The sequence below is a fragment of the Chiloscyllium punctatum genome, chromosome 35 (assembly GCF_047496795.1).
Source record: "Chiloscyllium punctatum isolate Juve2018m chromosome 35, sChiPun1.3, whole genome shotgun sequence".
Classification (NCBI taxonomy): Eukaryota; Metazoa; Chordata; class Chondrichthyes; order Orectolobiformes; family Hemiscylliidae; genus Chiloscyllium; species Chiloscyllium punctatum.
This window is the reverse complement of record NC_092773.1, coordinates 64,087,297-64,159,385: the sequence shown is the minus strand read 5'-3', so window position 1 is coordinate 64,159,385 and position 72,089 is coordinate 64,087,297. Positions and strand designations below refer to the sequence as shown.

General features: G+C 42.7%; 1 non-coding gene across 1 annotated transcript; it reads left to right on the top strand.

Moving 5' to 3' along the window:
• Positions 1-59,674: 59,674 nt before the first annotated feature.
• Positions 59,675-59,748, top strand: trnat-cgu (transfer RNA threonine (anticodon CGU)). Its single transcript has one exon. It is a non-coding gene; the product is annotated as a tRNA-Thr (tRNA).
• The last annotated feature ends 12,341 nt before the right edge of the window (positions 59,749-72,089 follow it).

Here is a 72,089-nt window from a genome sequence, read left to right as displayed (position 1 = left end):
TATTATAAGTCTGTGTAGACTACACCTGTCAGTGAATAGTTCTTAGAATTTCTAATTTTCACCAAATTGGATTCAAACTTATTCTCCATAGAAACTACATTGTCTCTGACCACTTCCCTGGACATCGCTACATATGAGAGCTACACCACCTCCCTTACCTTCCTGTCGGTTGTTCTGAATAGTCTGATATCCCTGGATATTTCACTCTCAGTTATGACCATTCAGTAACCATGTCTCCATAATGGCTACCAACTCATGTTCGTTCGCGATGATTTGTGCATCCAACTCATCAACCTTGCTACGAATGCTCCGAACATTTGGGTAACGTGCTGTCTTACTGACATGATTCACATCTCTAATATCTCCTGAGTTATCCTCCTGTTCGTTTCATTCATAGTCTGCCTTGACCGTAAACCCTCCCGCATACGAACTTACCTGCTGTTTTTCTTTCTGTATTTATCATCATATTTCCTGTCGCTTTCCCTTTCCATTTGCCACCGCGCCCCCACTTGCAAATTAATAGTCCAAGTTAAAGCCCTTTTTATACTTTTAGCTAAACTACTGATCGTTTTGGTGGAAACTGTCTCATTGGTACAGGTCCGCCCGTTTCCAAAAATCATCCCAGTGCTGTATAAAATGGAACCATTCTTTCACACACCATTTCCTTAGTCACCTGTTCACGTCTTTTTTTTAAAATCCCTCTTCCAACTTCACTTAGCTCAGGCAATATTTCAGAGATAATAATTATTCAGGGCCTGTTCGTTAATTTCCTTCCTCGTGCTTGATCATCCCTAATCCGGTCCTCCATCCCGGACTTGCTTATGTTGCTAGTCCCACCGACACTCATAACACTCCCTTCTTTTACTTTTTCTTTCAATGAATCAGCTTCTGTGTTGGTGGGGGAATCCAAGGGCAATGATTCAGTGCCAGAACGGATTTGAAGCTTGGGAATGAGGTCAGATGTGGAACCTGAGCCAATATCCTCAGTGCTTCCATGAAAGCGTTTTATGGCTTTTACTGTATGCATTGATCTCAGTGTAAACTGTCTCTAAGTGAAACTGCTTGCTTGTGGCTTCATAATAGATCCTGAGGTCAGTCCAAAAAGATATTTACAACATCACCAAGAATGATCGCTTCCATCAGCAATACAGCTCCTATATTCATCTCGAGCTCAGTTCATAACTCGTGAATCAGTTATTGTTTCCATTGTTACTCCTGGACCCTCGTATCCAACGGCCATATTTGCCTGATACCAGAATGAAACCTGGCAGACAGTGAGGTCTGCCAATGCTGGAGAGACAGAGTAGAAGCATTCTTCCTTTGGAAGAAGCACAGCAGGTCAGGCAGAATCCGAAGAAGAGACGAATTGACGTTTCAAGCAGAATCCTTCATCAGTCAACTCTCTTCCTCCTTCGATGCTGCTTTATAGATATTTTATTTTTCTGAAGCACATTTTATTGACCTGCTTATAAAATGCATGCGTTAACTTTGTCGAAATTTGTTTTGGTTTGCCTTCCCAACAAATCCCATTTCGTCATCATGAACTGACCACATTGACCCGTCAAAGGCGCGTTGTGTGTTAAATGTTGAATTTTAAGTTCTCACCCAATTTACTCAAATAATTTCCGAAGCCATCCATTGACATCTTTGCTTTCTTTAGTTGGTGGAAACCTTTTTTTTTAATCTCCATGGAAGTATTAGATTTTCTGCTTTGATGTAAATGTTACCAGCTGGTGTGATGATGAAATAAATTACAGATTTCATCGAAATAAGTTAAATGTAATCGCTGCTGATAACGCCAGAAGCAATAATAAATCTGACAACCCTGAGTCACTGAGCTGTGTACATTTCTGAACAGATCCCCTCCTCCACACTCGCCTGACTACCCTGCTCCTTCTCCAAATTAGAGACTCCATAAAATTCATCTCTTTTAATATTTCACTACTTACCCAGCGAGTTTTGCGAATATTTGATGTTACTCTCGTGTGACGTACCTTCAATTGGTCAACGTTAACTCTATTTAATTTGATATGATAAAAGCTGTTTTCTGCACTTATCTCGCGACATAGAGTCGTAAAGCATGGAAACAGACCCTGATTTTCCACCATCCATGCTATGCAGGTACTCTAGTCTGATCTCACTCCATTTACCAGCATTTGGCCCACATCACTCAATCCTTTCTACTGACATTTCTGTCCAGATGTCTCATCAATGTTGTAACTGAACTAACCTCCACCACTTCCTGTGCAAATTCAGTCCATACACGCACCACCCTTTTCGTGAAAACGTTGGCCATCAGGCCCTTTCCAAATCTTTCATCTCACAACTTACACTTATAACACCTCGTTGTTCACTGCTTTTCAATTGAAAAAAAATTCCCTCGCCTACTAACATTATCTATACCCTTCACGATGTTATAAACTTCCATAAGATCAGCCCTCAGCCTTTGATGCTGCACGGAAAAGAGCCACAGCCTATACGCCTCTCTCATGGCTCAAACCTCCAATGCAAGTAACATTCACTTCCACATCCATTTGTGAATGGTGGTGGACGATTAAGCAAGGTACATGAAGAAGAGGCTCCGCAAATATCAGCATTTTCAAATCCTGAAGAACCTAGCACTTCAGTGAAAAAGGTGTGGCTGCTGTATCAGCAACAATCTTCAGTCAGACGTCCCGAGGGTATAATCCATTTCGGGATCCTCGAACGGTCCCCAGCATCACAGACACCAGTTTCCAGCCAGTTCCATTCACTCTACGCGAGAACAAGAAAAGGCTGGAGGCACTGGATACTGCAAAGGCAATGGTCCTAAAAACATTCCGGTAATTATACTGGAGACGTGTGGTCCAGAAGTTGCTGCTACCCTCGCCATGCTCGTCAAATACAGTTACATTGCTGGCATGTATCCGATAATCGGGAAAATTGTTCACACCTGTCCACAAAAAGCTGGCCACACCCAAACCAGCCAATCAGCGTCCAATCAGTCCAGTCTCCATGATGACTAAGCTGTTGGAAGAAGTCATCAACAGTGTTAAGAATCAGCAACTGTTCAGCAACAACCTACAAAGTGATTCCCAGTTGTGTCATGAAGCTCCTCATCTCATTACAATCTTGGTTTAAATATGAGGAAAAGAGCTAAATTCCCGAGTTAAGGTGAGACTGACAATCCTTGACTTCAAGGTCACATTCGACCGAGTATTTCACCAAGGAGTCAAGGCAAAACTAAAATCAATGAATATCAGGATTATGGACATACATGACACAAAGGAAAATGGTTATGATTGTGGCTGGTCAATCACCACAACCCACCACATTTCTTCTGAACTCCCCCACGGTATTGCCAACAATCTTCAACTGCTCCATTAATGGCCTTACATTTGTCATAATGTCAGAAGTGGGGATATTCACCGATGGTTGTAATGTTCAGCACCATGTGCAACTCCACAGGTACTGAATCAATCGTGCTCAAAGGCAACATGATCTTGACAATATCCAGCCTTTGCCCACAAGTAGCAAGTATCATTTGCAAAACCCAAATGCCCGATAATAATGGTCACTGAAAAGAGACAATATAAACACTGCCCCTTTATATTCAGCAGTATTACCATCACTGTATCCTCCTCTGTTCACATTTTGAGGTTACCATTGGCCAGAAACTCAACCAAACTCACCACATAAAAACAGTGGCTGCAAGAGCAGATCACAGTCTAGAGATACTGCGACGAGCAACTCACTTCATGACACCCCATACTCTCTCCACCATCAACAAACGACAAATCATAAGTGTGACGGAATATTCCTTACTTGCCTGGATGTGTGCAGCTCCGATAACACTCAAGATACCCTCCAATAGAAAGCAATCTGCTTGATTAGTACGAACTCTACAAGCATTCAATCGTCCATCACTGGAACGCAGTAGCAGCAGTTTGTAATATCTGCAAGATGCACCGCAGATATTCACGGTATAACATTAGTCAGCACCTTCCAAACCACGACAGTTCCACCGAGAAGGACAAAGGCAATGGGTACTCCGGATACAACTATCCACAAGTTCCCCACCGAGCCACTTACGACCCTGTCTTTGAAATATACTATTGATACTTCACAGTCTTTGGATAAAATGATGTCTTCTTCCAGCAAGCGGACATCAGCGAATTAAGAAGGCAGCTCACCAGCACCTTCTCAAGAGCAAATATGGAATGGCTATCAATGCTGGACAGTCCGTGACGTCCAAGTTCCACAAATGAATATTTTAAAATAATACTTTCTATTACCTTTCTAATGAAACAATAGTTTTCCGGTCGCAGAGAGACCTAAATCTCAACCGTGCAGAAACAGGCACTTCGGCTGAACAAGTCCACAACGTCCCTCCCTAGAGTAACACACCCACACTGATTCTCCTACTACACTATACTTACCCCAGACTAATTCACGTCCACATCGCTGAACATGATGGGCAATTTATCGAGACCAATTCACCCAACATGTGTCCAGGGATGTGCAGGTTAAATATATTGGTCATGGGTAACATTAGGTAGATACTCTTCCACGGTTTGGTGTGGACTTATGGGCCCGATGACCTGCTTCCTGCCACAGGGATTCAATGAAGTTCAGGTTTTGTCCCTTCTCAAAATGGAGCATTTACATTTTGATAGAGAAACTTTCTTGTAAACATTTAACAAATTCGTCACCATCAAACATTTAAAATTATGTCAGTGCCAGGCAGTGTTTAGAAGTTTAAACTCCCCTACTATTATAACCTTAGAGCACTGAGAGGTGTTTGTGATCTGTACATGATGGCTTCGCAATTCCTTCGACTGTTGTGTTAAACGTGAAATATTGATGAAGCATTAATATGACATTTGTTATATTGAAGTGAACTCAAAGGAGAATCCTGCAGAATGTATCAGTAAAGACCTTCTGATTATTGGAATAAACTGCCAGAGAATGTGGTAAGTACAGGTACAGTTACAACATTTCGACCATACATTTCCATTAAGTAGTATCTAAGAAACGTTTACTCTATTTACTCACGTAATGCGTTCCTGAATCAAAACGTCACACCTTCTCCCCTTTCACCTCTCTTCCACCCTTCCCATGACAGCGAAAACGCAAACATTGAGATTCCAGTCCTGCTCTTCCCTCAGCCAAATTTCTGATATACATATGACGTCCCAATCCCATGTTTCCATCCATGTCCTGAGCTCATCCGACTGACCGGGAAGAGCTCTTGCATTGACATAAATGCAGTTTAATTCTTCAAAGTTACTTTGTTCCATGACTAGCTCTTGTCTCTCTTTTCTACTTAGCTTACTCTTTATTTCTGATTCATAATCATCCTCACCTTTCTGTCTATTTTCTATCTTAGAAAGCGCCCACCATATCTCTAAAAGATTACTTGTTCCCACAATAGAATGAGCAAATCTCCCTGCCAGGCTTTTGGTCACTTTCTGGTTCAAGTATGAACCTTTCTTTTTGAACACGTCTTTTCTACCTCAAAAAATCATAACGATCCAAGAAACTGATTTCCTGCACATTGACCTGCCTCTTCTTCCAGTGATTTAATAGCTCTTCTTCGACCTTGGTAACACACGTAAACCAGAGATTACTACATTTTCTGTTCTGCTTTTTAACCTTCGACATAATGTCTTGTATTCACTCTGAAAAGCTTTAACGTTTTTCCTGACCAAACCATTCCGCTCAATGTGTACAACTTTCAGCTTCTCACTCTCCCCTTTCACAATATACTGAACACATTTTGAGACATCCACAAACTGACACCAGAAAAGCAACATACCATAATCGAGTTTCGCTCACTGTCACAGAATCTCTGTCTGTACCTCTGACAGGAGAGTCACTGTAAGAATTAATCTTGTACATTTTGAAAAACCCGTTGCACATACGTTTCATATTTATTGCTTCTGATGTGTCCTGCTCTTCTACCTTACTTTGAGAGCCTGCCTGTTTCAAGAGGAAACAAAATAAGATATGTATTTGAGAGAAGAATAGCCACAGAACTTTTCTGAACTACCTTCATACCTTCACTGCCAGTCCATTATCTGTCTGACGGTTCCTGCTGTGTAATCACATCTCTAAATTTCGTAATAATAACACTAATTGCCTCCCATATGCCTCAGTGACACAAACCCAAAAAGGAACAGCTATCAATATCGGCTTTCTTCTGAAAATTAGGTTCCATTCCTTTCCCACAGATATAACATGAAGTATGCGAATACTCACTACAAATAAACTTACAAATCGTGAAAAGAAATCCAACAAATTTGATCAAACGAAAAAAAAACTTCTTGTCAAAGAGATCCACCATTCATTCTTCAAAATCTGAATGAAAATAGAACTTCTCCAGAGTGGTCCATCTGTCGGCCTCTCCAAAATCTCAGTATATATGTTAAAATAATGCTCATAATTGCCTCTTTTTTAACATAATTCCGTTTGTCCAAACTTACCCACCATTTATTTCAGTCTCACGGGTTTATAATTAAATGGCTTTTCCTTAACACCAGGCCATCAGCAGCCCTCCAGTCCTCTGGAACGTTACCCATGTCCCTCGATGACGCTAATAGTTTAGCACGAGACGATAGCATTCTACGCTGGCCTTCTCATAGTCCGACCTTTTTGAAGTTCATGTGAATTGCCTAATGTCAAACTGTATGATGTGAGGGCTGTGTACAGCACAGTCTCTGATCCGCTTCCAGTCTGCAAAATGGAGACCACAGCCAATGTCTTTTGGAGGGTCTGAACAAATCCTGGGGAGTCCTTTAAGAAGAGTTAGTCTCCCAGAAGCAATGAATCAATGATTTGTATTCGCCTGCATTCAACTTGATCATCCATGAAACCATCCATGCTATGCCAGCGCATCACTCTGCCTGGCAGCATGTCCGAATACATGAGGAAAGGCATCAGCAGACCTGTGCACAGGGGAGGGGGAAAGGAAGAGAGCAGGCTGACCACACTGTGTCTCTGCCACTAACCCAGGCAAACGCAAACTGACAACGCTGTGCCTCTGTCATTGACTCAATGTTGAACAGTCGGATCCCAAGGTGTGTCTGTCACTGATCCAGGGGAGAACTGACAAATCGCAGTGTGTTTCTATCACTGACGCACGGATAGAAACCTGATCCTATTCTTACTCTGTCACTAACCCATTCGCCATTGCCCTGGACGGTCACTATCTCACTTCAAAGAGGAGTGATTTTAACTTGTGGTTTGTAATACAGTGTGTTCAGAGTGACCTCAGCTGGTCGAGGTTCCTCAGCCCGTATTGTTACCGTCGCTATCCATCACAAAACAGCCAAACAGCAAACTGTGAATCATACATTTGTTGTAGGGCAGATAAATGACATTTGTTCCATTGAATCCACACCACTCATTAAAAAGCCAGACACCTTCTCTCGCGATCCCTGTAACACCGTGTTTCCCATGGCTAACCCGCAGACCCTGCAGATCGCTCAACAATATGATCAACAATTTTGAATGTTTTCATACTTCTGTAGGACCTATCAGTGTCACATGCCTTGTGTTATAACATTGAAGTAATTCATGCTGATATGTTCGTGGGTGGATTCTCTAAGGAATATTAAAGGAAAATAGAGGACCAGTGGGATATTTCTGTGGAATAGAACATTCCGATCGACGCTGCTGATTCATCCTCATCGCCACCTGAGGCATGGATATTCCATGCCTCACAGTCCTGGCCCCTTCCGTTTGTCCTTTCGTTTCCTCCTTGTTCAGCATTCCCACACTGGGGCGGGCATCTTGGGACGACGTCACCGCGTAGACCTTTCCCACTTGGCGCCACCCAGGTCTTTGTGAAAGTGTCAGAAATAATAACTGCAAATCACACAATATCATATTACAGTCCAACAAGTAATTTGGAAGCACTAGATTTTGAAACGCTGCGATTTTCACAGGAAGTTGTGGAGCAGGAACGTAAGACGCAGAAGTTATAGCAAAGGATTACAGTGTCACGCAACTGCAATTTTACTTTAAATAAACCTCAACTCTTGTTATGTCCTTCATATTTTGGAATGGGTTTCAGGATTTGTTTCATTGACATGGAAATTTGAGAGTCTTTTCAGTCACATCTCGATATAACATAATATTTTGCGAACAAAAAAGGTGATTTCTCAGCTCAGACAATGCATTAATGATATCAGGTTCAGATCCGTTTGTATTCCAATATAGAGTCAGACTGTTTCCACTTCCAATGTGGAATTTACATATATTATATGCATTGACTGCCTGCAGTTTGTGCATTTTTGAGCAAATTAGAAAGAGTATGCAAATATAATTCTGCGAATACAAATTCTCCCCATGCTCCAATGTGCATGTACAAGTGCACGTGAGAGAGAGTTTGTGTATGCACGTGAGTGTGTGCACTTGAGTACGAGTGCACATGAGAGAGTGTGTGTTGTGTGTTTACATGCTTAATGAAGAATGTATGAGATTGTGAAGCAAGGATACGCAACAGGCAAGCATTCTGTAGCGAGGTCAAGCAGACATTATGAAAATGAATGACAGGAAGCCAAGCAACAAACGTGGTACAGGGGCGTTTCTTCCCCTTTGGTGAACACTTCAGCGGTTAGGAACATCCTCCAGGGCGGACTTTGGGAGATGCAACAATGAGAGGGATCGAGCGAAGGCTGGCAGCCAAGTTCGAAATTAATGACGATGGCCTCAACTGGGAACATGGGATCATGTCACATTCTGGATGAACCAACTAAAATATTTCTCTCTCACACACACACATACACACATACATATGCTCACACTCACGCAACATCTCTCTAACACACGCTGTCTCTCATGTACACGTACAAAAACCACCACACTCTCACACGCGCATGTACCCCATCACATGCACACACACGCAAACACTTTAGCAAGCATACACACACGGAAACACGCACTCTCTCACGCGCACTCACACTCTCACGCACACACACAGGCGAAACTTGATCTATCTCTCATTCACGCATATTGACATATACGCCTACGGGGTGAAAGAACAAAGAATAAAGGAAGATTCAGCATGAGAACTGTCTGAAATATTCTCCCCACCACCGAAGCCTGTACCGAAGCAGAACCGCAATCTAAACCTGTTGCGTATTTTCTCAAGGGCTTTATTCTTTGCTCTGTGCCCATTCATGTATCTGTCGAGATACAGCTTAAGTGATGCAAACGTGCCCACCTCTACCACCTCCGCTGGCAACGTGCTCCAGACACCCACCAACCACTATGGAAAGAACTTTCCAATGATATCTCCACTTACCAGTTACATGTTGACTTTGATCTCGTGACCCCGAATAATTGACTCACCTCTCGAGGAAAAAGCTTCTTATATCCAAACTGTCTTTACCACTCATGGTTTTGTCGACCTCAATTAGGTCCTGCCTCAACCTCCGTCTTTCCAATGAAAGGAGTCCTAATCTCATCAAACTTTCTCCATAGCTTGCACACTCCATACCAGGTAATGCATGAGTGAAACTGCTCGGCATCCTTGCCAAAGCATCCGCATCCTTTTGGTGATGCGTGAAGATAAAGTGAAGCAATATTCCAAATGTGACCGAAACAAAGTCTTATGCATCTGCAATGTAACATGCCAACTCTTCTACTCAGTACCTTTCCAATGAAGGAAAGGATGTTTTATTCCTTTTTGACTACTGGTCTACTTTGCCACCTTCAGGGAACAATGGACCTGAACACCCACATCTCTGTGTCCATCAGATTTTCCCAGGAATTCCGTTTGTACTTTTTGGGATCAGAGATGCACCGAAGGAATCAAACAAATTTAGTCCGTTTGAATTAGTTTTGGAGCATGAATTGAACCTTTAAAATTGATTCAGGAGAAATGAATAAATCAGGAATCAGAGTCCACCCTATTGGACTATCTGTAGAGAAAGATAAAATAGAGCTGGAGAGTTGGTTGGTCAGCATTAGAAAGTACCATGGCATACAATGAAACAAAATGCGGATGAGTAATCACAAAAGCTCGATATTGCAATTGGGGATAAGGTATTTGTGTTATTTACAGTAACAAGTCGCCTGTAAAGACAATATTTATGAACCTTATCAAATTGATAAGAAATTGAAGGGAGTGAAATACTTGATAAGGACTCCAGACAGGAAGAAATCTCACAGGTGCCATGTGAATACGCTTAAACGATGTTTTGATCTGGAAGGAAAGCAAGAGGTGAAGGTCTTAATGATTACAGCACATAAAGAAGAAACATTTTCAGAGGATTATGGATTGGACATTCGTCATATCATATTGGACATTAAGGACGTTATCAAAAATTGGGATACAGTATTGGCTTACCTTCCAAAAGAAAATCCAAATTACCTAAAAGCGTTAGTAATATCACATGGGGAGACATGCGGAAATAAACTTGGAAGTATTAATCTACTTATGCATGATGTAGTTATAGGAGATAATTTTCCAATTCAACAACATGCTGATAGGTATATCCCTCTAAAATTAGCACAGCTTCAGAAGGAGATAGAGCGCATGCTCCAGGATGTCATAATTGAAATGAGTTATAGTTACTCCAGCTCACCCACAGTCATGGTGACAAAGCCAGATGCTACCCAACGGTAATGTGTGAACTATCGCAAATTCAACGCCGTTCCGAAAACTGATGCATATCCAATTCCACAATTGGTGGACTATGTCCAATAAGCGGGTAAAGCAACTTACATTTCTAAGTTGGACTTGCTCAGAGCTACTGGCAACTACCACTTCCATTGAGAACAAAAGGAGTTTTGGCTTTCGTAACGCCAAATGGACGAAGTCAAATCAATGTCATGCCATTTGGTTTGTAAACCGCTCCAGCCATATTTCTGAGAGTGACTAACAAGCGCACTGTGAAATTACCCAACTGTATGCTGTACATTGATGACGTGGTGATTTTTAGTCACTCATGGGACGAATATTTATAGCATCTGTCAGACTTCTTCATTCGACTTGGGAAGTCTGGCTTGGTTTGTAACCTAGCTAAAAGTGAATTCTTCCTGGGCCATGTTATCGGACATGGACAAGTGGACCCACGTCATAAAAAAAGTAATGTGGGAATTTCCCACAGCGTCGACAAAAAAAAAATATATTAAGGTTCCTGGGATTAAATGGATTTTACTGAAAGTTTGTGCCGAAACTTAACAGTATGGCCACACCTCTCATCAAAATGTTTTAAAAAGGGCAAGAAGTTGCAGTGGACAGCGGATTGGCACAAGTCATTTGATAGCCTAAGGTCTGTGTTAACTACTGCCCAATTATTAGCCACACCGGATCACTCAAAGCCTTTCAAGGTGGCTGTCGATGACAGTAATGTGGGGGTTGGTGCTGTGCTCCTGGAGGGGGATCACAAGGGAATAAAAAGACCCATCGCGTGGTTTTCCAGGAAGTTGAAAGTTCATAAACAGAAACTTTCAACGGTGAACAAAAGAGACATTAAGCTTGTTGTTGGCATTAAAATATTTCAGTGTTTATTTTATCAACAATGCATCTGACACAATTGTATACAATGATCGCAACTCATTGATATTTTTGAAGAAATTTAAGGACAAAGATTCCAGACTGTTTAGATGAATTTGTTGTTGTTGCAACCAATCAATTTCACAACTGTGCATGTGACAAGTCGCAGAAATGTTATTGCTGATGCGTTATCGAAATGCAAATGAGACATGGAGTGGGTGTGCCGTGCCTAGACTTTCAATGTGGATGTGCATGTTTGCATGTTTATAGTTAGTGTAATGTATGTGTGTGTTTAGACTCCGAAATGGGTTTTGAAGGTTTTAAAAGGAAGTCATCTTTTGGCATTGGTAGTTCATTTTTTTCAGGGGGTAGGAGACACAAAGCTAGTCTCTTTTACCTCAATAAAAGCGGTTCCTGACTTACAGACACTCTGTCCTTGATTTTTCTCGACAAAAGGGCAAGAAACCGGGCAGATTTCGGTCAGGAAAAGTGAGGACTACAGATGCTGGAGATCAGAGTTTAAAAAGGTGTTGCTGGAAAACCGCAGCCTGTCAGGCAGCATCCAAGGAGCAGGAGAATCGATGTTTCGGTCATAAGCCCTTCTTCAGTAATGAGGAGGGTTTGCCAAACAGGCTAAGATAAAAGGTGGGGAGGAGGGACTTGGGGAAGGGACGTTGGGAATGCGATAGGTGGAAGGAGGTTAAGGTGAGTGTGATAGGCTGGGGCGGGGGTGGGGCAGAGAGGTCGGGAAGAAGATTGCAGGTCAAGAAGGCGGTGCTGAGTCCAAGGGTTGGGACTGTGATAAGGTGGGGAGAGAGGAAATGAGGAAGCTGGAGAAATCTGCATTCATCCCTTGTGGTAGGAAGGTTCCTAAGCGGAAGATGAGGCGCTCTTCCTCCAGGAGTCGTATTGCCATGGTCTGGCAATGGAGGAGGCCAAGGACCTGCATATCCTTGGCGGAGTGGGAGGGGGAGTTAAAGTGTTCAGCCACAGGGCAGTTGGGTTGCTTGGTGCGGGTATCCCAGAGGTGTTCTCTGAAACTTTCCGCAAGTATGCGGCCTCTATCTCCCATGTAGATGAGGCCACATCGGGTGCAGCAGATACAGTAAATGATGTGTGTGGAGGTGCTGGTGAATTTGTGATGGATATGGAAGGATCCCTTGGGGCCTTGGAGGGAAGTGAGGGGGAGGTGTTGGCGCAAGGTTTGCATTTCTTGCATTTGCAGGGGACGGTGCCGGGAGTGGCGGTTGGATTGGTGGGCGGTGTGGACCTGACGAGGGAGTCGCTGAGGGAGTGGTCTTTCTGGAACGCTGATAGGGGAGGGAAGGGAAATATATCATTGGTGGTGGGGTCGGTTTGGAGGTGGCAGAAATGATGAAGGATGATACCATGTATCTGGAGGTTGTTGGGTGGTAGGTGAGGACCAGTGGGTTTCGGGTTTGTTGGCGATTGGAGGGGTGAGGTTCAAGGGTATAGGTGCGGGAAGTGGAGGTGATGTGGTGCGGAGCATCATCAACCACGTCTGAGGGCAATTTGCGGTCTCTGAAAATGGAGGCCATCTGGGTTGTACGGTATTGGAATTGTTCCTCCTGGGAGCTGTTCCTTCGCCTCCACTGCATCTGCTCCTCCGTGCTTATGCCCAAAACGTCGATTCTACTGCTCCTTGGATGTTGTCTTACTGGCTGCTCTTTTCCAGCAACACATTTTTCAGCCTTCGGTCAGCCTGTTTTATAAATGAAATGAAAAGGATTTTTGAGACCTTTCATTTCTATATAAATGGATGAGATTTCATGTGAACGTCGTCATGCTTTAGCAGAGACCTGTTTAAATAGAGGGGAATTGTCAGCTTTCGAACTAGCTGAGCTGAGCAGGTTTAGTTCAGTTTGAAGCGGGAAGTTCAACAGGGAGCTGCATGGAAACACTCTCTCTTTTCTGCCCTTCAACTTCAACCTGTAAGTATGAGTCCCATTAATACTAGGGTTTTAAGGGAGTCTGCTTATTTGGACTCTTGTGCGTATTGGGAAGAGTATAATTAAATCTAGTTGGATGCATTGAGTTCTGTCGGCGTTCTTTATTCTGTCCTTTGTGTTACATTGTGTACTTTTGTGTAATTTTGTCTATTTTAAAATAGAGTGGTCAACCTAGTTATCTTGCGCCTGGTAATTTTCACTGTGGAATTACCAAAACAAGTTGCAAAGTTAGGTGACGGTCTGCCTTCTCGAGAATGCTTTGAGTTGTCCCCCCAAGTCCATAACACTTGAAACACCCGAATAATGGGTCGAAAGACATTTCAGTTGATGCAACCTTCAGAACAACAGAGAGCCCATTGCAGCGATACAGACAAAAATACTCACAACCAAAGGGACACATACTAATACGCACACTGAAACCTACTAACATGCACACATACCTACACAGACACAGAGAGTCAGATAGAAAGAAACACCGAGACACAGACACAGAACAAGAACACACATGAATACTCACAGCTACGTGCAGAACCACAGAAATACATAGGATAGGTATGCAATAACCGATTCTTCCCTGAATTAGCCATCTATTACACCATATGTCAATCATCGCATTCACAACTTTTACAGATGAAATGCGGATAAGTAGCTCGAACAGTCGCGTGATGCCCCAAGTGTCAGGCAAAGAGGTGAACATCTTTAACATTCCATGGTCTTTTTATAATTAACCAGCTTGTACAGCAGATCAGTGAAAACAGTGAATGTCCTTTTTTCTAATGGATTGATGATGATGGAGAGCACCAGTGTTCTGCACCACAGCCAGAAACATCCCCTGTCTCCACCAACGACAGTCTGTAGCAGCTGTGCGTTGTTCAAAACGTACTGCAGAAATTCGCCAAGGTTCCTTACAGAACAGCGTCCAGATCTATGGCTCGATAGTCCAGAACGCAAGACACAGCAGATAGACAGGAACACCGCCTGTTGCCAATTCAACATCAAGCAACTCGCTACCCTTGAACAGAAAAATATCTAGGTTGCTGAGTTTCTGAATATATTCTGGAAAACTGAAAAACAATTTCGTTGGAATGTATCAGATTGTGAAGAGGCAGAAATTGATAGGGTCTCTGCTGAGAACGTATTCCTGTGAATTTTGGAGTCTGAAATACAAGGGCACAATCTAGGGAGCTGTTTGAAAATCTCAGCAGATCATGCAGCTTCTGTTATGACAAATCAGAGTTAACGTTTCAGGTCTGGGAATTGAAGGGTCACGAGGTTGGGTTAGGCGATAAGACTAGGACCCGTGGGCACAGCCTTAGAATTAGAGGGGGTAAATTCAGAACAGAATTGCGGAGGCATTTCTTCAGCCAGAGAGTGGTGGGCCTGTGGAAGTCATTGCCACAAGTGCAGTGGAGGCTGGGACGCTAAATGTCTTCAAGGCAGAAATTGATAAATTATTTATGTCAGAAGGAATTTAGGGCTCCGGGGAGAATGCAGGTAAATGGAGTTGAAATGCCCACCAGCCATGATTGAATGGCGGAGTGGACTCGATGGGCTGAATGGCCTTACATCTGCTCCTATGTCTTATGGTCTTATGGTCTTAATTGCAACATTTAAGAGGCATTTGGATGGGTATGTGAATAGGAAGTGTTCGGAGGGAATTGGGCCGGGTGCTGGCAGGTGGGACTCGATTGGGTTGGGATATCTGGTCGGCATGGACGGGTTGGACCGAATGGTTTGTTGCCCATCTCGATGACCCTGTGACAGTATTTCATTCAGAATGAGGTTAATCATATACAGAATCAAAATGAAAGTGAAACTGCAATAAAAATGTATATACGGAGTCATAGTGCAATGTTGTCATAGTTAAGTACAGCATGGAAAACGTGAAAGGGTTTAGAAAACATTTACAAGGATGTTGCCCGTGTTGGAGGATTTGAGCAATAAGGAGAGGCTGAACAGGCTGGGGCTCTTTTCACTAGAGCGTCGGAGACTGAGGGGAATCCTTATCGATGTTTACAAAATTAATAGGGGCATGGATAAGGTAAATAGAGCAAATCTTTTCCCTGTGGTCGGCGAGTCCAGGACGAGAGGACACAGGTTAGGGTGAGAGGGGAAAGATACAGAAGAGACATAAGAGCAGCTTTTTCACACAGTGAGTGGGTGGTATGTCATTGGAATCAGCTGCCCGAGGAAGTGGCGGAAGCTGGTACAATTGCAAGTTTTGAGAGGAATTTGCTGGGTATATGAATAGGAAAAGTTTGGAGGGATATGTGCCAGGTGCTGGAAGGTGGGACTAGATTGGTTTGGGATATCTGGTCGAGTTTCACAACATAATTCCGTTAGGAAGGAGACCAGAATTGCACGCAATATTCCAACTGTGGCCTAACCAATGTCCTGTACAGCTGCAACATGACCTCCCAACTCCTGTCCGCAATACTCTGACCAATCGAAGAAAGTATACCAACACCTTCTTCACTATCCTATCTACCAGCGACTACATTATCAAGGAGCTATGAACCTGCACTCCAAGGTATCTTTGTTCTGCTACACTCTCTTGGAACTTATCCTAAAGTGGATAAGTCCTTTTAAGATTTGCTTTCCCAAACTGCAGTACCTCACATTTATCTGAATTAAACTCCATCTGACACTTCTCTGCTCATTGGCCCATCTGGTCAAGATCACGTTGTATTCTGTCATCATATTTTAGATGTTTTACCGCACTAAAATTAGGTTGTTCAGTGTATGATTCACACGGTGGTCGAAACATTTGTTCTCCATCTCGAAACCCTTCGAATTACCCAAATACCCAGTTTCTGATTTAAGACTGATTTAATTGTATGGAGTTTGCACATTTTCTATGGTGTCCGTGTGAGTTACCTCCGGGTGTTCCGGTTTCCTCTTTCAGTGCAATGATGTGCAGGTTGTGTGGACTGGCACGCTACTTTGCCCATAATATTGTGGGATGTGCAGGGTTGATGGTTTACCCATGGAAAATATAGCGTTACAAGATAAGAGAGTTGAGGCTGGGCGGAATACAGTTCAGAGAGTCGGTGTGCACTTGAATGAATGAAAGACCCATTTCCACATTTTTGGGATTTTAAGATCCTATGACTCTTCACATGTGCTTCAAGGGATGAAATAGACTATCACCTGATGCAATATCCACTTGGATTGTTCAACATCACGTCTACTTAAACAAAGAACTTCGGATACCAGAGATCTGAACGACTGCACAGAAATTCTTGGTGAAACTCAACAGGTCTGCCAGCATCTGTTAGGAAAAAGGCCGAGTGAACATTTCGTCTCCAGTAATTGTTCTTCAGACCTGAAGATTTATGATGTTGACAGACCTACTGATCTTTCCCAGCAACTTATGTTCTTGTTTCTGATTTACAGCATCATCAGTTTTTTTTTTATTCCAAAGTTGATTCAATAACCCAGGAGAGGCAGCAGGAGTTATTGAACGATAGACATGCCTGATGATCTTGACAGATTTAGTTTGAAGGACGATGATGTCCGAAGGAAGGCCAGCTTGTGATGGTCGGGCAAATGAATTATAAGATTAGTGCCCATGTACCTGACTGAAATCGTTCCATTTAGACATTGTTAGTTTGAGGATCTAACCAGTTTCAATGCTGGCTTTCGCAACACATCCATTTTGTTTCACTCGCCCAAACCAAGTGACGTCTTTCTCTGCTGTAATCGATCTCCAATTCCCAGGAAGGATATTGCAGTGTGATCAGTAAGTGACACAACATGTAATAGTGTTGTAAAATATCAGCCATTCGGCCCTCAATGCCGTGCTGGACTTCTACCCTACTCTAAGATCAGAATAACTTATATAACATTCATCGTACTTAATTCCACGTGATGATCCAAGAGTTGATAAACTGTCCCTGATGTATCTGACTCGACTACCACTGCTGGCAGTGCATCCAACGCAGTCACCACTCTGAGAAAAGAATCTACCTCTGACACCTCCACTAAACCTTCCTCCAATTACCTTAAAATTGTGCCTCCTCGTGATACACATTTCCATCATGGGGAAAAAAAAACTCTGGTCATCCACTCGATCTGTGCCACTCAACATCTTGTACACCTCGATCAAGTCAGTTCTCATCGCTCAAATGAAAAATGACCTATCTCTCTCAACGTTTCTTGATAAAACACTCCCTCCAGTCCAGGCAGTATCCTGGCAAATCTCATTTGCGCCCACTCTGAAGCTTCGACATCTTTCTGGTCATAGGTTGACCAGAACTGAACACAAAATTCCAAGTGCGATCTAACCTGGACTCTATAGAGCTGCAGCATAACCTCACGGTTCGAAAACACAATCTCCCTGCTAATAGAAGTCAACAAACGATACATCTTCTCAACATCCCCACCAAATTTGGTGGCAACGTTTCGGGATCCGTGGAAATGGATCCCAAGAGCCCTGTTTTCCTCCTCACTGCCAAGAATCGTCCTTCCAATCCTGTATTCTGTGTTCAAATTTTATCGTCGAAAGTGAATGAATTCATATTATTCCAGATTTAACTCCATCTGCCAGTTATTTTCTCAGTTCTACGTCCTGTCAATGTTTCGTGGCTACTGAAAACAAATCTCCACACTATCCACAATTTCACCACCACTCGTGTCATCTGATAACTTACTAAGTTATGCTTCCACGTCCTCGTCCAAGCCATTTATAAAACTCACAAAGAGCAGAGGTTCCATAAGTGATCCCTGCAGAACCAGAACACTTCATCCCCAGGGCATCAATGTGGACCTCAACAGTTTCCTCATTTCCCTTTCCCCACATCACCCCAGTTCTAAACGTCCAGCTCATCACTGTCCCCATGACTTGTCCTACCTGCCAATCTTCTTTTCCAACATTCCACTCCACCCTCCTCCCCGACCGATCACCTTCATCCCCTCCCCCACTCATCTATTGTAATCTGTGCTACTTTCTCCCCTCCGCCACCCTCCTCTCATTTATCTCTCCACCCTTCAGGCAATCTGCCTGTATTCTTGATGAAGGGCTTTTGCCCGAAACGTTGATTTTACAGCTCCCCGGATGCTGCCTGAACTGCTGTGCTTTTCCAGCACCACTAATCCAGAATCTGGTTTCCAGCATCTGCAGTCATTGTTTTTACCTGGAATACTGTTTTATATGATCGCTTCATAATTCATGAAATTGTCATGACACATGTCAGATCCCATGAGCAATTTTCTCTCACGTTGTTTGATGAGCATCTTTCGAGCTTGATCAATACTAATGTTGGTGGCTGAAGCAGAAATTGAGGTGTGTGATGGGGCAGTGTATATCTTAGTACACTCTCATTCACTATCGACTAAATGATTAATTGTTTTAGCACGTGCCGCATTTGCCAACAGCCCCTCGAACTGTATCTCCACAACTTTCTGAACTAGCCCTGCCTGGTTTTTGAGAGTTTCCTCACTTGAAACTGTTAATTCTTTCATGACTTGTCTAACCCTCTGCACGTTCTCATTCATACCCTGTCGGTTCAATAAAAATTGATGAAGAACGGCACAGCATTGACCCTTGTGACAGCGTCATCCTTCTGGTGTCGAGTGAGATTATGGCATCCCCCACATTTGGTGGCACCTGTGCCATCAAATGTTTTGTGCACCACGGCATTTTTCTAAATGTGTTACATTTGTTTCAATCGAACGAGAAATGTTCTGGCGTTTGAATGCTTTACGTTATCATTTGTCAAAAACTGTGGAGCTGGAAAATCACTGCATGTGAAGTAGCATGCCAGTAGCAACACATTCGACGTTTTGGGCAGAAGCCCTTCAGTTGGAATGTGAGGATGGAGAACGGAGCTTAAAGGTAAATGGGAGGGGGTTGTGGAGCTAAGGTAAAGTATCTTAGAAGGCAATAGGAACATGGAGCTGGAGGTGATGTCGATTTGGTCGGTCGGAGCAAAGGTTGGAGCAGATATGTTGGAAGGAAGATGGATTAGTGGCAGAGTTCTCCAAGGTAGTACTGAGTTGGAGGGTTGGACCTGGAATTCAGTGAGGGGATGGAGAGTAGGAAACCGGAGAAATCGACGTTGATACTGTGGGGTAGGAGGATCCCTAGTCGGAAGGTGAGCCGTTCTTCATCCAGACGTCGCTTGGCTCGTGTTTGGCGGTGGAGGAAGGTCAGAACTGGGCCAAAACCTCTCACCTATGTTTAATAGTACTATTCCATGAACCGGTTTCTCGTTGGGATTGGTCATTTCTAATTCCCTCGGGCTTTTTCAGAGGAAGAAGTATGTGGTGTGCGTGAGGCAAGTGAAAAACCAACCTACAAAGATTGTACTGGTGCACCCATTTCCAAATGACCTCCACACAGCTATTTTTGCCCTTTCATATTAAATAGCCTGTAGTCCGTGGAGGGTATTGCAATGCATGCTGAAGGTGCATTCATCCGTTTTTCTACTTCTTTTTTGCACATACATTTCACAGGTCTGCCTGTAGACTGCAGATTCAATAAGTCTCTACCAGGAGATGGCATGAACGGAGCGCTAAAGTACGTTGACTCGTTATTTTGGCCTTTCCCCCTTGTAAGGCATGTCCCATCCCACGTATTGCGTGATAACAACGTCTCTCGTATTCCGTTATTGCACCAATGTGATCTCTAAAGGAACAGAACATTAAGGAGTTGAGCTGGAGAATGCATCCTGTCACAAAAAGAGCGAAAGGTGGACCCATTGCCTCTCAAAAGGCCATGGTGAGAAAACTGACAAGGTGAGGCAGCATCCAGAGAGCGCGGGAAATTGCGTGATGGAAATGGGGAAGGGAGAGGATAACATGTGTTTTATGGGGTACTTCCGCAGAAGTAACGGAAGTTAGAAAAGTTTTTTTTTAGCAATTGGACCAGGAGTGGTGCTGAAGAAGAAATTAAATGGTCTGTGATAGGGTGGAAGCTGCAAACTTTAAACGACACATGTTTTCATGGAAACAAATCTAAACGGATTGCTGACTGGGTCAGCAAGGAAAACAAGAGCCCAGGAAACGAGCAGGAGAAGACACGTTTTTTCGATCTGTTCCATCAGTCAGTATGATTGTGGCTGACTTCAGACTTCAAATCCAGCGTCCTTCCCATTTTCCATGATGCTTTGAGACACGATGAAGTTGTCGATTTCAGTCTGAAATGAACTAATTGAGGGAATATCCTCAATCCTCAGCGATATCAAATACCAAAGACTCCGAGATGATTTGAGGAAAAAGGCGTTACCTCCTCTCACTCCTAAAAAAGCTTTTCCTTATCTTGAGATTGCCTCCGCGTGTTTAAGATTACCACACCTGCGGGAATAATTTCTCCGCATCTCCCCGATCAAGCCTCTGCCATTCAGGATCTTATATATTTCAATGGAATCGTTTCTCAATTTTCTGATAATTGAGGATATGGACACATGGCATGCAATATTGTCAGCAAATAGTGAAATTATTTTATAATTTATTCATGGGGTTTTGGCATTTCTGGCTGTCTGCTGGATTTTGTTCCCCACACGTAGCAGGTCTGGAAGAAACGGTGGGGAGTTGCCTTCTTGAACGGCTGGATTCCATTTTGTGCAGTTAAATGCAAAGTGCTGTAAAGGAAGGACTTCCAGGATTTTCAAACTTTCGCACCTTTTGGAATCAAATATTTGTTCAAACCAGGGTGGTGAATGCTTTGATGTGAAAATTTCAACTGGGGTGTTCCCTATTTATCTGATTGAGCTTTACATTTCAGATAAGAGTGCTGTGTGTTAAGAAGTTGATTAGTATGGAATTTCTGCTGTGTATCTTGTCTATGGTACGCACTGCTGCTACCAGTGGTGTAGACAGGGAATTTGTAGCTGTGATGCTGAGCAAGCTGCACTGCAAGTTTATTCTCCCTAAATATTGAACGCACATCTGCTCCATGTGGTTACTCAATGCCTTATTGGCAATTTTATTTTTTTGTTTAGATTGGTTACTTTCTTGCAGGCTTATCGTTTAAAAATAAACACAAAACTGTGGATAGCCTCAGCTGGATGGAGAGAACAGATGCAGGAAAACAGCAGGAGTCATTCCTTGCCCATTAGAAAAGGAGTATTGTCGAGTTTCTACTCCTTCTTATCCTTTCAGTCCTTTCCTCACGTGGACTCCTCGTTCCATTATTTGCTGCATCTAATCTTGTTTCTTAATTACCTGGATTTATTCATTGATTGAATTATTTTCATAACTGGATATTTAGCAGCATACTTTATCTGGTCTCTGAACTTTTTCTGTGTCACCACATAAATACATGCATTTGTGCAGCAGCTTAAGTTTCGCAGCATAAATACAATTAGTTGAAAGAGACGATAAACAGCATAATCCAAGGAATAACCAACATTAAAATAATATAAAATACAGCCCAACCAGAGGAGTATGAAGCTGGCTGATATGGCAAAGAGTAAAATCACAGACTTCTTTCTGCTCTCTATCTCTGGATCGTTCTCTATTTTTCTCTGATTCCCCAATCCCTCACGCACCTTAATAGCCTGGAAGATGTGTCTGACAGTCAGAACATTGAGAAAGAGAATAAAAATGAATGGGAACATTGGTGTTAAAAATTGTTCAAAATATCTGAAACTTATCCACCGACGGTCGTTATAATAACTGAACCAGACATGACAGTACCATTGAATGTTGTTGATAATCTTTCCAGGTTTATGTCGAAAGTACGTAGGAATGTTCTTTAACGAGAAGAAAATAGAGATGATTGCGAGAACCCTCATTGCAGTTTTCTTTGTGCAATACGTAGTTTTCATCTGATGAAAACAAATGGCAACAAATCGATCGAAAGAAAAGGCAACAGTGAACCAGACAGAACAGTCAATGGTCAGGTGGTGGAGGACATTGATAAGACTGCAAACCGGAGTGATGCTCAGGAAACAAAGTGGATAATAAAATATTTGGAATCGGATAAGTACGACGTAAAAAAAGATAAACAGTAGATCAGACGTTGCCATGGCCACCAGGTAGATAGTGCTGCATGTGGAAAGACCACATTTGCCCCGAGCTAAAATTACAATCACCACGAGACTAACTGTAAGAGAAAGGACAAGAAGAGATTTCATTTTGCTGATTGAGCATTATTCATGCAGACTTTACGTAATAACACAGAGATGATTGTTGTACTCTGTAATATAAAGTTTAAAGGATCTGAACCATATAACAGAAAACGCATTCTAAATGGATCATTTGCACTTGTAAAAGACATCGGGAAGAACATGATCAGCCGATTGCTCATGAAAACACGATTATGTATTTTCTTCTTGCTGTCGGCAGTGGTTGATTTCATATGCTTCATAGACTAAACAGACTGGCTGGGGTTTCCCATATGACCACAACATTCACCACAAAGACCATTTGGATCAGTTCAGCAAAGAATGGGAAAACCCGACAGACGTATGGGATTGCAAAATTTCTGCATTTGTTTTGAAGCCAACGTTTGTCCCTTATCAGATTAAACAATATTTTATCTTACTGTATATTGGCACAGACCTCTTACTTACCTAATGCATGATAAATTGTGCTAACCATTGTGCAATCACAAGAAAATATCTTTTATTTGGAAATGATGTTGGAAGGAAAATCATTGCTGAGGCACATACAGATTTTGCGACCTAGTACATGACCGTGAATAGTTGCTGCATCGATGTTCGACAGTTGAGATAATTGCGTTCCATCAGCCGAAACCATTTTCACCTGTGGTCTGGATGAAACCAGGGAGAATGAGATTACCAGAATGTGATCTCATTTAGTTTTTTTTTGTGGGCTGCCTTATTGTGAATCACTATTTGTGATTTGTATGTGAAAGAATTGAATCTTTTTACAGGAACTAAAATTTAACTGTAAAAATAGGCACAATTCATTGATAAACAGAAGCCAATCCTACTGTAAATGCAAGGCAAGCAGTCCTTAGTGTGGCGCAAGACAGATTTAACATGTGAATATTGGGAAGGTCAGAGGTCATCGTACAAAATGCAACAAGCAAGTGACAGAGTTTGAGCCCCAGAGAGTCGGAATCTTTTCCATTATGACGATAAAAGAAGGGAAATGCTTATAAATCAGGAAATTGGATTTGTAAGCTGTGAAGTAACATGGAGTATGGCAGCTGGGTAGAGAATACACAGCGCTTTGTGATGTAATTACTGAATTCAGTTATTTGTTGAAACAGCCTTGTTTTCATATTGCTATTCCTATTTTTATTTTTATATGATGCCTTAACACTGATTGATGCACAGTTCTCATCGAGAGCTCTTCCTCCGAATGAAACCACACATCACAAAGAGTAGGGCAGCGATCTCTGAACAATTAACTGTAGGCAGATTATGAATTGCAGTTTTAACAACTGATAATCTTATTCTAACCAGATACAGATGGCAAGTCGTGACAACATTTCAATCGACAATAGACTATAGACAATAGATGCAGGAGTAGGCCATTCTGCCCTTCGAGCCTGCACCGCCATTCAATATGATCATGGCTGATCATTCCTAATCAGTATCCTGTTCCAGCCTTATCTCCATACCCCTTGACTCCACTATCTTTAAGAGCTCTATCCAATTCTTTCTTAAATGAATCCAGAGACTGGGCCTCCACTGCCCTCTGGGGCAGAGCATTCCACACAGCCACCACTCTCTGGGTGAAGTAGTTTCTCCTCATCTCTGTCCTAAATGGTCTACCCCGTATATTTAAGTTGTGTCCTCTGGTTCGGCATTCCCCCATCAACGGAAATATGTGCCCTCCTGCCAGAGTGTCCAGTCCTTTCAAAATCCTATACGTTTCAATCAGATCCCCTCTCAGTCTTCTAAACTCAAGGGTATACAAGCCCAATCGCTTCAGTCTTTCCGTGTAAGGCAATCCTGCCATTCCAGGAATTGACCTCGTGAACCTACGCTGCACTCCCTCAATAGCCAGAATGTCTTTCCTCAAATTTGGAGACCAGAACTGTACACAGTACTCCAGGTGTGGTCTCACCAGGGCCCTGTACAGCTGCAGAAGCACCTCTTTGCTTCTATACTCAATCCCTCTTGTTATGAAGGCCAGCATGCTATTAGCCTTCTTCACGACCTGCTGTACCTGCATGCTTGCCTTCATTGACTGGTGGACAAGAACACCCAGATCTCTCTGAATAGCCCCTTTACCTAATTTGATACCATTGAGGTAGTAATCTGCCTTCCTGTTCTTGCCACCAAAGTGGATAACCAGACATTTATCCACATTAAACTGCATCTGCCATGCATCTGCCCACTCACCTAACTTGTCCAGGTCACCCTGTAATCCCCTAACATCCTCATCACATTTCACCCTACCACCTAGCTTTGTGTCATCAGCAAATCTGCTAATGTTATTGCTGATACCATCTTCTATATCATTTACATATATTGTAAAAAGCTGCGGTCCCAGCACGGATCCCTGCGGTACCCCACTGGTCACTGCCTGCCATTCCGAAATGGAGCCGTTAATCACTACCCTTTGTTTCCTATTAGCCAACCAATTCTCTATCCAATCTAGTACTTTGCCCCCAATCCCGTGCGCCCAAATTTTACTCACTAACCTCTTGTGTGGGACTTTATCAAAAGCTTTCTGAAAGTCCAGGTACACTACATCTACTGGATCTCCCTCGTCCATCTTCCGAGTTACATCCTCAAAAAATTCAAGAAGATTAGTCAAGCATGATTTCCCCTTCATAAATCCATGCTGACTCTGTCCTATCCTGTTACTATTATCCAGATGTGCCGTAATTTCATCCTGTATAATAGACTTAAGCATCTTTCCCACCACTGAGGTCAGACTAACTGGTCTATAATTTCCTGCTTTCTCCCGCCCACCCTTCTTAAAAAGTGGCACAACATTTGCCGCCCTCCAATCCTCAGGAACCGACCCCGATTCTATTGAACTCTGGAAAATAATCACCAGCGCATCCACGATTTCCCGAGCCACCTCCTTCAGTACCCTGGGATGCAGGCCATCAGGTCCCGGAGACTTATCAACCTTCAGACCTAACAGTCTCTCCAACACCAAATCCTGGCAAATAGAAATTCCCTTAAGTTCAGGTCCTTCAGCCACTGTTACCTCAGGGAGATTGCTTGTGTCTTCCCCAGTGAACACAGATCTGAAGTACCCATTTAATTCCTCTGCCATTTCTTCGTTCCCAGTAATATATTCCCCTGCTTCTTTCTTCAAGGGCCCAATTTTTGTCCTAACCATTTTTTTGCCTTGGACATACCTAAAAAAGCTTTTACTATCCTCCTTTATATTCTTGGCCAGTTTACCTTCGTACCTCATTTTTTCTCTGCGTATTTCCTTCTTACTAATCCTGTGTTGTTCTTTAAAAGCTTCCCAGTCCTCCGTTTTCCCGCTTATCTTCGCTAAGTTATACTTTTTCTCTTTTAACCTTATATGTTTCTTTACTTCCCTCGTCAGCCACGGCCGCCCATGTCTCCTCCTGGGATCTTTCTTCCTTTTAGGAATGAACTGATCCTGCATCTTCTGCATCATACACAGAAATATCCGCCATTGTTCCTCCACGGTCTTCCCTGTTAAGGTATTGCACCATTGAACTTTGGCCAGTTGCTCCCTCATAGCTCCATATTTCCCTTTATTCAACTGAAATATTGTCACTTCAAATTGTACCCACTCCCTCTCAAATTGCAGATTGAAGCTTATTGTATTATGGTCACTACTTCCCAATGGCTCCTTCACTTCGAGGTCACTGATCAATTCTGGTTCGTTACACAATACCAGATCCAGAATCGCCTTATCCCTGGTCGGCTCCAGCACCAGCTGCTCTAAAAATCCATCTCTGAGGCACTCCACAAAGTCTCTTTCTTGAGGCCCGATACCATCCTGATTCTCCCAGTCTACCTGCATGTTAAAATCCCCCATAACAACGGTAGTAACATCTTTGCGACAAGCCAATTTCAGCTCCTGATTCAACTTACCTCCAACATCCAGACTACTGTTTGGGGGCCTGTAGATGACTCCCATGAGGGTCTTTTTACCCTTAGTGTTTCGAAGCTCTGACTCTACATCCCCTGACTCTAGGTCCGCCCGCGCAAGGGACTGAATATTCTCCCTTACCAACAAGGCCACCCCACCCCCTCTGCCCGTCAGTCTATCCTTACGATAGCACGTGTAGCCTTGAATATTCATTTCCCAGGCCCTGTCCCCATGAAGCCACGTCTCAGTTATCCCCACAATATCGTATCTGCCAATTTCCAAAAGAGCCTCAAGCTCATCCACCTTGTGTCTAATGCTTCGTGCATTCATATATAGAATTTTTAATTTTAGAATTTCCAACTCTATATCCATACTTATTCATGTTCAGATAAGACATCAGTGTAGCCATTGTTTCACAACATGTCCTAACCTTGATGGAAGATTAATCAGCATCAAACACATTGCTTAAATCAACATAATATGTCTTAATGGCATATTGTTGAATGACCGTTCTTACTCTCGGAAAATATTGCATATGTTTAGCTTCAATGGGGCATTTCACTTTGTAAACTTAGCATCGAACATAATCAACCGGTTGCGAATATTTTCCTAGTAGCAAACCACAAACCATTGTATATTTACAAACTGCATTAAGAACTTCCTCACTGGACAGTACAGAAATGAGGAAGGTCATCCAAACGAAGCATTCTCTATTTCATATTCTTATAGTCATAATTACCTTTGCTGTCAGATACTATGAATCATTCTTTTCCCCACAAACAGCTAAATTCGCAGTCAGAGATACTTCTGCATGCTGAGGAACGCTGGGGTAAATTATTCCGCTCCATTTAATAATTCCCACTCAGCATAATTTTCTTTTGAGTGATGCTCCCAGTTGCGCTTTCACACTCCGGTCATTTGTTCCTCTTTAGTTAGGAAATCACTTTCGGTAAAATTCTATTTGAAGATACTCACTGAATCACTCTGTCACTGGAATTGGGTGTCAATTTATTGACCCACATGCAATGTAGATCTACAGTAAAAGATACTCTTTGCAAAACCTACAATTGGAGTCACAAGTAGTCTCCTCTCAGTGCTCCACACTTCCGACAATGCTGCATTTACAGGTCTCCACAGAAACGCAAGAATGCTGCGTAAAAATTTTCTTTTTGAGCAGTTACCCACTCTCAGTGGAATTCGACAATGGAATATCCTCCTAGTACCATGTGGCCACGGGAGCCAGGGGATCCGGACTGAAGTTCGTGATCCTTGTTCAGTACAATTACACAATCAGTAAGCACTTCAAACAGAGTCATTCCTGGAGATCTAGATCAATTGGACACAACATTCCAGTCAATCGCGGGATAATATCGAAAGCTGCAGACAAAAGGTTTTCTTTATTTCAACTTAGAAGTTACACGACAGAGATGGTTTGGAAATATTAACCGCAAACATTAATATCACACATGAAGAATACGTACCGCCCCAGTCCGGTGCCCATTAAGTGGAGGGATAAATACAACCATTATGAATGTCGATGGATCAGCATTCAGACAGCACTCCACATCAGGGTGTAAGATGCTCTGGCGAAGGAAAGACCAAACTTCAAGACACGATTCTACTCCAAGAGCCCATCGAAGAATGCTTTTGCCCCAGAACTCTCAGTGTGCTGTGTTGTTCTCACCTCTGGCATGATGATAGTAACCTGTGTTCTCTGAAACATACAGAGGATTTTTGGGTACGAAATAAAATTTATGTGACTAAGAAGTCTCCATTTTCCTTCAAATGAACCATTTTGGAATGGAAGAAGACAGGCCATTATTGCATCAAAATGCCTGATCGACTCCAGTGATGTCACAAACGCTGTGCCACATTTCTCCCAGCAAGCAGTTTTGATGTGGCAACCCTGACAATTGCACAAAATAGCAGGTCCCTCTATTCTTACTTCACTCTCACCATCAAGATAATCTCTACCCATCAATTGCCTCAAAACATTCTGGGATAGCTCAGCACCTAAATGTGATCTTCATTAATCACCTCACTTTAAACAGTTATTCGAAAAATATGAAACATTTCATCAAAGCAGAAGTTGCTGAACATGCTGAACTGCCCTGCGTGGGGCCAATGCACAGAATGGTCATACACACCCAGCACAGTTTTAGTCATAAACAAGTTCCCACATAATAAACACAGGTGAGAAGTCATTCCCACTCACCTCTGCTTTCTGATCATTCAGAGAACAAGGAACATGTGACGTTATTCGGAAGTAGATTGGCTCAAATTGGCCAACAAGATCTTGAACTGTATCGATATGGCATCGATATAGCAAAGTAATTATACCTGTTGGCATTTATATCTCTATATAAATTTGTCTGTGTGGTGTTAATCAAAATCACTGCTTTGACAGACACGGTGCATGTAAATCGCAATGATGCCCCACACCATGTGGCAAAGAGCGTCATTCAAAGCAGGGTCCACAAAACGGTACATATTGTTGTAGCAGTGCGCTGCTGATGGATTAGAAATTAATTGGTGACCCTGATACGTTGTCTAACTCACCAATCCCCTTAATTCTGAACATCGGCACACGCAGCAGGGCTACATTTTACTCCGTTTGCCAGATATTCTTGAGCCTTATTGGAACCTTGCAGCAGTAAAATAATCTGAAATATCTTAAATTGTACTTCAGTCACCCCAAACCGACTTCTCTTCCATCAGTGAAAATATGTTGTCCCATACAGTCTCCAAAGTTCTGAGTCCTCTGGCTGGGGTACATAAACAGGAATTTCTCAAAATTGACAGAGACCTGCAGTCCAAATTATAACACGACGGTTTCACAGTGAATTGGTCTAAATTATATCCAGGATGTTCACCTCCAAAATGTCAGAACCGGAAAAATAACAGTGACGATAATAAAAATTATAATAAATATAAACGTAAATGCAGATCAAATACGGAGTAACAATCCCAATCAAATGCCCTTATATAACATTCATATAGACCAGTATTGTTTGGGGAACATCGAAATATAACACAACAAAGGGCAAGTTGGGAAATATCTTGTTTGACAATCCTGTTTCACCACTGTTGGATTGCTGTTGCCACAAAATTCAAGATCTCATTATTTTTCATATTCGACTCCGCCCTAAAGTACTGTGCATCTTTTTTTTTTACAAAAGACAATACTCCCATGTCTTTTGTGGAAACAAGCAATCCAGAAATACACATCACATTTGGAACCCTGGGCTCAACACCTCTCCCAGCAATCTCTCCTCACATATATCGAAGCCCCACACATCCCCTGATTGACGAAAACACATAAGATTTTCAAAGCCATCTGTGCTGACACTCACTTATCACTCCGTAATGACCTACTCAAACAAACCATTGCCCACCTGGTATCTGCTCTCGCATTTGGAACAAGATGCCTGAGAGCGATCTACCAACAAAATACCTTTGTATCAAGGAAATCGAAACACCTTACTCAGAGGTTACTAAAATGCAGGTCGTTACAAAAACCAGCTGACAGATAGTAGGGTTTGAACTACCACGGAGAGAGATCGCTCTTCATCAACACTCTCTCGACCAGCCAGGGCCAGTGCTCATTCAAACTCCATCAGTGTGGCCTCAGTGCCAACCCATTCTGCGCCGAATAGAGAAGCAGACAATGCTGCAGATTACTGAAGGGACTCCTAATCAATAAACTATTCACTTTAAAATCAGTAAGTGGGGACATTGTCATCTGCCATCGGTACTTGCCATGCTAAATGGAAATGAAATAACTATTAATCATAGAGTGAAAATAAGTGTGATTTAATGCAGAGACTTGTAAAACTGAATTGGTTCAAGACTTACCAGGAATACCAAAAATGGCTAAGATGGTATAGTATAGTTTTTCGATCATTATCCTTGGAACATACATTTTGCTGTTTGTGAAATAGCCCCTGATGTCCTGCTGCTGACAGTCTGTCTGAATTGGAGAATTACCTGGCGCTGACACAGTTCAAAAAAATTTATTTTATATCATGTGGTGCCCCACTGGGAAACATTGAATTTTTATCCAACACTTTTCACAAACAGTTTGTAACGGAAGGTTTATTTTAAATTTGTGATGTCATTAAGATTTAAGCCTGTAATTGTAATACCCCAAAGACTCGATTAATCTGATCCTGTTTGATCTCAAATATTAATAGTAAATCTTCTTCAAACTTCAATGCTTGTAGAAAATCATATACAGATCGTCCCATCAATACCAAAATATTTTTCGATATTCTTTTCAGTGACGGCATTCATTTTTGCTGAGGCTTTTCAGTCATTCAACAGTTCGTGCGGTGGACTATTTTCCTTGTTAATCCAATTTTACAACACATTTGGGAAATTCTATCTGTGAATGAGCACTCTCAATCAGAATCTGAAGCTGATAGAAACCACAAGTGCTGGAACGTGTACTAAGTGATATAGTTCGCAAGAAAAAGCAAAAATTAAACAGGAAAGAATTTAAACCATTGACTCCAGAATCCAGAAAGACAGTATGACCCTTCGACCCGTCGTGTTCATTCTACCAAAATGAATCTAAATCTACATTAAACCCACTTTCCACCACTTGGCCTATACACTTGCATGTTATAACATTTCAAACGCTCATCCAAGTAATTGCAAAAGTGGGTATGATTTCCCATCTCAAACATCCTCCCAGACAGTGCATTTCAGATAAATAGCATCCTCTGGACGAAACGAATTTCCCTCATGTCCACTCTAAACCTCTTGCCTTTAGCTTAGAATTATGCAACCTTATTCCTGACACTTGGACTGAGAGAAACAACTGCTTTGGATTCACACTGTCCATGCCCCTTATAATTTATACACCAGCTCTAGATAAAGCACGCCGAACTAATCCACCCTCCCTCTGCACAGCTAAATTGTTGCACACTGAGCACCATTCTGGTGAATCTCCTTTGCACTTCCTCCAGTGTAGTGTCCAGAACTACTCACAATACTTCAACTGTGTATTAAACAAAGTTCTGTACAGCGTCAACATGCCCTTTCCATTTATAATCCTCCCACATTTCTCATAAAGGTAATATGCCCGAAATGTCGTCTTTCCAGTTCCTCGGATAATGTCTGTTCTGCTGTGCTCTCCCAGCGCCACACTGTTTGACCCTGATCTCCAGCATCTGCAGTCCTCACTTTCTCCTTATAATTTGTGCAACGACTGAAAAAGGCGAGTGTCCTATAAGCATTCTAAACTACCCCAGTATCCTGTCATTCCACCTGCAGGGATCTGTCAACAGCACCTCAAGTCCTTTCGGATCCTCAGATCTTCCTAATGTCGGACTATTCATTGAGTACTCCCTTTTCTGGTGACTGTGTTTCTCTTAAAGTGCATCACCGACCATTTCAGAAGGATTACATTACAACAACCACTCATCTGCCCATCTGACCAATCTATCTATTTCTATTTGTCACCTAAGAATATATACCTCCCTAACAACGACCCTAACAGCATCATCAAAAATCGTATTTTTCATTCCAAATCTCATCAACTGCATCTACCCATTCTCCAGCCACACCCACTCCGTAAAACACACACACACACACACACACACACACACACTCATCGATATCATTTATGAACATTATAAACAGTGAGGGAACGAGCACTGATCCCTGTCGGATGCGATTGGATACCAGTCTCTAATTACACAAGATGACTCCATGAACACTCACTGCCCACTGTCACAGAGCCAATTTTGGAGCCAAACTGCAAAATTGCTCTGGATGCCGTGTCCTTTTTAACTTTATTCTCAGTTCCCCATGTGCGACCTTGTCAAAGGCTTTGCTCAATTCCATATGAATTACTTCAACTGCCCTTCCCCTATCTACAGATCTGGCCACCTCATCGAAACACTTCACCAAATTTATGAGGCATGACTCCCTCTGACGAAACAATCCTGACTATCCATGCTGAAACCATTCCGCACGAAATGGAGATTAATTCTATCCTTTGTTTTTTTCTCCAATTGTGTCCTGAACATTGATGTGAAACTCAGTAGCCTGTTTTTCCTGTTCGATCTCCACCTCCCTTCTTGAAAAATGGAAACACACCAGCTGTCCTCCAGTCCTCTGGCACCCCCCACCTCCCTCCTCCCCACCCCACCGTGGCTGAGGAGGAATTGAATGTTTCAGTCAGAGTCCCTGTAATTTTTTCCTTTTTTCTCCTGGTTACGTATCCTACGCATATCAAAACGTTTACTCATTTAATGTCTCCAAAATTTACAATGTCTGCTCGCATCATATAAATGGTGAGAGATTGAGCGAATTTCGTTTTTTTAACCCTTCCACTTCCCATTCGGATTCCCAACCATACAAAGGGAGGACAAAATGTGTTCCAAGCACCTTGATTTCCGAATTTTATTTTTTTGAATACACACATTGCAAAGTCATTTCAGACTAAGTAAAAGCCGATTTCCTAACAAGAGAATTGTAAACTGTGGAAGCAGGCAATTTGTATGAACGATTCCACACCGACTCATTGTACAGCATCACACTTGACCCACCCTTTACCCTGTCGTTGTGACGTCTCATTTCCCTTGTCTAATCCAACTATCCTGCACATCACTGCACACTATGGGCAGAATAGAACGTCTCGTCCAGTCAATCTCCACTTCCCTGGACTCTGGGTGAAAACTGAATTCCCCAAAACCCAGACAGAGACTGCAGGAATATGCGAAATCCCCACAAACAGTCGCAGAGGGTGGAAATAATCCTGGTCCCTGGTGCTGTGAGGCAGAAGTGCTAACCACTAAGTCACTGTATAAAACACTCATAATTCAGAAGAAAAGTTTAGGTGTTTTACGGACTCTCTCTTTCTCAGTCTCTCTCTCGATCTCTCTCTCTCTCTCTCTCTCTCTCTCTCTCTCTCTCTCTCTCTCTCTCTCTCTCACACACACACACACACACACACACACACACACACACACTCCAATTCAAATGTATTTTTGCATTCTTCTTTTAATACTTAACACTTTCCTTTGCATGGGGAAACAACTCCTCTGACCATCAATAATTTCTTCTTACTCACTGAGCAAATACACTGAGCCATCTTGATTTTCTCTTCATTGTTCGCAGTCAATGGTAATGTCATTGCCTGGCCTTATTTTGACTGCATTCACATTTTCTCGGGATCAAGTAGAAGCAAGTTAGTAATTCGCGAAATAAGAATAAAATTTAAATCTTTATTGAGTAATGGCACAAAACTTTCAAGTTGGTCTCAAATTCAGGCAGGAAACCAGCTTTGAATCCGTTCATTTTATGACTTTTAATATTGACATAAAGCTGTGGTGAATTGAAGTGACAACCCATCGAATTCATAAATGTCCTTTAGGGAAAGAAAACTGCTGTTCTCAGTCAAATTGGGCTCCATGTGTCTCCATGCTCACAGAAATTGATGTTGTTTTCGGAGGTTCATCATATAAGCTCAAGGCCCACACTGCATGAGTTCCTCAGGATTGTGTCCTTGACATCACTGTCTTTTGTTACAGTACAACTTACCTCTTGTCAATTAAAACTGCAATAAGTTAGACTGTTTGCGAATAATTGCACAATCCTCAGCAGTATTCCTGGATACTGCAGCACTCCATGCCGCAATGATGCAAATTCTCAGAAACATCCAAGGCTGTGCTGATCAGTGCCAATTAAAATGCATACCACACAAATGTCAAACAATACGAGATTATTAAAGTTCCACCTCTTGACATTCAGAGGCTTGGCTGATTGTGAACCATTGTGATCAACAACCTGGAGTTACTATTGAGCAGAAAATGAATTGGACTCACATTTTTAATGCTGTGGCTCCAAGAGAAGGTCAGAGGGAACTAACACTGCCATGGGTAATGCATTACATAACTCCGAAAGCCTCGCCACCATCTACTGTGCAAGGCACACATCAATTTTATTGGTGCCATATTTGGTAAAATATCTGCATACATGGATTCCATCCACCACCGATGTTCAGTGAACGCATTATGCATGATGGACATTACACATCTGCTGATGTTCCTTCGACAGCATCTTTGAAATAACGACTGCCATATTTCCAAAGACAAATGCAGTAGATTCATGGGGACACCTCTCGCTACATGTTTCCGACCAAGACATTCACTATCTTGACTTTAATTTACCTTTCTTCAAAAAATTTGCCATCACCCCAATGGACAATAAAGCTGCTCTCTGATTAGTTAGAAGTGACAGGTTGTGAGTTTAGCCTGAGGGTTACCATGAACTAGGTGAGTGGAGAGGGTGGGAATTTAGGAACTTCATGGTGATATCAGCCCGTGTGGAAAGTGACCCACACTGTTGCTCCCGCTCTACATCGCAAAAACAACAGTCCAGCCAGCGATGCTGCAGGAGTTCAGTTCGCACATTTGGTTTGACCGCGGCTGTGAGGTATAGAGAGGTGAGGTCATCCTCTGTTCAATATCACTGCCAGTTATCTCACTGTCTGACAGAACAGCCGTCTGTATTTAAGATGATTCCTTCACTGTCCCATTGTCAAAATCCTGGGCATTCCGTCTCTCCTGTCCCCATCACACCTTAGACGATTTTTTCATACACTGTCGCGACTGTAGTGGCACAGGAAAGCAGCTACAACAGCACACTGAAGGGATGTAAATTTTGATCCATCCATTAAATACCAATCCCGCTGACTTAATTGATGAAACATGCCTGACAGCCATGTTTATGACTACCAGAAAATTCAGATTAATGTACAAGTAAAATCGTCGGATGTGTAAACATTTGGCAGATTTTTTCGTGTGGAGACGGAGTAAACGAATATGCGTGCGAGCGTAAGAGAGACAGTGCGTGAGAGAAATGGCATGTCAATTGCTGAACTCAGTTCAATGTCGTTTTGATGATGAGGAAATACATTGAGTAAAGACCACTGCTGGCTGAATTTTATTTGCAAGTTTTCGACACTCTGAAGGGTTTTCAGACATGAATGTCCCAAAGTGGTTAGTACATGCCACACGTCAGCATGTTCCTGCTTCTAATAACAGAGATAGCTTCTGATAATCCTAAATAATCATCTGATGTTTGCGCAGTCCTTGTGTGTCAGATGAAAATACCGTTCTCGTGATCCAAGTTTGGTCACTGTTTGTGCTCGAGAGTAATAAAACATAGTGTCCATGTCAAATTGCATACTGCTATTGAAATGATGATATTGGTAATCAGCATTTATGCTGCATTTGGATTAGAAAAGTACTGTTATCTATGCTGGGTGACACAACTATAGGGAGAGAAGAGTACATTTTCCAGTGAGGGGAATTACATTCAAACCGACATTGAATGATTACTGTTAGTGCAAGGATATGATGACTCAGTGGTAAGCACTGCTGCCTCACATGTCAGGGCCTCAGTATCGATTTCACCATCGCGCGATTGTTTGTGTGGAGTTTTCACATCCTTCCCGTGTCTGTCCGTGTTTCTTTCAGGTGCACCGGTTTCCTCCCACAATCCAAAGATGTACAGGTGAGGTGCTATAGTCAGGGGTAAATGTTGGAGAATGGGTCTGGTAGGGTTACCCTTCAGACGGTTGGTGTGGACATCTTGGGGAATGACAGGCCTGTTTCTATACTGTAGGAATTCTACGGATTTATGAAGGAGATCGGGAACGAAACCTTGGTCAATAGCTGATTCAAGTCAATATGTCTGAGAAGAGTTCCCATCACTCGTACTTTGGAGATAGGTTCGCTGCCAGTACTTCAAAATATCACTTTCCAATGGTAAGCATTGTCTTACTGAGTTATGTAATGACATGGTCAACAATTTCTTTCAATGTCAAGTATAAAAACAAATTAATAATACTTGTTAAGAAATTACAAATAATGGAACTATTTAGTTAACACAATTGGCTCCCTGGAGATTTGATGCTCGAATTAGAACCAGAATTAGGCTGTATTGTCACGCATCCTGAAGAATAAGAATACGTGAGAAAAGTAAACAGTCTACAATGCCGCATTCTCTGGTACCAAGTTGTTTACAAAACCAGAATTTTAAAAAACCAACATTACAAATAACATAGCCAAAGAGGGGGCGGGTGTGGAGTGGAGCGGATACATCCGGACATTAACGTTTAAATCGTTTCTCCATAAGCGTGTTTGCAACCACAAAAACGGGTACATGGACCGAGCCATGGCCTGGAGTATCGGTCAGCCAACGATTCTGCATTTAATAGGAAGGTCGTTGCTCTAAGAGGTTACAACGATATGGAACGTTGTACAGAATGGAAGATATGGCCGTGAGAGGTAGATTTATTGGGATTTTAGGAGATAACAGTAATATTGAAGGGTGTAGGGAATGGCGGAAGTTGTAGCGATGACCAGAATGGCAAGGATGAGAGGAGATTGCAGAGATAGAGAGGGCAAGAGTATCTGAAGGAGATGACAGCGATAGCAGATGTGTGACAGCTGGAGGCATTTTCAGAGATTTCGATGTTTGTTGGTGTTGCCGGAAGTTCCATAGATGGACATTGCTGTTGCATGGAATTACACAACAAGGGAGGCTCTTGGGTTGGAGGATGTCACAGAGGTTGTAAGAGAAGGTGTGTATGGACTTGAGCAGATGATGAGAAAATGAAGCGTTGTGGGGTTAGAGTATATCATTGAGATAGAGAATGATATAGGTTGTGGAGCTGGTTCCCTATGTATGGAGGAATGTAGCTGCTGGACATCATTACTAAGATATGGAAAAAGGTTAGGGCTTTTGTGGTCTCCAGAGATAGAGAGTGATGTAAATGCTGGAAGAAGTGAAGGAAATAGAGAAGAATGTCGGTTTTCTCGGATGTAAAAGAGATCGGTTGGGTGTTTTTGTTCGCAAGGGTTACAGAGATGAGGTGTCGGCATGGGTCTGACTGATTTAATTTGATTTACTGTAGTCAGATGTATCTAAGTACAGTGAAAAGCTTTGTTTGCGAGCAGCATTTGGTTGATCATAATAATCAAGGGCATACACATCATAGGTTGCTTCGATAAAGTGAGGCACAATGTTTTCATTGCACAAGCGATGCCTGAAGCAAATTCAATATTAACAAGATGAGCACAAATTGGAGTTAGGGAGTCCATCCAACATTCTAATTACAGCAGGGAAGAAGCCGCTCTTGAAACTGATGGTGCCTGATCATGCTTCTGCATCTTCCCGTTGAAGAAAGATGTTGTAGGAGAATATTACCGATGTCGGAGGGAGCATGATTTTGTTTGCAGTCTGTCAAATGGTAATGAGCTGCGTAAATGGAGTCCATGGATGAAACCTTGGCTTTCGTGGTGATCTTGGCACTGCACACTACCTTCTGTAGTTTCTGACAGTCCTCACCTGAACAGTTGCCGGCCGAAGCCGTTATGCACCATGATACTGTGCTTTCCAGCTGCATCTGTAAAAGATCTTGAGATTCTAATGGACATGGCGAACTTCCTAAGCTGCCTGAGGAAGAAGTGGTGTAGTTGTGCCTTCTTAACCATTGCATCTATATGAGCCGTCCAGGACAGGATGTTGGTTATCGTCGGTCTGAGGAACTTGTCGTTCTCAACCCTCTCATCCTGCTTACCTTTGATGCAGATGAAGTCACAGATAAATGAAGGTGTGCAGATTTGACAGAGATAGGGATGTATGTCATGGTTAATGAGGCTCAAGAAAGGGAAACGTGTAAGAGCTGGTGGAGTTTAGAGAGAGTGGGCAAGTTATAGGCATTGGAGAACGTGACAGGCAAACGGATGCAAGTAAGTGCTGAAGTAGGTGGCAGAGACAAGGATGAATGTTAGGCTGGAAGTTGTTACAAATATATGGAAGCATGTAGATGCTGGACGATTGTCCAGGCGTAGAGAGTTGCAGTAATTGGGAGTTGCAGAGATAGGGAGGTGTGCAGGGGCTGGATTTGGTGACCGAGATATGGAGGTTTGTAGTTGGTGTCAAAGGTCATGGGGTAGTAGTGAACTGGTGAAGGGGCTGGAGAAAGTTACAGACATATGCAGGGGTGGAACTGGATTTGGAGATCATAGACGTGGGATTTCAGACGAATCGGGTCTGGACAGGGGTACAGAGGTATGGAGGGTGTAGCTGGTGTCAGAGGGCACGGAGATAGGATCGGAGGGGTGTAGGGTCTGGAGAAGGTTACAGAGAAATGGAGAGGTGTAGTTGGTGTTGGAGGTCATAGACGTGGGAGGGACGGGGTGTAGGTCTGGAGAGGGATGCAGAGGTATGGAGGGCTGTAGCTGGTGTCAGAGCTCATGGAGGGTGGAGGGAAGGCGTGTAGGGTTGGAGAAGGTTACAGAGCCATGGAGAACTGCAGCTGGTGTTCCATGTCATATTTGTGGGAGCTGAGGGGTTTGGGGTCTGGAGAGCTTTAATGGGATTTGGAGCGCTGGAGCAGGTTTAACAGGTCATGGGGAAAGGTTAGGAGGGATGTAGGGGCTAGAAAAGGTTACAAATAAATGCAGAGGTGAAGCTGGTATCAAAGGTGAGTAAGTGGGAGTGGAGTGGTGTTGGGGATGGAGAACATTACAGGGATATGGGTGGGGTGCAGATGGTGTCCGAATTCGTGTTTGTGGAAAGGGAGGGGTTAAACGTCTGGAGACGGTTAAGGAGATTTGGAAGGATGTAGCTGGTGTCAGAGATTGCACGGTTAGGAGAGTAGGGGTATGAGGCATGAGAAGGTTCCAGTGATATGAAGAGGTGTAGCTGGTGTCAGAGGTGAAGGAGGTGGGGGTAGGGTTGTAGGAGGTGGAGAAGGTTACACAGATATGGAGAGGTACAGCTGGTGTGAGACATGATGGAGGTGGGAGGGAAGAGATGGAGGGGTTGGAGAAGGCTGCAGAGATATGGAGGTGTGTAGTTCTTGTCAGAGGTCATAGTGGTGGGAGCGGAGGGGGTGTAGGGGCTGGCGAAGGTTACAGAGATATGGATTGGTGTAGGTGGGGTCAGAGGTCATGGAGTTAGGAGGGTAGGGGATAAAGCAGCAGAGGGCTATACAGATATAAAGATGTGCAGCTTCTGTGAGATGTCATAGAGGTTGGTGGAGTTCGGTGTAGTGGCTGGACAGTGTTTCAGTGATATGGGGAGTGTAGACGGGATAAGACGTCACAGAAGGGAGGGGTAGGGTGTAGGAGCTGGAGAAGGTTTCAGAGATATGGAGAGGTGTAGCTTGTGTTAGAGATCATAGAGGCTGAAATGGTGGGGTGGAGGGGATGGAGATGTTTGAAGAGATGTGGAGGTTTCAGAGTTCATCGAGGTGAGAGGGAGGGCAAGAGGAACTGTCGAGGGTTACAGAGATATGAAAAGGTGTGGCTGGTGTTCGAGATCATAGAAGTGCGAGTGGAGGGGTGTAGGGTCTTGAGTGTGTTGCAGACATATTGAGGGATTAAACTGGCATCAGAGGCCATGGAACTAGGAGGGCGGGGTTGAGGGCCTGGTGAAGTTACAGAGATATGCAGAGAGGCAGCTGGTGTTGGAGGTCATAGTGTTGGTCGTGGAGAGATGTAGTGGCTAGAGACGGTTATAGAATTATGGAGGGGTGTAGCTGATGTCAGATGTCATAGAGGTGAGAGGGGTCCAGAGCTGTAGAAGGTTACAGAGATATGGAAAGGTATAGCCGGTGGGTGAGCATTTAAAAAAGGTGGATTACAGGTATTTGGGCTGGAGAGGGTTAAACAGATAAGAAGGGTTTAGCTGGGGTCAGAAGTCATAGAGGTTAGTGGGCTGTATGGGGAGGGATTGTAGATTGTAGAATGGCGTTTGGATACTAATGATGCGTTGCTGACACACATTGAGTATGTATTGTGAGAGTTTCCGTGGATGACGACATGTGCTGCAGGAGTCCATCACATTTTTAACACCTTCCTTGAGGAACAGGTCCAAGTTGCAGAATGACAGATCTGATGTGGCAAACCAGAAGTCATCAGCACATATGACCATAAGTCATAAATCCTTTCCCAAAGAATTCTTTCAAAAATCTTGCTGACCACAGATGCAAGACTTACTGGCCTGCAATTGCCAGTGATCTCCCGATTAGACTTCTTGAAAAGAGGAATCATACTCGTTCATCCCCTCCACTACAATTTTGCAGTGCAATTCCTGTGAAGAGTGGTGAAGCAAATATCTTCGCAAGCGGCTTTGTAGCCTCCTTTCTCGCCTCCCGGATTATCCTGGGATGAATCTGATCTGGCCCGGGGGTGGTGGGGGAGTGGGGGGGGGGGGTTTGGGGGTGGTTAGTGGGGGGGGGGGGGTGGGGAAGGTTTCACCGATGTTAACGTTTGCCAACATTTCCGGCACATCAACTTTGTTAGTCTTGAACTGTTCAAGCCTGTTTCCCACCCCTCAAATTCTCATTCACCACAAATTCCCCTTCCTTATTAAAAACCAAAGCGAAAAACTCATTAGGGCTTCCCCTCTCTCCACGAGAAATTTCCCTACGTCATCCTTGACAAGTCCTACCTTCTGCCTGATCATTCTCGTATAAGTTGTGTTATACCATTGCTTCCTCCATCTTACATAAGCTGCTATCTTCCTCTTGACTAGAAACTGTATTATCGTCATCCAAGGCCCCTTAATCGTACCCCTTCTTGCCTGACTCAAGGAAACAAAAATCGTAAAATCGCTATTGACGTTCTGGATTGCAATGCAAAAGACATAACTGGTGATGGTTTACTCTGAGGACAGATGATGGTTTACTCTGAGGACACATGAACACAGGAGTTGCAAAGGAGTACCATGACGGAGTTGAACCCCGATTGATGGCATGATGAGGAACACTGGCACATGGCTCTAAGAAAGATTTTGGCTTTCAGAAATGTCTTCAAGGAGAATAATCTAAAGTTCATGTTCCAAAAATCGGCAATGTACTTTGTCATTCGTGAAAGGAACTGTATTTTTGTTCCATCGAAGCACTCAAGACATCAAATAACGATTTAGATGAGCACTTAAAACATTAGAAAACACAAGGCCAAGTTGGAAGTTGGGTTTAGTCTTGCGATCCTTGATGAAAGGCATTCATCTCATGGGCGGAAGGGACTGTCCCATTTCTGTTAAAGGTCAGTGACTCAAGCATTTTGCAACTGAAAGAAAAGTCAAAAGCATTGTCAATAACAACGTTGCCAGCATTGTACGGACATTCTTTGATGCTCTATTTGTTGGGATTCAGCCCTCTCATTGATGATTCCTGGGTTTGATTCCCAGTCAGGGAATGAGGATTGATTGCCAGAGGAAAAAACTCTGAAAAACGAACATGACTTCCTGACATGAAAAACATCAAATGAAGCAGCTCTATCAGACTCCGTAAAAGTTTCAAATCAGAGATGAAAGTAAATGGAGATCATGCTGAAATGCATTGCCTTGGCATATCCGACACAGTATAACAATAACAAAAAATACTCCTTTTTGAAAATGACATGTTATTTGCAGAGTTAACTTCATGCATGCAGAAAGTTTGATTCTCTTCTCGGAGAGCCGAGGAGCAGAGAACCTAATATCAGAATGAGGATTACACATTAAAGACAGAGATGAGAAAGAATTTGTGAGCAAACTACTGAGGATGTTGGAATGAGTCCTGAAAGCAAAAGAAAATGTTGGAAATCACAACGGATTATGACACCCAGCATGGAGAGAAAGCAAGCGACTGTTTTCAGTCTTGGTGATCCTTCATCAGAGCTGATGTGAAGTCTGGAGGTGACAGTATTTGTACAAAAGCGCGAAGAGGAGGTCGTCTGCTGCCGGAGAAAGAATGCTAATACTGTTTATTAAGTGATTGGAATGTGAGAATGGAAGAACACTGGTGTCATTATGAACCCACTGCCATATCGATTCCTTCCCCTTCTTTTAGTTTATCTTCTGCAGTGTCTCTGACCATGACCTCTCCCCTCCCTCCAGTCCAGTGTCTGTTCTTTCCAGATGGCAGTTAGACACACCATTGTTCGAAACTTCTGATATTCCGGTGGCATTCTGTACATGGGCTGTCAGGTCACTGTCATTAAGTATATGCAAGGCTGAGATCGACAAATCTTGAAACGGTAAAGACATGAACGCTTATGAAGAAAGGCAAGACGACAGTTCTGGATTGTCACGAGCTCTTTAGGTCTTTCCTGGCTACCGTGTAACCCTCAAGTGCCCTAACTGAGCCTTCACATCTCATCCTAACATAAGGACAGAGATGAGGAGATTGGTGGCTGTGTGGAATCCTCTGCCCCAGAGGGCAATGGAGGCCCAGTCTCTGGATTCATTTAAGAAAGAGTTGGATAGAGCTCTCAAAGATAGTGGAATCAAGGGTTATGGAGATAACGCAGGAAGAGGATACTGATGAGGAATGATCAGCCATCATCATATTGCAGGGCGGTGCAGGCTCGAAGGGCTGAATGGCCTACTCCTACTCCTATTGCCAATTGTGTATTGTCTATTGTCTATTGATTTAATTTTAGAAGCAGAAATAGACCATTCATCCCAAGTCTGTTTCCGTCTGTGGGTGAAAATGAGGTTAAATTCATCGAGGGGGAGTGAGTACAAATTTGCCATATGACAATTCAGTCCCATTCATTGAGCAGATTCTGATTAAAACGTGACAGGGGACTTATCATTGTGATGAGCATTTGGAACGTCAGATTGCATAAGGGTAGGAAATAAAGGATGATATGCCTTTTCCCGTTCTGTAAACCTCGAAGACTCAATCATTTTGGAGGAAAATCTTAACTTCAGTGAAACAAATCTCAAAGGCTGCGTCAGGACAAACGATGCAATGTTCCTTGTTGACATCCCTGGTTGTGCAATGCTTGGTATTCGGCGCTTGTGGCTTTGTAGCCCGAGTTCAATTTCTGGTCATAAAAAAAGGACTCCTTTATTGCTGACATGCAGTTGATATGGAGGAAGTCAAAAATCACATAATACCAGAGTATAGTCCAACAGATTTATTTGGATGCAATAGCTTTTAGAACGCTGCTCCTTCATCAGGTAGTTGTCAGGAAACTTTATCAGCCAACTGGTGGTTGAATTTGGATGTCACTAAAAGGATTCGCAGAGGCAGAAACCCACATCATCATCAGAGTTATTCAGCTGTAAATTTGTATTTCTAAGGCACAAAAGGTCAACACATATAAAATTGGATGACAATCGTTCAGCGGTTGTTCTACCTCGAGAACATGCAAAAAACTTGAGGGCTGTTGACACACCCGTGCATGGCACTCCTGCAGTAATCACTGCTACTCTCATTATTAGGAAATTCTGCTCATATCGCCGTGGCCCGCATTCGATTCACAGTCAGGGAATGGCGAGTTTAGGAGTTTAGGGTGGGATACACAGACTTTTGCTAAGAGAACAGAATGGGGTTTGGTTTAAAGTACATTGTTAGGAGAACAGCGAGGGGATGAGTTCACAGTATGTGGAGGTTGGGTTTTCAGACAGGTGCTAGGAGTAGAGTGAGATTATGTGCAGGGACATTTCCTTCGAGAACACACTGAGGATGTATTCACAGATTTCAATGGATTATATTCTTGACAGTATGGAAGCAGGCCCTTCGCCCCAACAAGTCCACTCCAATCCTCCGAACTGTAATCCACCTCGACCTGCTTCCCTCTGACTAGACCTGCTTCCCTCTGATTAATGCACCAAACACCATGTACAATTTAGCATGGCCAATCCACCCTAACCTACAAATCTTTGCATTGTGGGAGGAATCCGGAGAAAACCCAGGCAGGCACAGGACAATGCACAAACTCCACACAGACAGTCGCCAGAGGCTGCAATTGAACCAAGGTCCCTGATGTTATGAGGCAGCAGAGCTAACCACTGCACCACCGTGCTTTTTTTTTAATATTAAATTTCAAAGTATTTGTACCAAAGAACGAGTAACATAGAGGCAAATGATGACATGTAACCCTCAGGTAGCCAGGGCAACAAGGCCATCAACGGTGGATATCAATAATCCAGCGGAGAACATTTTGCGGACAGACACAAAAGGAAAGCCAGTCTCATCAGTCCGCTTCATTGAAAGACATAGGTAGTGGTAACAAACTTCAATATCCTAGCGTGAAATTAGACTCAATTGAAGAGAGAGTAAGAGGGAACGGTTTGAAAACCCCCTTACGGCTTTTTGTTGTTAGGTCAATAATCGGGAAACAAAAACAAAATATCCCTTTCAGAATCCGACAGGTGTCACACTATGTGTGGACTGACAAATTTTGAGAGCTGCAAAACTCAACATTTTCGGGATTCACTTGCAACAGAGCTCTTGTAAACAAACTTGTATTCTGTTTTGGCGAGTGATTTTCAGAAAAAAACAAATAGTACAATTGACGAGGGATATAAACTGTTCAAGCATCCCTACAGAGTGGAAAAAGGCCACTTGATCCAAAAAGTCCATACTATGCTCAGCCCTTTTCACGTACCTAATTACTCAACATTTACTCAACATTTACCCTTAATAATGCCCATAACAGACCCGCAGTGGCCAGGAGAACGGAAAGGGTCTTGGACTGTGCTGCATTGGAGTTGATTTTCAACATGCCTCACCAAACGTATTGAATTCCATGACGATGTGACAAAACACATGAATGAAGGTAGAGCAGTAGATGTGGTGCACATGGTTTTCAACAAGGCTTTTGGCGCATTCTGCCACGTGAGATGCATTCAGAATGTAAGCAGTCATGGGATGCAAGGAAATTTTGCTATCTGCGGGCAGAATTGCTGGGTACAGAGACGACAGAGGGTGATAATGAAACCTAATACTCACGGTGTTCTGGAAGGATCTACTGTGGGACCTGCAGACTTTGCGATTTTTATGAAAGATTTGGATGAGGAAGTGGAAGTTTGCGTTAGACGGTTTGCCAATGAAAAGAAGCTTGCTGGCACAGTGGATAGTGTTGGTGACGGTTGTAATGTGACATTGACAGGATGTAGTACTGAACTGCGAATTTGGAGATGGAGTTCAACCGGGAAAATTTTTAAAAAGTGAACCATTATAAAAGAGTGAATTCGAATACAGAATGCTGTTTTAAAGGCTGTTACTTTGGCAGTGTGGAGGAACCGAGGGATCTTGGGGTCCACGTCCACAGCTCCTTTCATGTTGTTAACCAAGGTGATCGGGTTTTTCAGAGAGCATATGGTGTATTGGCTTTCATTAGGGGAAGATTGTGTATAAGAGCTGCGAAATGATGCTGCAGCTCTTCAAAGCCCTGGTGAGACCATGCTTCGACGATTGCGTTCAGTTCTGCTTGCATCATTATAGGAAGTATGTGGAAGCTTCAGAGAGGGTGAGGAAGAGATTTGCCAGCATGAGAACTGGACTGGAAGGCAAACCTTCTGAAGAAAGTGTATGGGGTCAAAGGCTTTCATCACTGGAGCGTGGATGGATGAGAGGTGACTTGATAGAGGTATACAGGATGATGAGAGACCTATATAGAGTGGATAGTCAGACACTTTTTCCCAGGCCAGAAATGGCTATTACGACCGGGCATAAATTTAAATTGATTGGAGGAACATTGCAGAAGATGCCAGAAGTATGTTGTTTGGAGAGGAAGTGTTTGGTGCGTGGAATGCAACGGCAGTGGTGGCAGTCGAGACAGATACATTCGGGACATTTCAGCGGCTCTTGTTTAGGTACATGGAAGATAATAAAATAAAGCGGATGTAGGTTAGTTTGATCTGAGATGAGGATAAAAGATCGGCACAACATTAAGGACTGAGGCGCTTGTACTTTGCGGTACTGTTCTACATTCCATGTAACCACACCGCTACCGTCCGCATTTTTAACGACGACAGGTCACCGCGCAGGCTATAGATGCACAGTGCGATCCCACAGGGCATTTCTTTCCTGCTGCATAATTTGTTTAAACTCCACGTCATATCCAAATTAGGCTGTGGATTAATTGGGACATTTGTTTAAAGGATATCACCTACTATCTTTAAGGTTTTTTTTGCAGCTGTAACGTTCTAGAAGGAAGTGATTGGAATTAGGCTGTGATAGGATATTGCACACAGTCGTTCTCTTCCCCAAACCCTCGAGCAGCTGCTGTCTACACTTCAGAGTTCAGCTATCAAGACACATTTTATTCCTCGATCGCTCTCTCATTCCAACTCACACTCTTTCTTTTTGTCTATATCTTTCGTGTTTTGCAACCCATTTGACCAACAAACAATAATCTTCTGCTGTCAAATATTTCCATCCCATCCCACGTCAAACAACGACGAATCGCATTGCTGTATGTGAAAGGTTTTGTTGTTTCAATAACTAATAATAGACAACTGGAGAGGGTTCAAAAGAGGGAGCAGAGAAAGAGAAAGAGAGACAGAGAGAGAGATCCCCTCCAGACACTCACCGAATTGAAATCGGCAACCTGTGTTTAACTTATCCAATCATCAAATTCAATCATCCTGGCCGATACACATCACACAAATCATCTGACATTGCAACAAATCTTTTGAGAGATTTCCTTATAGAGGTTAAAATGTCCTCCTCGGGGCGTCCTGTGTGTGAGACAGTCACTGGAGATTGATGTATTTGTGTCAAATCCCAAGCCCGCGTTGATAGGTGTAAAAATTCTTTTTAAAATGCATGGACCACAATCAATCATGAGTCTGTTAAAATAAGGCTCCGAAACCCAGGATCCCACAGAGGAGATTAAACCTTGGGATACATAAACACACAACTCACATGGGACCCCAGGTGGTGCAGCCTGTTGACAAGGCCTCAAGCTTCAGGACATTTCTCCCCCTGTGAAAATTATTCTTGCCACAGCTTTCCTCGTTCTTTTTATTTTGAATGTTGGCGTTGCAGCTTCCCCAACAAACGTTGCTCTGGATGAAGGAGAGAAAAGATTAGTGGAAAAGTGACCGAGAGCATGTTGAAGGAAAATTACACAGCAAGATCCCTGGTTAAAATTCACCCACCTATTCATCAACAATGTATTGCATAACATCACAACACAATTGACATATAAACATTACATAAGTAAACAATTAAGATGAAGCTTGAAATATCTACAATCACTTAGTACAGAGAGAGGGAGACCAGAGTTTGAGGTAAAGTTGACTTCAGATTTATTCCAAGTGAAATGATGTTGACTCCATGACTGCAATCTCAGACACTTTGTCCTGTCTGTCCGTCTGTTCTCTGTGGAGGCCTCTGTGCTAATGTGATGTTAATTTCCAGGACAGGAGAATTTTTGGAACCCTCTGGCCATGGAGGTGTTCCCAAGACACGGAATTTACCCGGGGTGGACAACGGTAGAAATCACACAACACCATGTAATAGTTCAACAGATTTGTCTGGAAGTACTAGCTTTCAGAGTGCTGCTCGTTCACGAGATAACTCTTGATCAGGATGACAAGATATCGATTTTATAACAAAAGATTACAGTGTCATGCAACTGAAATGATTTATTTAACAAACCTAGATCGCTGATAAGTCTTCCATCGTTTAGAATAGATTGCAGGCTTCTGTTCAATAATATCTAAATCCCAAAACTATTAAGTCACATTCTCGAGACAACCTAATGTTATATAAAATCGTTGACATCTCAGCTCAGACATACATTAAAGGTGAAAGGTTAGTGCCTGTATGTCACCCAACCTAGACGAAGAAAGGTTCTATATCCAAAGTAAGAATTTATCATATCTTATATGGATTGACTGCCTGCATTGATTGTCTCTCGGTTCGATGCTTTTCAGCAAAATGTGACGTGTCTGCAAATATTATTCTGCACATGAACATTCAACCAATAGACTAAGATGTGTGCGTGTCTGCATGAGAGAGAGAGTAAGTGTGAGCATGTGAGTGTGTGAATTTGAGTTACGTTAGAGAGTGTATGTTTGCATGCGTGCATGTTTTTCAGAGCGTATGCGAGAGTATCACACTGTTAACTCGTCCAGGAAAACGTGCGTTGTGTGAGTGTAGCGGTTGTATTGTGTTTCAGACAGAGACCGTGTGTATGAGAGAGGTTTTGTGTGAATGTGTGAGGGCATGAGAGTGCGTGTGATTTTGTGCTTGTGCCTGTGTGTGTCACAAAGTATATAGTGTCGTCGTCTCAGGAATAAACAGTGAAGGAAAGGATGAAAGAAAGAAAGAAAGGAAGAAAGGAAGAATGGACGAATGAAAGAAAGAAAGAACGGAATAAAGAAAGAAATGACAAAACAAAGAAAAAATTACGTAAGAAAGAATCAAAGAGAGAAAGAACGAACGAAAGAAAGAAGTTTAGAAAGAAAGACAGAAAGAAAAAGAAAGAAAAAAGAAAAATAAAAATAATCAAAAAATTAAGAAAGAAAGAAAGAAAGCAAGAAAGAGAGAAAGGAAAGTAATAAAGGAAGTCAGAAAGAAAGGAAGGAAGGAAGGAAAGAAGAAAGAAAAGAAGAAAAAAGTGAAGGAAGAAAGAAATAATGAAAGGGAGAAGAAAGAGAAGGAATGAAATAAGGGAAGAAACAGAGAAAGAAGGAGTAAGTAAGAAAGAAAGAAAGAAAGAAAGGAAGAGCGAAAGAAATAATGAAAGAACTTATAACCATCAGGTAGACAGGGTAACACGGTCATCAACGATGGTTATCTATAATCCATTGGATATAATCTTGTCGACAGACAGATGCAAAAGGAAAGCCAGTGTCGTAACTATGCTTTTTGGAAAAGCAAAATCATTGGTGACAATCTTCAAACTCTTAGGGTGGAATCAGAATTGATGGAAGAGAGAGTGAAAAGGGAACAGTTTTTAAACCTCCGAATAGCGTTTTGCTGTTTGGGCAGTGTCGGGAAAGACAAGCAGAACATCCTTGTTAGAATTCAGCAGGTCTGTCACTATGTGTGGACGACAAATTTCGGGATCTTCAAAATTCAAAACTTCTGGGGTAACTACATGTGCAACAGAGCTCTTTCAGCCAAACTTGTCTTATGTTTTTGTAAATGATTTTCGAAGAACACATAGTACAATTGCCAAGGTATACAAATTATTATAGAATCCCTGCAGTGTGGATACAGGCTACTTCATCCAACAAGTATTCACTGACCGGCCAAAGATTAATTCCCACAGCTCATTTCACATACATAATTACTCGACACTTATCCCTGACTCATGCCCATAACTTACACATCGCTGAACACAGGACAATTTAGCATGGCCCATTCACCAACCTGAAAGTCATTGGTTCGTGGGAAGAATCTGAAGCGCAGACATGAAACCAAGCAGACAAGGGGAGAAAGTACAAAGCCCACACAGAAGTTGAAAGCAGACCCGGTTTTCTGGCACTGTAACGCAGTCGTGCTAACAACTGAACCAGCATAGCAAAGATGTACCTATCTCTGATCCGGCATTGTGTAATTAAACGGAGTAAATGAGTCGTGTTGTAGGGAGGAAAAAAAGGACCCGACGTAAAACGGTGATATCAAGGAATTTAAAGTTACACTGAAGTATGATGATGACCATTCCAAACACAAACAACAATCCCAAACTGAAACAAAGCCAAATGCACCGGTATGAGAGAGAACTGACGATAATTATATAAACTGACTGAAATGTCCACTGCAAATCAGCAGTTAAAAATATGCTAATTAATCACTTAAAGTAATCCAGTAAAGGACAAGCCATCGAAAACTATTGTACGAAACTCCATTGCCCGACTGACAGTTCTCCTATGAATTTAACTGCTGTCTATTCCTTGAAGACTTTCGATCACTGCTGCATGGTGTAATCTACCAGCCTAGTGTTGTGTCTGTGGCAAATGTCATATTAAGACAGTGTCACGGCAAGTTCAAATATGCTGTGGAAATTCTGGGAGGCGGGAGACTGCATGCTCAGGCTGCAAGGCTTGATGTCGTCTGGACACATCTCCCTGGGCAGGGTCTGCACACTAGTAGTCATATATTGCTGATCGCTGATCTAAACCCATGAAGAAGAGAGGGAGCGTTTTAGCTGAGTATGGAATCGTTAGAATGAGGGAAGGTCCCACAGCCTGGTTTAAAATGGGAGTAAAGCAAAAGACAGAAAATGTCAGACTGGATTGCCTAACGTAGGACCTGGCTAAGATCCTTGGAATCCATTGGATGGGATGGGATTTCTGTGTACTTGGATGTTTTTCGACAAAATCAACAAAGTTTGCATGGTGTCATTAATGGAAAGTAATGCGTGACAAATCGAATACGGTTCTTTGAAAAATTAACAAGCATGTTAGAACAAGGAGAGCCAATAGGTGTTTTTTTTCTACCTGGACATCAACAAGGCCATTGAAAGGTGTTGTACAGGAGGCTACTGAGTGAGATAAAGGTCCATGGTATTCGAAGCAAACTGCAAACATGATAGAATTTCAGCTATCCGGCACAAAGCAGAGTCTCGCGATAGCAGTGTCCTTCTCAGGACGGCAGCCAGTGAAAAGTGATGTTCGGCATGGCTCAGGGTTGGAAAGACAACTTTTCACTTTATACATTAACGATCACGATGAAGGAACTGAGAGAATTCTGGCTAAGATTGCAGAGGATACAAATATGGGTGGGGAACAGATAGCCTTGAAGAGTCGGGGAGGTCGCAAAAGGTTTTGGGCAGTTTAGGAGAGTGGGCAAAGAAGTGCTGTGCAACGGTTGAAAGTGAGACCGTGCACTTTGGTAGGAAGAATAGGGGCATGAATAATGGTCTAAATAGGGACAAAGTTCCGAAGTCTGAAGTGTAAAAATAACTGGGCGTTCCAGATCAGAATTGTCTCAAGTCAAACTTACAGGTTGAATCAGCTGTTAAGAAGGTAAATGCAATTTTGCCATTTATTTTGATAGGGCTTGAATATAAAAGAATGAAAGCTGATTCCGAATGATTGGCCTTTGCCCGAAACATCGATTCTCCTGCTTTTTGAATGCTACCGGACCTACTGTGCTTTTCCAGCACCAAACCCTCGACTCTGATCTCTGCAATCTGCAGTCCTCCCTTTCGCCAATTAAAAGGAAGAATGACCTTCAGAGGCTCTTTAAGGAAATTTTCAGACCACATTTGGATCAATGTGCGCAGTTTTGTGAGCCATATCTCAGAAGGTAGTACTGGCCCTGGAGCATGTTCAGAGGTTGTTCACAAGAATAGCGCGAGCAATAAAAATCTTTACACATGAGTAACACTTGAGGTCTCTGTGTTTATCCTTCTTTGAGCTTGGAAGCATGAGGTTGGGGTGACCGAATTGAAACATATCAAATACTCAGACTGGATGGTCTGAAAGGCCAAATTTCGTCTCCTAAACGTTACAGTCTTAGATGTTGTTTCCACTTCAGGTAATCCTCTCGCCTACTGAAAAATCGCCTGCCTACCGCTAAAAATAATGGCTTTCATATTCTGTACGATTAATACCAGTGGTGGCTCAATGGGGCTGTTTTGTAATTGATTACCAGCACATTCGTCCTGCGACGGTCGAAACAAGACTTCAAACCTCCGACCTTAAATCGAACCATACTAACTTTTGGAACAAATAAAAATGGCTCTGAAGGATGAAATGATTACTATATGAGGAAAAATGATGTTTTCATTTATTGTTGTTTAGGGAAATGAATATTCATCTCATAAAAACATTCGGAAAAGTTTGATGGAACTTGATGAGTTAGCCTCTGAGAGGATGTATTCTGCTGAGGGGGAATCTCAAACAAGGAAAGTCTGTTTTCCAATTGAGACTTGGTTTACAACAGAGATGAGAAACATTTATCTTAAAGGATAGTGAGTGCTCAGCAAAATTGCAGTGCAGGCTGGGATATTAAAAATAATGACGGCTCAGGAACAGATGTTACATTAAAAAGGATAACTAATGATTTTAGTCGTAAAGGTATCAGATGATGGAGCCTGGTCAATAGCCCGAGTGATCCAGTCCGGCTCCTATTACTCATGTCCTGACAAGTTCATCGTTACATCAAACACGCCCTGATTTCCAGTATCATCTGAAAGTTTTCATTCATGACCCTATATTTTATCTGTATCAAGGATATGATTCAGGAATGATGAAGCCAGGGATAAGCCCAGTGAAAAATCACTCGAAACAATAATCCTGCCACAGATTTAAAAAACCCTTTGATTACCATTCATGGTATTCTTGACATCGAGTCAATTTTAGATGCGAATTGAAATGCCAGCGTGGATTTTAATAGCTTTAATTTTCTGCCCACACTACCCTGTCGGACTTTGTAGACAATTGTATAAATTTTCTACTTGGGGGTAAGATCGTGAAAGAAGGGCCATGATCACAAATATTTCCTCAATAATACAATCGTGAAACAAAGAGAAATATCATTCATTTGTATAGCTGGTGTGTGGAGCTCATCACAACAAGAAATGTTTAAAATATTAATCTGAGTTAATTTGAAAAGCAACTGACACAATTTCAGTTGGGGAACAGCAAATGGAAAGAGATGGGAAAACGCGGAGTTGACGACAATGGAAAGTAGGAAATAAGCTGAAGACGGGGTGGAAGGATAAAAGAGAAAAGGGTTGAGCGCAGATACTCACAGAGAACAAGTGTTGTGTCGAAAACGGGATGGCATATAGGAACACCACAGAGAACGATTCAAATCAGTTATCCACCTCATTATACCTCAAACTGTTTATTTTGTTAAGAAGCAACAGCAGGTAGAGTGGGTACGTCGATCAGCTGGCTGACGCGATGGTAAATATGTTTTAAACACAAACTTACCTTGTACATCAGGACAATCCATGTTTGTTTCAGTATCAGCAAGAGCGAGAGCATCGATCAGGGAGCTGATGTGGAGAGGAGTCACTAACTTTAAAAAAAAAACCTCCTTATTAGGCAGAGTGCACGTGGACGAGGAGAGGACCTCGGACAGCAGAGTCAGTGATGTAACTTTTTGTGTGTTTGCGTTACCTGAAACATTACTTAGGTTGTGTCACCCTCCCATCCTCATCCTGTAACCAAAAAGTAATCTTTGTGCGTCCGCTTGGTAAGCTTTTTTTTCTTCTTTATTTTTCTACAGTCCCTTTTGAGTTTACAATATGGGAATGGCGGTTAGGATATTTGAATGTTCCTCTTGCAGAATATGGGATGTAACGTTCAGCAGGAGTGTCGTTGCTGACTTCGTCTGCTGGAGGGGAACAAACTCCAGATAATCGAAAGCAGAGATGCAATTCTCAGGTAGTACTGAGGTATTCCAGCGCGATTAGATGGTCAGTACGGAGGCTTTGCAGCACTGTCACATGATCAGAAATGTGGGAATGAATTATTGTCGGAGAGTCAATTCTCAGGCAATGCCTCACTCTCACAGGTTTAGTTTGAGGGAGTGACACAAAATTACAACGTCAGTCGTCAGCTATTCCAACCGTATGAGAGTCCGATTGAAGGAGTGTTCAATTGTTGGACGACAATATAAAACCAGTACCTCATTATTCCGAGATGCTGCAGCTCTGTGAGGGGCCAGTACTGAGAAAGTGCTGCACTCTCCAAATTTCAGTCCTGAGGGAGATATTAATTTCAGATGTTCAATTTTGAGGCAGTATTTATTAGCCAGAGGGCCAACATTGATTCAGTGTCTCATTGCAACAGGTCAAATTCAAGGATCCACCACACACTCATGGTCAGTTCTGAATAAGTGCTCTTTGTGACAGTGTCAGCACTGAGGGAGGATATTACTGTGAAAGGTTCAACACTAAGAGGGAGCCTCATGACCGATGGCGCAAGGGCAATTATAATGCAAGTAGGAAAAATTAAGATGCGTAGAATGGGGGAGCAAAACGCAACTGATTCAGGCAATGGAAATGTGGAGCTGGTTTACGGAACAGATATTGTGTGTCCTTCATAAGTATGTTCCTGACAGGCAGTGCGGAAGTGATTAGGCAAGGGAACCGTGGTTTAGTACAGAAATGTCATCTCTTGTTAAGCGGAGAAAGGAGGCTGATGTGTTGAGAGACAAGATGGTTCAGATGAGGTAATGGAGAGTTACAGATCAGCTGGTAAGGATTTAAGGAGAAAGTTAAGAAGAGCAAAGAAAGGACATGAGCAGTCTTTAGCAAAAAGAATAAAGGAGAAACCTAAAGCTTTCGATAGGTATGTGAGGATTAAAATGGTGATTAGGTTAGGAATAGGGCTAGTCAAAGTCATAAGTGGGATGTTGAGTGTGGACCCTGTGGAGTGCGAGGAGGAATTAAACGATCGTTTCTCATCAGTCTTCACTCAGGTAAAGGAGAATATTGCAGAGGAGAATAATGAGATACGCGATATTAGATTAGAAAGTATCACAGTAATTTATGAAGAGGCGTTATCAATTCCAGAAGGAGTGAAAGTAAGCCAATCCCCTGGGGGGTTGGGAGTTATCCAAGAATTCTCTGGAAAGCTAGGGAGGAGATGCCAGACCATTTGGCTTTGATTTCTGAGTAGTCATTGTCCACAGGTTAATTACCAGAAGACTGCAAGACAGCAAATGCCGTGCCCTTGTTGATGAAGGGCAGTCGAGATGACCCAGGTAATTGTAGAACAGTGAGCCTTACTTGTAGTCATAGAGTCATAGAGACGTAAAGCATGGAAATAGACGCTTCGATCCAACCCGTCCATGCCGACCAGATATCCCAACCCAATCCAGTCCCACCTGCCACCACCCGGCACATATCCCTCCAAACCCTTCCTATTCATATACCCATCCAAATGCCTCTTAAATGTTGCAATTGTACCAACCTCCACAACATGCTGTGTAAGCTCATTCCATACATGTACCAGTCTCTGCGTGAAACAGTTGCCCCTGAGGTCTCTTTTATATCATTCCCCTCTCGTCCTAAACCTATGCCCTCTAGTTCTGGACTCCCCGACCCCAGGGAAACTTCTTTGTCTATTTATCCTATCAATGCTACTCATAATTTTGTAAACCTCTATAAGGTCACCCCTCAGCCTCCGCCGCTCCAGGGAAAACAGCTCTAGACTGGTCAGCGTCACCCTGTAGCTCAGATCCTCCAACTCTGGCAACATCTTTGTAAATCTTTTCTTAACCCTTTCAAGTTTGACAGCATCTTTCCGATAAGAGGGAGATCAGAGTTGCTCGCAGTATTCTAACAGTGGCCTAAAATATGTCCTGTTCAGCCGCAACATGACCTCCCAACTCCTATACTCGATGTACTCAATAAAGGAAAGAATACTAAACGCCTTCTTCACTATCGTATCTACCTGCGACTCCACTTTCAAGGACCTATGAACCTGCGACTCCAAGGTCTCTTTGTTCCCTCGGAACTTACCATTAAGTGTATAAGTCCTGCAAAGATTTCCTTTCCAAAATGCAACACCTCGCATTTATCTGAATAAACTCCATCTGCCACTTCTCAGCCCATTGGCCCATCTGGTCCAGATCCTGTTGTAATCTCAGGTAACCCTCTTCGCTGTCCATTACACCTCCAATTTTGGTGTCATCTGCAAACTTACTAACTGTACCTCTTATTCGCATCCAAATCATTTATGTAAATGACAAAAAGTAGAGGGTCCAGCACCGACTCTTGTGGCACTCCACTGGTCACAGGCCTACAGTCTGAAAAACAACACTCCACTACCAGCCTCTTTCTACTACCTTCGAGCAGGTCTTGTATCCAAATGGCTAGTTCTCCCTATATTCCATGAGATCTTACCGTGCTAATCAGTCTCCCATGAGGAACCTTGTCGAACGCCATACTGAAATCTGTAAAAAATCACATCCGTGGCTCTACCCTCATTAAACCTCTTTGTTACTTCTTCAAAAAACTCAATCAAGTTTGTGAGATGCATAGAGCCATGTTGACTATCCCGAATCAGTCCTTGCCTTTCCAAATACATGTACATGCTGTCCCTCAGGATTCCCTCCAACAACTTACCCACCACGGAGGTCAGGCTCACTAATCTATAGTTCCCTGGCTTGTACTTAGCAACCTTCTTAGACAGTGGCACCACGTTTGCCAACCTCCAGTCTTCCGTCACCTCACCTGTGACTATCGATGATCCAAATATCTCAGCTGGAAGCCCAGCAATCACTTCTCTAGCTTCCCACATAGATCTCGGGTACACCTGATCAGGTCATGCGGTTTTATCGACCTTTAAGCGTTTCAAGATATCCAGCACTTCCTCTGTTGTCTGAAAGGTTTTATAAAGTATTATAAAAGCTTAGATGTACAATAATCTAGAAAGAAACAACTTGATTTCAGATAGTCAACATGGTTTCATCAATGGCAGGTAGTGTCTCACAAACCTCATTGAGTTTTTTGATCATGTTACCAAGCATGTCAATGAGGGTAGAGCAATTGAGATGGTATACATGGACTTCAGTAAAGCCTCTGATGAATGTCCACATGGTAGGTTTTTGAGAAAATGCAGAGGCATGGGATTGAGGGTGACTTAGGAATTTGGATTAGAAACTGACTTTCTGAAAGAAGGCAGGGAGTGGTGATTGATGGAAAACATTCAACCTGGAGTCCAGTTACTAGTGGTATGTCACAATGATCTGGTTTGGGTCAATTGCTGCTTGCTATTTTTGTAAATGAAGTTGACGCAGGCATAGGTAGGTAAATTAACATATTTGCTGATGACACAAGTGGAGGAATAGTGGACAGTTGAGAGGAATGTTGAAAGTTGCAGGGGGACTTGGATAAACTGCAGAATTGGGGTGAGAGTTGACAAATTGAGTTAAATACAGCTAAATGTGAGGTAATGCACTTTGAGAAGAATAACAGGAAGGCAGAGTATTGGGTAAATGGAAAGATTGTTGCAAGTGTGTTTGTGAAGTGTGATCGTGGAGGCCATGTGCACAGATTTTTGAATGTTGCCATCCAGGGTGATAGTACTGTTGAGAAGGCATGCGGTGTGTTATGTTTCATTGGTAGAGGGATTGAGTTCAGGAGCCGCAATATCATGCTGCAATTATACAAAACGCTAGTGCGGCCGCACTCCGAATATTGTGTACAGTTGTGATCGCCACATGTCGGGAAGGATGTGAAAGCATTGAAAAGGTGCAGAGGAGATTTTCCAGGATGTTGCCTGGTCTGGAGAGAAGATCTAATGAGGAAAGGCTGAGAGATTTGGGTCTGTTCTCATTGGAAAAAAAAGAAGGCTTAGAGGGGATTTGATAGAGACATTCAAGATGATCAGAGAATTAGGTGGGGTAGACATGAAAGATTTTTAACTAGCATGATGACGTCAGCTTGTACGAGGGCATGTAACGACAAATTGAGATGTGATAGATTTAAGATATATGTCAGAGGCAGGTTCTTTACTGAGAGCGTGGAAAGGAGGCGGAATGCCCTGCCAGCCAGTACAGTTCATTCAGACACATCTGGAGATTTAATTAATCCTTGGAAAAGCAAGTGGATGATGATGGGATTGTGTGGGGAGACGAGCTGAGAATAGTTCAAACGTCAGCAACATTGAGGGCCGAAGGGCCTGTTCAGCGCGGTATCATTCTATCTTCTTTGTCCTTCCCCACAGTAAGCATTCATACAAAACACAGGTTTCATATCTCTCCCATTTCGAGCGGCACCAAACAGAGACTGGCTTATTGATTTTTGAGGTGTCTCTGTACTCTTCATAGACTCCTTTTTGAACTCATTATATTTTTAAAACCATTTTTGTCTGACTTCAACATAGCCACATGCGGCAATTGAGCGAGGAAGAACTCAAAACTACAATCGTCCGAATCGAATTCAGATGCATTATCCTGACAGCACCGGGCCCACCCACCGCCGACTTCATCTCAGCTTTTCCATATGCAAGGGAGACGTGTAGATTGGGGGAATCAAAATTGACAAGTTGAAGAACCAGCAAAGGTAATCAGCGTCACTGTTTTACTTCAATATGTCCCACTTTGTGAAGCAGTGCTTTTCACTGGCAAAGAAAATACATTTGTCATCAGCTGCCTTCTTCAGTCTTGTCTGCATCTCAGCTCGAAATTTTCATCGTTGAATTCACAGTCACGTCGCGATTCCATGATCCACTCCAATGAAATGTACTTTCATGATTTCAGTCATGGGCTCTTGCTTTCAAGACCCTGACCAATTTAGCAAGAAAACTCTGGTCCTTTCTAGCCCGGGATCTGGAATAAGACGAGTTGAACGACACCTTTGTTGGTGCCGCTCCTCACCGGAGGCCAGCGCGTCAAAACGAGGCCCTGTGACTATTAGCTTGTTTTGTGCGTCCCTGCAGTACATCTGCTGAACAACATCAGATTATCACAGCTTCACTTTATTCACATTGAAACACAGGGCGATAATATGAATTGTTCGGAAACTTGGGGAGACCAACTTTGCTGCTAAAGTTGGTTGTGGAGTCAACGACAGACATATGAGTGTGTACAAGTCAGTTCACAAGGTTTACAATCAGCATCACTGGAGGTCCCTGCTTCGGAGTCCGCGTTTGCATTGCCCAGACCTGGATATAATTTCACTCAGGTAAGGAAGATTTATTTCTGATTTTGAATGAAATCTAATTCCTGCTTTTGCAGAACATGCACCGGGATCCTGCCTGAATTGGTCCAGTGATTATTTACATCCGAGTACAAGGACAATGGCAGCAGGTACACGGGAAACGACCACTGCAAAGCCCCTGCAATCATATCACCTTTCTGAGTTGGACGTATCTAGCTGATCCGTCAGTGTCTCTAAGTGTAAATATTGGAACACCCCCGCCCCTCTCCCGAAGCGGTATCATGGCTGTATGTCCGTGCTGAGGAGCTGAAAGGTTCAGGAAAGTAACTCATCCCCTCCATCACTGGGGTAATTCGGGATATGCGCTGAATCCTATCCCATTGAGTGACGACTATATTCCAGGAATCCGTTTCTAAAAGTTAAAGGTCTTTATCAGACATCTGCAATCGTTTGGAAATAAGTTGAGAAGCGGAGCACGACAGTGAAATAAAGTGATCGACAATGATGACTGGGAGGCATGAGGCAGGAAGTGAGCGTGGAACTGGTGGTGCAAGACTCAGTGTCAGTGGCAATGGGTCTGCTTTTACTGCCCAATGTTTGCATTTACTTGCACATTACACTTCATCAATTCAACAGAATGACCTTCTTCCTCTTGTTGTATATTAATGTGTTTCATGGGCCACGAGAAGATGAACACATCCGCTTTCTCCTGTCAGTTTGAACAGGTGAAAGTATCAGTTTGAAGTTAATGCAAGAGAAGATTATCTTTTTATATACCTTTTTAGTGGAGAATGTTCAGCTGTCAACTGTTTGTATTTGAAAATTGGAGGATTGATTGCAATTCTCAGTGAGCAACGTTGGTCTAAAAACTGCGATGACGTGGTTAAGTAACTTCACATATGAATGTGTAAATAGGCTGGTTGTGTGGCGCTGTGGCTTAGTTGGTTAAAGCACCTGTCTCGTAAATGGGTGATCCTGGGTTCAAGTCCCAGCGGCGCCTACTTGTTGTGCTCGTGCGTCAATAAGTCTGTGTCTTATTTTATTTCTACCCTGTTATGATTTGTTGATCCAGGTTATGTTCCAACAGTGAATGCTGTATCAGTTTCAATTCCAAACTATTAATAAATTCGCTGGTTTCTTCCTATTATTCCACAAGCACTTCTGCTTCTCCTCGTCTTTTATTCCACTTCTTCATTCCCGGCTTGGTAGGAATAGCGAGATGAGGCAGGAGACGTTGCAGACTTACAGGGGAATTTTGTGGTTATGCCAGAGACACCACCAGCTGATCACTCTCATTCTCTGATGTCGCCGTTCATTCATTTAAACCAACAATATATACATCTCTGTGCTTCTTTAGTTGCAGTGTAATTGCGTTTTGTTTTCTTTCTTCTGTATTAGGAATTCTGTTTTGATTTAGAAACAGTCATAATTGTTTGAGAAAGAAATGTCGCCTTGCCTGAGTTTGAACTGACAGACATCTTAACCGGAGAATGTGAGCCAAGTTCTACACACTCCAGTCAGTGGGCAAAAAGCCTCTTAGTAGCTCCAAACTCAAGATGTCTGAGTGCAGAAATATGTAATGAGCGGTACTGACAGACAGAGTGTCGGGGAATGTGAAAGAGGAAGAGGATGAGGTGGATGCACAGACACAAAGAGTGACAATGCAGACACATGCTGAGTGAGACACTGAAGGGACCAATTCTCCACTTGGCATTGCTGCAAGCTGACAGAAAGGAAACGAAAAAAGGCAATCGTTTAAGCACAGCCTTTCAAGAGCTGAAAGCAACGGAAGCAGCATTGGAGCAAATAAATTCCTTTCGAATTTGTGAACGTGATAGCTGTCAGCAATTGAGATATTTTGACAAGTATCCTGATTCGACAGATACGACTGATAGTTTTCCCAGCATTATAGTATAGAAATGTATAACTATCGCATTCTGTCGATCTGAAACTTTAAGTTGGTTTCTCTCCACAGATGTTGCCAGGCCTGCTGAGTTTTTCCAACAACTCACGTTTTTGGTTCAGATTTACATAATCAAAGAAAAATGAAAATCAATATTCTGTTGATGGTTTCATTTATAAAACCCCTCAAAAAATAAAACTGGTTAGCACTCTAAGAGACAAATATACACTACACTGATTATAAACCTGCAAACATGCAAAACCACTTTCAAATTCAGGCCGTGGCAGACCGAAGACCGAACGTCTCCGTATCTCATTCAAGACTCGACAATGGATGGGAAATCACGTTTCTGCGACCTGCCACATGCACAATTGTGAAATGACTAGCTGTAACAACAAGCTCCATCTATACAGCTTCTCTTTGGCAAAGTGGAAGCGGGAGAATAATATTGCGTCCCAGATATGTTTCCAACTACATATCCATTGTATCATTACGACCACATTATTGCATCTCAGGACCAGTACCTGACCGTACCGCACCTCAGCAGCAAGAGATTAGTTTAAATGGTGGAGATCAAAATCAATAAGTGTAGCACTTGGAAAGCACATTCTGTCAGGCAACATCTGAGGAGCAGGGGAGTCGACGCTTCGAGCATTCCTGATGAACAGCTTATATGCGAAACAACGAATTTCCTGCTCCCCGGATGCTGCTTGACGTGCACCACACTTTTTGACTCTACCCCACCTCAGCTCATCTGCTTCGGAAATTAAATGATGAACTTGCTACTTCTCAGTTGGATTCTTTTGTCACATGTTTGGCAGCTTGCAACATTCTATTGCTCATATCACTCAGATCATCCAGACTACTAAATAAGAATAAACTGTCGATGCTGGAAATCTGAACCACAAGCAATAATTGCTGGAGAAACTCTGCATTCCCTCGGTTCAACTGAATCGTAGAACATTAAACTTGGAGCAGGAAATGAGAAAGGCACAACTTAATAACTGCTACATTTCGTTTCTCCAAAAAAATATAAAATGCAGTGTTTCGATCAGGGTCTCACCATCTCAGGTGCTATTAGGAATGGGGAAATAAATGTTGGCCCAGCCACTGCTGAACATATGAAAAAAAGAGACTTTTTGCGTTCATCATCAGTTGCTACCACTGCAGACCATGTCAATGTGATACAGAAAGCAGGGCAGCCATATACGTCTGCATTTTAGACTTCAGCAAAATCTCATTTAACTTAAAGGATCAATATTGAATGTCCCTGACAAACAACTCATTCTCCATTACTTTGATCTAAATATTACTTAAAAACTTCCTCATCTCTGCACGCTCAATTTTAAGACACTTAATGTTCCTTTCAGGTTTAACTTCCAAACTATTTTCACCACGAACATACTCTTTTTTTTTCAATCGAAGACTAAGCTGAAATAATGCCTTTTGGAAATCCAAATATCTCTCCATCACTCTTTGTCCCTTATTTATTGTGTCCGTGTGAAAGACGTTAAACTTGAGGCCTCTCGGTTTGAACTCCGCCATCCTGGGTGAAAAGACGACCTAGGCCAGTCACCTATCCACCCTTCATCATGCTTTTATAAACGTCGAGAAGTTTACACAACAGCCTGGAACACTGCTGGGAAAAGCCCCTGCTCAAACACTCTCTTCTTTTAACTCAAGCCCTCTCGACACTGCAACATCCTTGTAAATCTTCTCTGCACTCTTTCCAGTCGAACAACATCTTTCCTGTTGAAAGTGATCGGGAATATCAGCGGTATTCTAAGTGTGGCCTCACTAATGTTTTGTACAGCCACAACATGGTATGTGAACTGGAAGAATCGATGTTCTGACAAATGAAGGCAAGCGTGCCAAATGCTTTATTCACGAACATTTCTATATATGACACCAATTTTCCTGCTCTCGTAATCTTTGCATTGGCTTATAAAGTCGTGCTTGTCTTCTTAACTACTATATTCCGCTGCTTTCGCGAATCTGTAGACCCACATGCAAGGTCACAATGTTCCTTTGGGTTTACCAGTGCCCTCCCGTTCTTTGAGTACTCCCATGACGTGTTCCTTACAAAATGCATCACCTGATGTTTTTATTGTTATTTTCAGCTCCCGCTATCTGCCCATTCGACAAATCCACCTCGAAAATCCTGGAACCTGAGATCTTCTTAATCACTGTTCACCACTTTATCAATCTTCACATCCTCCTCAAACTTTCTTATCATTTCCCCCACATTATTTCTATAATGTTTCGTGAAATCACAAACATGAAGGGACACAGCATTGATCCTTGTGGTACACCACTGAATACCAGCTCCATGTCACAGAAACAGCACCACCCTTTCTCCAACCACCAAAATAAGCTAGGATCGAACTTACCACGTGAACCTGAATCCATTTTATTTTAACCCTGTTACCAGTCTCCAGTGTGGGATCTTATCAAAGGCTTTCTACAGGCCTCATAACATAAATCAACTTCACTACCCTCGTTTACACATCTTATCACTTCCTGAAAAAATACTTAATCTGATCTGTCAGGTATGACCGCCTCTCACAAAACCATGCTAACTCTCGCTGGTCCAACTTTGTCTGGAAAAGTTGCAATTAATTATATCCTTAAGAAGCTCCTCCAACAGTTTTGTCTCACAGCTCTGTAATTCGCTGTATTATATCTGCCAGCCTTATTGAAAACTTGAATCACGTCAGTAGTTCTGCAGTCATCTAACTTCTGCCAGGTGGCCAAAATGTAATGTAAACCAATGGTCAGACCACATGTAATTTTATCTCTTGTCTCACAAAGCAGCGTAAGACGCAACTCCATCCCGAGCTGGGGATTTGCCCACTTTTAGCCTGTCAAAACCTCCAATACCGTCTCAGTCGCGATGTGAAACGGCTCAAAAAACCTCAGTCCCTCGTCCTGCATTCTGTACCTATATATTACCACACAAGTACTGTGCCACAGATGCATATGTAAGGTGATTCATTCAGTTATCCCGTTTACTGACGCAACTCTACATTGACAATGGAGGGAGATAATTCAGGTATTATCTGTGGACAACGATGTTTCGGCATTTGCGCCGAAATACTATTTAGTTTTGATAACCAGTGGCACATTTTCACAGTGAGCAAGGGTTTAAGTGTTGTCTATCTGAAAAGAAGTTACTAAATTCTTCTTCCTGCGGAAAGTCCAGTCAGTTCAGGTTTGACATGAGGTTCTTTTTCTCACTATCTGTTCTCCATCCAGTCCAAGATAGTACTGCGGTACATTCACATGATTGCTGTAATCATAGACATAATATGTTGACGCCTATGACTCGCATTGCAATAGGATCAACCACAAGAGAATTTTTCAACAGAAACAGAGTACTGCCTTCGCTGCAGGGGATCATTGAGCATGGACAATCTCAGGCTTCAAACAGGGTACATGCACGACCTTTCTTCCTCGATCATTCACAGTATCAATAGGCCTGAGACAGTGATGTGCGCAAGCAACAGGGCAAAAGCAGAAGGTGCTGGAACAGCTTAGCATATCTGGCAAAATCTGAGAAGAGAAATGAGAGCTAGCGTTTCGGGTGCAGTGAACCTTCCTCAGAGCTGATGGTACCAAGAAAGTGTTGGCCTCTATGAAGAAGATTGGGTGAAGGGTTTCGTATAAGAAGTAAACAGTAGGTGGGTATAGAACTCAAAGAGAGAGAAGAAGAATTGGGTAAACTCATCGATTACAATCAGGCTGAGAGGGAGAAATACTTTTAATGGAGACTGTTTGTGACGAAACATAGATAGTGTGTAATGGCTTGAAAGAATTCAGAACATGTGGAATTAGGCAGACGTGAATAAGTGCAGTTCCATGCGTGACTGTCTTCAGACTGACAATGACACCCCCCCCCCCACCTTGTCAAGGAAGGAATGAGAAAGGAAATTCAAATATATTTTCAGCAGTTAACATCGTCTCTCGAGTTTCTCCATTCACATGTTATGTCCGCCTTCAGGCCACCGCCCACCCCTCCACAGCCTGATCCAATTACTTCAATCAGATCCCCATCCATGAGAACGAAAATTGAAGAAAGTCGCAACAATGAAGCGAAGGTCCGTACGTTTTTTGTCTGTTGTCTTCCTCTGGGCATTAAACAACGTGAGGTTTATCTTCTCTCTCGATCATTGAAGGGATGTTAAGGATCAGTGGTCAAGCTAAAATCACAACAGCCAGTTGGCTCTTTTCCATTTCATAGCCGAGCGGGAGCAGACACAGCAAAGAATTCTGCATTCACCCAGTCTACAGCTGCAGCTGCTGCACTGCACACTCACATGCGCTGGTATACTCCCTCTGAAGCATCTCGGAAGCACGGAAGATCGTCAGTTTTGTTAAGTTTTTAACTGCCCTTATTCAAAATTTAGATGGCTCCGAGCAGTGATGCAAGGACAGACTGAATTTCGTTTTTAGGATTAACTTTAGAGGAGCAGGGTTTGGAGAACAGGTTCGTTTCTTCTCGACTGAGGGAGGACGGAGTGGTCATTAAGGACTGTGGAATTAAGGACTTTACTGGTGAAGGAGAATTCTTCAAATTCGATTCAAAGTAACGGACGAATGAATGTTGTTGTTATAATCATTGTGTGCTGTGTGTCAATAACTTGGTTAAATGCTGGCTGTCAGATTCTCATGATAACTAGTAACGTCATCGCAGTGATTATCATGAAATTGTCAAAGGAGGGTCCGAGAAAGTGTCAACGGTATGAGCAGATAGGGAATGCGTTTTGAGTTGTGTGAGACAAAGGCTCAGCTAGCATGTCCTTCACCTGGTAAGAACTTGCAACAAACAACGAGGTGCTGGAGGCAAGGGTACTGGGTCAACGAGGGGAAAAAACACATCATGGGAAGCAAGGTAACAAGGGGAAAACATAATTCCTAATGTAAAGCCAGATATCAACGTGTAAATGCATTCAGGATGTTAAACAGTTAACAATATGAAAAGCATTCTTATGAAAAGCCTGTGAACAAGTTTAAGAACATTCGTTGCATAACGCTAGATGGCTTAATATTTACTGTTGATGCTTGCTGATTGTAACGGTAATCCAATCAATATAGTTGTTGTCCTATTTAGAACATAGAACATAGAACAGTACGGCACAGAACAGGCCCTTCATCCCACGATATTGTGCCGACCATTGATCATCATGTAAGGTAAACCTAATGTACGAACCCTCAAATTTCTGTGACCATATGCATGTTAAGCAGTCTCTTAAATATCCATATTGACCTCGCTTCCACAACTGCTGCTGGCAACGCATTCCATGCTCTCATATCTCTCTGCGTAAAGAACCCGCCTCTGCCATACCCTCTATACTTTCCGCCAAACAGTTTAAAACTATGACCCCTCGTGTTAACAATTTCTTCACTGGGATAAAGTCTCTAGCTATCAATTCTATCTATGCCTCTCATTATCTTGTACACCTCAATTAGGTCCCCTCTCTTCCTTCTTTTTTCCAACGATAAAACTCCGAGCTCAGTCATCCTCTCTTCGTAAGATAAGCCCTCCATTCCAGGCAGCATACTGGTAAACCTCCTCTGAACCCTCTCCAAAGCATGCACATCTTTCCTGTAATAGGAGACCAGAACTGGACACAGTGTTCCAAATGCGGTCTCACCAAAGTTTTATAGAGATGCAACAAGATCTCACGGCTCTTAAACTCAATCCCCCGTTAATGAAAGCCAAAACACCGTATGCTATCTTCGCAACCCTGTCCACCTGGGAGGCAATTTTAAGGGATCTATGTACCTGCCCACCAAGATCCCGCTGTTCCTCCACACTGCCAAAAATCCTGTCTGCAATCCTGTTCTCAACTTTCAAGTTCGACCTTCCAAAATGCATCACTTCGCATTTATCCAGGTTGAACTCCATCTGCCAACTCCCAGCCATCTCTGCATCCTGTCAATGATATTCTGCAGCATACAACAGCTCTCTACATTGTCAACGACACCTCCAATCTTTGTGTCGTTTGCAAACTTGCTAACACATCCTTCAATTTTCTCATCCAAGTCATTAATAAAAATTACAAAGAGCAGAGGTCCGAGAACATAGCCCTGTAGAACACCACTCACCACTGACTTCCAGGCAGAATACTGTCCTTCCACTATCACTCGCTGTCTTCTGTCGACCAACTATTCTGTGTCCACACACCTAAATTTCGCTGTATCTCATCCCTCCTGACCTTCTTAACGAGCCGACCATGGGGAAACTTATCAAATGCCTTACTGAAGTCCATATACACCACATCGAGCGCTCGACCCTCATCAACGTGTCTCGTAACATCCTCAAAACACCCAATCAGATTTGTGAGGCATGTCTTGCCCCTCACAAAGCCATGTTGACTGCCTTTAATCAAGCCATCCTCTTCCAGATGGTCATAAATCCTATCCCTCAGAATCCTTTCTAACTCCTTGCAGACGACAGACGTGAGACTGACTGTTCTGTAATTGGCGGGGATTTCACTATTTCCTTTCTTGAAGAGATGAATTACATTTGCCTCTCTCCAGTCCTCAGGTCCGACTTCGGTGGAGAACGAGGATGCAAAGATTTTCGCAAACGGCGAAGCAATCTCATTTCTCGCTTCCCAAAGCAGCCGAGGACAAATCTGGCCTGGCCCAGGCGACTTGTAAATCTTAATGTTTATCAAAATCTTCAGCGCATCAGCTGCCTCAATCTCTTCTCTTGCAGCATGCTTACCTGCTCCTCAATGGTTTCATTCACTACAAGGTCTTTTTATTTCGTGAACAGAGAAGCGAAAAACTCATTTAGGGCTTCCACATTCTCTTCAGACTCTATACACAAGTTCCCTTTGCTATCCCTGAACGACCCTACTCTTTCTTTGAACATTTTCTTATTCCTCACATACGTGTAAAATGCCTTTGGATTATCCCGAATCCTTCCTGCCAAGCCTTTTTTTTAATGACCCCTCCTGGGATTCCTCAGAGCATTTTTGAGCTCCTTTCTCGCCTGTCTAATCTTCTAGAGCTGAGTAAGACCGTTGCTACTTCCACCTCATGTAATCTCCGTTCTTTCTTTTGACGAGAAGCTCCTCTGCTCTCGTCATCCAACGTTCCTATATCTTACCCCTTCTTACCTGTATCAGAGAAACACATTTGTTCATCACTGACAACAACTTTTCCTTAACCAGTCTCCACATGTCTATACTGCCATTTCCATGGAACAATTGCTCCCAGTCTATGTTTCGCAACTCACGTCTGACAGCATCGTAGTTTCCTTTTCCCCAATTAAATAACTTCCCATTGTGCCTGATTCTCTCCTTCTCCATAGCTATGTAGAATGTGAGGCAGTTGTGGTCACTCTCACCAAAATGCTCTCCCACCGTAAGATCTGACACCTGCCCCAGCTCATTACCGAGCATCAAATCCAAAATGGCCACTCCCCTCGTCGGCCTGTCAACGTAAAGATTTCGGAAACCCTCCTAAACACACCTTACAAAAGTAGCTCCTTTCAAACCATCTGCTTGAAGGAGGATCCAATCAATATTAGGAAAGTTAAAGTCACCCATTACAACAACCCTACTACACTCACACTTTTCCAAAATCTGCCGACCTATGCGTTCTTCAATCTCCCTGATGCTATTGGGGGGCCTGTAGTAAACCTCTAATGAGGTCACTGCTCCCTTACTGTTCCTAATTTCCACCCATACTGACTCAGTAGGCAGACCCTCATCGACAATGGTAACTTATGTAGCTGTGATATCCTCTATGATTAGCAGTTCTGCACCGCTCCCATTTTTCCCCTATCCCTATTCATTTTAAATTTTCTAAACCCTAGACCATTCAGCAACTATTTTTGCCCCTGAGAAACCCACGTCTATGTTATGGTCACAACATCATAACACCAGGTACTGATCCATGCTCTGAGCTCATCACTTTTATTCTTGATACTCATTGCATTCAAGCAAACACACTTTCACTGATCCCTTGGTTCTTTCCCGGGAAATTCATTCACACTGGCTGCGCTACCTCTTGCTGTTGCCTCATCTCCATAAACTCTCACCACCGGTATAGAGCTCAAGATCCCAACCGCTACAATACTATTTTCAACTCTCCTGAACAACTCGAGCAAACATTCCACCCTGGACGTTGGTCCCTTTCCATCTAAGGTGCAACCCGTCCTTCATGTACAGGTCCCACCTTCCCCAGAAGGCATCACAATTATCTACATATCTGAAGCCCTCCCTTCTACACCAGCTGCACAGACACGTGTTAAGCTGCGCCCACTCCCTTTTCCTCGCCTCGCCATCTCGAGGCACCGGAGGTAAACCCGAGAACACTACTCGTTTCGTTTGTTCTGCAGCTTCCACCTTAACTGCCTTAAATCACATTTTATATCCTCGATCCTATGCCTGGCTATATCATTGGTGCCAATATGTAACACGTTTTCTGGCTGTTTGCCCTCCCCTTTCAGAATCTTATACACCCGATTGGATACGTCCAGGACTTTGATACCAGGGAGGCAACATACCTTCCGGGAATCCCGATCCTGACCACAAAATCTCCTGTCAATTTTCCCAACACATTTTGGAAGCCTCTCCTTGATGTGGACCATATTACTACTGAATAATCTGTTGTTCAACAGAAGACCGAAAACTCATCTCTGTGCGCAAGGCGATCGTTCTCTCAACCTCGGGGGCCTAGAATAAAAATGAAGGATGTGAAGCCATACTGAATTTCTGAGTGTTTGCTTCGAGTGATATGGGGATTAGGGAATCCAGACGACAATATGAAGTTGCAAATCAATTTGGTAAGATCGACATTAATCTGACTGTTGATCATCTGTAATAATTCAGTCAGCAATTGGCCATGATCTTGCTGAAATCTCGTCTTAAAAACAACACAGCACAGGAACAGGCCCTTCGACCCACCAAGCTTGCACTGACACATCATGCCTTTCGAAAGTTATAACAAGTTAGCTATCTTCCCTTCACTCCTTACTCATCTGTGTGTCAAGATACCTTTTAATTGTTGCTTCTGTATCTTCTCCTACAATGTCCTCTATCAGGGCATTTTCACATACTTTCTCGAATACGAAAAAACAAACTTGCTTCACTAATCTCCTTCAAAACTTCCCCTTTTTAACTACAACTTATGGCTCAGGTAATTGATATGACTACCCTGGGAAAAAGGCTCTGAGAAACTATTCTATGCACATCTCAACAAATTTTGCAAACATCTATCATGTAGCCCCTGAGCCACTGATTTCCAACGAAAAACAAATCAAACTTGCTCAATTATTCCTCACACCAAATATCCCTCAAAGCAGCCACCAGCCCGGTAAACGTTTTTAAGCCATCTCCCACAAATCTAAATCCTTTATTTTGATCGTGTAACCAATCCTGTACACAATATTCGGATGTGGCTGAAGTAAAGTTGTATTCAGCTGCAACATGACATGCCAATTTTTGTACTCTGTTCTCTGATTGATATGCGCAAGCATGTGATAGGCCTTCTTGATCACACTGTTCACACTTTTCACACTGGTGAACTCAGTTTCAGTTTCAGAGAACTGTAGCTTGTATGCCTCCATCCCTTCGTATTTTGAAGCAACTTAGAGTTATTCAATTTATTGTATATATCTCTTCTGCAGCAGACCTTCGACAATGCCTTACCTCGCAATTGTCCAAATTAAATTACAGATGCATTCTCTCCATTCAAGTCTTCAGCCTACCTATATCTTGCTGTAACTCTGCCAGTCATACCGACGAGCTAAAACTCCAAAAATCTATTCACAGATCTCCAGTCACAAAAACACCCGTTCAATCTCTTCTGTGTTCGATGACCAAGCAGATGTGTATCCATCTTACCGACTGACAACTGATATTATTTGAGTTCACCTTCTGTATAAGCCTGCCATAAGGAATCACATAAAATATATTTTTTAAATCCGATTTGTAGGTAGTTATTATTTTAAAATAGCTTGTGAAATGTGATCTTTGATCTCTATAGTGGTTGTTCAGTTCTATTCGCCTAAGTGATGGGAAAGGACGACGATCATTGTGAATATTTGCGAGGTCCTGTCAAAAAAGACTTGATGCGTTGCTGTTTTGCATCTTGTAGTTAGCGTTCATCACATATCATATCAGGCGTTGGTGAAGGGAGTGAGTATCGAATATGTTGCAAGTCGAAAAATGAGATACTTATGCAGCACAACTTCGAGATTCTTCTTACTGAAGGTACAGTTGTCCAGGCAACTTGAAGGATTTCCATTCTTCCCGTGAGCCACACTATTTGAACAATGGACCTAAATTGTACAGGCGGGCAGAATTTCTAGTACTGATGAAACAGCAAATTTTCCTCTCAATGTTTGGCTGAGATTTTTGATAGACAGGCATTCAGAGATGGCAATCTCACAGCAAGTCACTAGGAAACTGGTTAATTGCCACAATTTGGAATGGCCATTGCCTGACTCCGTCAGGTATGAGTGTTACACGTCAATTTTCCGTCCAAGCCAGATGTTTTCTTACAGTGTATGAACACACACTCTTTCAATGTCTCAGGTGTCGTAAATAGTGCTGAACAATAGCTAGCAAGCTTTTCGACTTTGGAACTGATGCTGGAAGGATCGACATTGATGGGATGTCTGCAGACTTTGTGTCCAATTTTCTGATTCTGAAGATCTGCTGCACAGATGCATGACAACTGTGGAAATTCGTTTTTAACAGCTCGAATCACCTTCAGTATGAAACCGTAAAGTGTAATAATGTCTTTGAGTCTGTTTCACACGCACTCATTATTCTGAAAAATGTGTTCATAATTTACATGTTTAAGATCAAATCATTTATTTTCGGTAGAAAATAAACTTTAAAATACTTACACGTTATTAAGTTAAAGATAATCAAAGCTTTCGTGAATGCAAATGGAACAATTCTGAGTGTGTCACGCTCAGAGTTAACTTAGTGTTTAACACTCAGTGTTTTTACATTCGAGCGTGAATCACAAAATAAAGTGTGTGACAACATTTGCAAACCTGCGTCAAGTCAGCCTGCTTCTCATTGTCACATTTTGCATTGCTCACATATAGATCCTGCGAATTCACCCAAAACAAAACTAAAGGCATTCTCTCTCATGACGAATTGCAGTCATTTCCGTATACAGATTACAGTTATGATGAACAAAAGAATATACGCTAAAGTAGCTCTCATTTAGCAGGTTCTGGATTAGTGGTGCTGGAAGAGCACAGCAGTTCAGGCAGCATCCAAGGAGCTTCGAAATCGACGTTTCGGGCAAAAGCCCTTCATCAGGAATAAAGGCAGTGAGCCTGAAGCGTGGAAAGACAAGCTAGAGGAGGGTGGAGGTGGGGAGAAAGTAGCATAGAGTACAATGGGTGAGTGGGGGAGGGGATGAAGGTGATTGGTCAGGGAGGAGAGAGTGGAGTGGAT